This window comes from Oncorhynchus gorbuscha, linkage group LG05 (genome assembly GCF_021184085.1).
Source record: "Oncorhynchus gorbuscha isolate QuinsamMale2020 ecotype Even-year linkage group LG05, OgorEven_v1.0, whole genome shotgun sequence".
NCBI lineage: Eukaryota > Metazoa > Chordata > Actinopteri > Salmoniformes > Salmonidae > Oncorhynchus > Oncorhynchus gorbuscha.
In genome coordinates, this window is record NC_060177.1 from 40,346,526 (window position 1) to 40,411,898 (window position 65,373).

Sequence of the window (65,373 nt, forward strand, 5' to 3'; positions counted from 1 at the left end):
ACCATGACCAAACCAAATAGACATAAAAAGGCTCTAAGGTCAGGGCGTGACAGCTCCAGAGTCCAATGGGAGCGAGCTTACACCACACCAGCCGACGTTTGGCATTGCTCATGGAGATCTTAGGCTGGTGTGCGGCTGCTCGGCCATGGAAACCCATTTCATGAAGCTGAACAGTTCTTGTTCTGACGTTGCTTCCAGAGGCAGTTTGGAACTTGGTAGTGAGTGTTGCAACCGAGGGTAGAAGATTTTATGCGCTACACGCTTCAGCAGTCAGTGGTCGCTTTCTGTGAGCTTGTGTGACCTACCACTTCGTGGCTGAGCCGTTGTGGCTAGACATTTCCACTTCACACCGCGTGGCCGCGGCCACCCTAATCTGGTGGTCCCAGCGCGCACGACCCACGTGGAGTTCCAGGTCTCCGGTAGCCTCTGGAACTGCCGATCTGCGGCCAACAAGGCAGAGTTCATCTCAGCCTATGCCTCCCTCCAGTCCCTCGACTTTTTGGCTGTTCCACTGGATGTCATAAGGTGAATGCACCAATTTGTAAGTCGCTCTGGATAAGAGCGTCTGCTAAATGACTTAAATGTAAAATGTAAATGTAAACAGCACTAGCAGAGCATAAATTTGATGAACTGACTTGTAGAAAGGTGGCATCCTATGACGGTGCAACATTGAATGTCACTGAGCTATTCAATCAGGCCATTCTACTGCCAATGTTTGTCTATGGAGGTTGCATGGCTGTGTGGTCAATTTTATACACCTGTCAGCAACAGGTGTGGCTGAAATAGGATAATCCACTAATTTGATGGGATGTCCACATGCTTTTGTATTTATAGTGTATCTACCTCTAACTTATAATTTATTGTGTGCTATTGTTCTATTATGTTATTTTTAGTCCTACATTGATATTGATTGCTGCATTGTTGGGTTTGTAGGTTACAAGAAAGGCATTTCACTGTACTTGTGCACGTGACATTAAAACTTGAATCAGATAACATGGACTGAAGGTTAGGGAGATTTCAGGTTTATTTGACAATAATGCCATAATAAAAGTTAACAAAAAAGATACACCAAAAGGTTGTTTGTGATGCATACTGGCAAATGTATCCTGCTCTCTGTTATCTATATAATTCCACGTACATCAAGTATTTTTACTATTTTTGTAAAGCGTCCCTAAATGACCTTTTAGGCTATACTTGCAGCAATTACTAATCATTAATTTCCTTACGAATCCTAAACAGAACATGTCAGGTAAATATTTACTTTTTTCAAATGGAGGTTACAGGGAGGGACAGGAGGACAAAGGTGAAAATGCTAACCTTTAATTTAGATTGGTATCTAACCAGGGAGGCCTCAGTCTGCTGGACTTGGGGGCAGTCTAAACCAGTATGGTGTGGGTGAAATTTTACCCTTATCTAGACTAATATGCAGGGTGTAAACAAAGCCCCAGTCCAGATTATCTCTCAGGGTCCATACTCATGAACTTTGCTTAGACCAGAGGTTTAGACCTTTAGTCTAATATGCTAGCTTTTCTTATAGGCAAACCTGGCATAATTAGCCACCTGGCTACCGTAAGTCATTTATAAGTCTACTAACAAAATAACACATCAATTTATCAGAAACCTTAAACGGTAGAGCCATCATCCAATCTTATTTGCTAACCAGGTCAATTTAGCCACTAGCAGGCCTGGACAACTGCAGTCCTCAGGGGCTTGATTGGTGTCACACTTTTGCCCCAGCCCCAGCTAACACACCTGACTCCAATAATCAACTAACCATGATCTTCAGTTAAAAATGCAATTAGTTTAAATCATCTGTGTTTGCTGGGGATGGGGGGAGTGTGACACCAATCAGGCATCCGAGGACTGGAATTGCCCAGGCCTGCACTAGAGGGAGTTTCTAAAACCTCAAACTTTAAGGTTTATTACCCTTGGTCTGTAACAGATATATAAATGCAACAATTTCAAAGATTATACTAAGTTACAGTTCATATAAGGAAATCAGTTAGGCTCTAATCTATGGATTTCACTTGACTGGGAATACAGATATGCATCTGTTGGTCACAGATACCTTAAAAAAAAGGTATGGTCGTGGATCAGAAAACCAGTCAGTATCTGGTGTGACCCCCATTTGCCTCATGCAGCGCGATACAACTCCTTCGCATAAAATTGATCAGGCTATTGATTGTGGCCAGGTCCTCTTCAATGGCTGTGTGAAGTTGCTGGATATTGGCAGGAACTGCAACACGTTGTCGTACACAGACCATCCCAAACATGCTCACCAGGTCTGGGGAGTATGCAGGCCGTGGAAGAACTGGGACATTTTCAGCTTCCAGGAATTGTGTAGAAATCCTTGGGGCATGGGGCCATGCATTATCATACTGAAACATGAGGTGATGGCAGCAGATTAATGGAATGACAATAGGCCTCAGGATCTCGTCACGGTATCTCTTCTCTATGCATTCAAATTGACATTGATAAAATGCAATTGTATTTATTGTCCATAGTTTATGCCTGCCCATACCATAACCCCACTGCCACCATGGGGCACTCTGTTCACAACGTTGACATCAGCAAACCCCTCGCCCACACAACGCTAATATCCAGAAACTTCACACAGACATTGAAGAGTGGGACAACATTCCAGTCTGCCATCTGCCCGGTACAGTTGAAACTGGAATTCATCCCTGAAGAGCACACTTCTCCAGCATGCCAGTGGCCATCGAAGGTGAGCATTTCCCCACATTTTCCCGACGCCGAACTACAGTCAAGTCAAGGCCCTGGTGAGGATGACAAACACGCAGATGAGCTTCCCTGAGATGGTTTCCGACAGTTTGTGCAGAAATTATTTGATTGTGCAAACCCACAGTTTCATCAGCTGTCTGGTTGGCTGGTCTCAGATCATCCGGTAGGTGGAGAAGCCGGATCTTGTGGTCCTGGGCTGGTTTCTTTACACATGGTCTGCGGTTTTGAGGCCAGTTGGACGTACTGCCTAATTCTTTAAAACAATGTGGTAGAGAAATGAACATTAAATTCTCTGGCAACTGGTCTGGTGGACATTCCTGCAGTCAGCATGCCAATTCTCAACACAATAAATGTAATTCTACATTTCAAAGGGTAAAAAAACTCTGTGAGCTACTTGTCTTGACCAGTCACTCAAACACACGTGATTTAGTTACTTTGATTATCAGAACGGTCCCTTGTCTTCTGTTAAGAATGCTGATACATAATTTGTTACCAGCTATAATCATGTTGCTGACCTGGTCGTACTTAGCAAAGTGGCTAACTGTGCCAGGATTGCCTATGAGTAAAGCTAGCAGCTAGCTTTTAGACCATGGATGGGCAATTCCAGTCCCCGAGGGCCTGATCCAGTCCTCAAGGGCCCCAGCCCCAACTAACACACCTGACTCTAATAATCACCTAATGTTCTTCAGTTTAGAATACAATTAGATTAATCAGCTGTGTTGCTAGGGATGGAGAGAAAGTGTGACACCAGTCAGATGTTAGGATTATTTTGCTCTTACTGTAGTACTGTACCCCACTCCCGACCAGCCATGTTGCACAGCAGCTGAGTGGCGCGATGGTTTAAGACACTGCATGGCTTTGCAAGCTGTGTTGTTACAGATGCTGGTTCAATACCTGTGCTGGCCTCAACTGGGAGACCTGTGAAATAACTGTAGGTTTTTGGTTTTTCTCCCTCTAAAAACATAAATAAATCATTCTAAATAACAAACTGGCTTTATTTACAAATTAGTAACAATGTCTCACCCCATGTTCAAGAATGGCCTTTTTCTTGCTCATTTTACATTATTTGAAAACAAAATCATTTCCAAAATATTGTTATTTTAGATTGTTATTTCTAGTTTGAGAAATAGACACCTCATAAGTCCTCAACTGGCAGTTTCATGAAATAGTACTCTCAAAACACCTCAACATCAATAGTGAAGAGGCGACCTGGATGCTGGCCTTCTAGGCAGAGTTCCTCTGTCCAGTGTCTGTGTTGTTTTGCCCATCGTAATTTTTTATTGGCCAGTCTGAGATATGGCTTTTTCTTTGCAACTCTGCCGAGAATGACAGCGTCCCAGAGTCGCCTCTTCACTGTTGACTTTGAGACTGGTGTTTTGCAGGTACTATTTAATGAAGCTGCCAGTTGAGGACTTGTGAGGCGTCTATTTCTCAAATTAGACACCCTAATGTACTTATCCTCTTGCTCAGTTGTGCACCGGGGCCTCACACTCCTCTTTCTATTTTGGTTAGAGCAAGTTTGTGCTGTTCTGTGAAAGGAGTAGTACAGAGCATTGTATGAGATCTTCAGTTTCTTGGCAATTTCTCACAGGGTTTCAGAAGAAAGGTCTTTGTTCCTGGCCATTTTGAGCCTGTAATCAAACCCACAAATGATTTTATTGCTTCTTACATCAGAACAACAGTTTTCAGCTATGCTAACATAATTGCAAAATGGTTTTCTAATGACCAATTAGCGTTTTAAAATGATAACCTTGGATTAGCTAACATAACCTGCTATTGGAACACAGGAGGGAATGTTGCTGATAATGGGCCTCTGTACGCTTATGTAGATTTTCCATTAAAAATCTTCTGTTTCCAGCTACAGTACTCCTTTACAACAATGTCTACACTGTATTTCTGATGCATTTTATGTTATTTTAATGGACAAAAAATTAGTTTCTTTCAAAAACAAGGACATTTCTAAGTGACCCCAAACTTTTGAACGGTAGTGTATATATTTTTTAAGTCCCCATCTTAAATGGATTATCAAAACAAAACAAAATCTTGGCATGTTTTTTATGACTGTATCAGAAGCTCCTTAGCAGGCAAACAGCCACACCTTCTAGTAGCACATTAGTAATAGAAATCAATCATGAGCCGTCAGCAATAAAGTGCCTAGTCATTCTGATGCTGCCTATAACACAATGACTCACAATATGACATCCTTTTATTTTTTTATAATTGTATAATCAGCTACAAAATAAAGAAAGACTTGCAAAAGAGAATATGCCAGGAAAATAAGAACATGACAAGAAATTAACTGCCTCTCATTCTTCCTATTTGCATTGTGAGTGTTGCATCGAAACCTGGGAATATTACATTTCCAAATTCAATTACAATATTTAATTTGATATGTTTTCTGTCAATGCTGAGTGCCTTTTTGATCCTGCCAGCAATAGCCATATTATCTCTCTCTCACACACACCACACCACACACACACACACACAAACACACAAGGTGACTAACTAAGCCAAAGATTCCAGCTCAGTCAGGTTGATGAAAACTGGAAAGGAAACTTGCATCAGCCTACTCTCGCAGGTTGGACTGGCCTGTGCTTCAACAGCCTTTTACTCCCAAAGCCTTGAGGTAGTAGATACAGTCTAGTTAAGTTCAAGTATACATAGAGTATGTGATAGAATATGAACATATCTTATAAAACCACAGGAATACTTAATAGTTTTAGGCAAACAATGTTTGCTTTCTGATTGTGTGTGGGGAAGTGTTCACCTTTCTGTCAAATGAAATACCAATATTTCTGTCCAGTTAAGGGACCCCTGTTGGCTCAATAGCAGCACCAGAAGAAAAAGGACTGAAGCCTTTACCAAATAAAAGCAAGTGTTTAAGGACATTTAGAACATGAAGGAACACTCCATAATTGGGGTAAGAGGGTATGTACTTTGTGTTCCTAATGCAGCACTGTATAGTGTTGTGTGTATCTGGACACATTTATATGGTTTGGTCATAGTACAGTGCTAAACTGTACTGTGTGTGTTTGTGAGTAGGCTATGTAATGTGACGTCATAAGTGTAACAGAGTTAAGAACGTACTGTAAGCATTCTGGTGTATGTGTTTGGGTTCATACATGTCAATGCACCCGTGTGTGTTGTGTACATGCATCTGTAAGTGTACATACCAGGACTGCCCCCAAATGTGTGCTGAGCAGGCAAAGCAAAAACAGGATTTTAGAAATGTTTGCAAATGTATCTAAAAAAAAAAAAGCGGAAATATCACATTTTCATAAGTATTCAGACCCTATACTCAGTACTTTGTTAAATCACCCTTGTCAGCAAAAACAGCCTCAAGTCTTCTTGGGTTTGACGCTACAAGCTTGGCACAACTGTATTTGGAAGTTTCTTCCATTCTTCTCTGCAGATCCTCTCAAACTCTGTCAGGTTGGATGGGGAGCGTTGCTGTACACCTATTTTTAAGGTCTCTCCAGAGATGTTCGATCGGGTTCAAGTCCGGGCTCTGACTGGGCCGCTCAACGATATTCAGAGGCTTGTCGCGAAGCCGTACCTGTGATGTCTTGGCTGTGTGCTCAGGATCGCTTTCCTGTTGGAAGGTGAACCTTCACTCCAGTGTGATGTCTTGAGCAGGTTTTCATCAAGGATCTCTCTGTACTTTGCTCCGATCATCTTTCCCTTGATCCTGACTAGACTACCAGTCCCTGACCTCTGAAAAACCTCCCCACTGCATGATGCTGGCACCACCATGCTTCACCGTAGGGATGGTGCCAGGTTTCCTCCAGGCATGACGCTTGGCATTCAGGCCAAAGAGTTCAATCTTTGCTTCAACATGGTCTGAGTTTCTTTAGTTGCCTTTTGGCAAACTCCAAGTGAGCTATCATGTGCCTTTTACTGAGGAATGCCTTCCGTCTGGGCACTCTACCATAAAGGCCTGATTGGTGGAGTGCTGCAGAGATGGTTGTCCTTCTGGAAGGTTCTCCCATCTCCACAGAGGAACTCTGGAGCTCTGTCAGAGTGACCATCGAGTTCTTGGTCACCTCCCTGACCAAGGCCCTTCTCCCCCAAATGCTCAGTTTGGCCGGGTGACCAGCTCTATGAAGAATCTTGGTGCTTCTGTAGCCGGTGCTATACTGCACCGCTGTAACTCTGCGTTGTGTGTGGTTGATTGAGACTATAAACGTGGAATTTGGAGATCAGGTAGTTTTAATCGAGCAGAACTGACTCTCTGCATCCTGCATCTGCATCCAAAAGGAAATAAAACATTTGTAGAGCACATATGTTTCGAGAATCGTCGCCTCTTTCTACAACAGATGCACAATAGGAGGGACTGGGATCATTCGAGGAGCTAGCCATCGTTCACACATACAATAGCCTGCTAATACCTTAGCTAGAATGTTGATATCATCCTAAAAAGTACAATTACAAGTGCATCTTAACAATAGCATCCACTTATGAGTAACCTCGAAATATACATCATTATTCATTTACAAAACACTGTGTGTATGACTTTGTACTTAAAAGAATCAAACTTTTCTGAATACAGAAAAAGCGTGCCTACCTCTCTCAGTGCATCAAAATGATTTGAGCACGAGCACGCAGGGCAAAACGTAAGTACACACTCCCCTTCTCCCAGGATGCAGGCATGCATAACAAATCAACACAACATATTGATTATATGAACCTGGTGAAATTCACATAGTACTTTAACAACTGTTACACTTCCAACTTCTTCCATTTAAGAATTATGGAAGAAGAAAAATAAAATATGACACTTCTCTATTTTCTCAATAACATTCAAATCAGCATTGAAAAAAGGTGAAAGTTCAAGTTTGTTCCACTTGAGTGAGTCTGACCACAAGTCATTGACCACTATGATGACACACCAAATGTGTTTGATGGATCGCGGGAAAAGAGCAGGAATAGGCTTTTGTGGGCTACAGTCCAAGCTATATCTTCCAATTGTGCGACAGCTGTCAGCATCCAAAGATTATCCAATTTGTGGTGTAGTCTATGGCGATACAGATATCACTTATTATTGATATCTACATAGCGCATTGATGTGAATCTCACTGCTGCTCTTTAATTTAGCTATTTGCGCCTTACGGATTGTGGTTGTTGTGGATGGCTGTTCACAAATGTAAATGTGTATTTGAACCCCATAATGGTTGAATTCAGGAAGTTTAAGATGCCTATCAATCATTGTTTTTGAAGCCAGTGGACAGCCAGTGAAGAATGCGCTCTTGCAAAAGATGCATCGTGCGGATCCCAGCCTACGTAACAAAAGTGGGAATTTTATTGCTCAATCTAATTCATGCTGGAAAAAATACATAGGTCAATGGAGAGATGCTCAAATTTTCACACGTTGATAGACTTAAAGGGGCAATCTGAGGTTGCTACATACATTTTTGGACTTTATATATATATATATTTTTTTTATATATGATATATTTGGACCCCAGGAACATATTAGGAAGAGTAGCTGCTGCCTTGGCAGCAGCTAATGGGGATCCCTATTAAATACAAATACAAATATTAATGTAAAGATGTAATTTAATCATATTATATGTAGTAGAAAGTTATGGGTTAGAAGAAGACTACATAACCAACCCATAAAGTACTATTTAACATCCATATATGGCCAGCTATGTAAACTTTAACATTGATTTATTCTGCAATAGATGTCATTAAATTGTAACATACATTTGTGTCTTCTAATGCCTCTTGTTAGGGAGAAAGTCATCTAAAAGTAACTGAATGTAATCAGATACGTTACTGAGTTTGAGTAATCCAAAAGGTACATTACAGAAACAAATTTTGGACAGGTAACTATTAACGGTAACGGATTACATTTAGAAAGTAACCTACCCAAACCTTTACCCTGGCCCGGATAGTACCGGATCTGCCTGAACCAGAGGGTGGAGGGTCTGTGGTGAAGTCTACTGGCCAATCAGCATAGGAGGTGTCTACTTTCCTACAGACAGTTGGGTGTGTAGAGAACCAGCCCCATAAACAATTTAATGTTGTGCTGTAATTTTTTGCAGACTAATAAAAAAAACATCAAATAGACAAATGGTGTAATTGAAAACGTTTGATAGTGGTTAGGCCTACATAGTTTGTGTATTGTGGACTTTGTAGCATCAGTTCTTGATTACAATTGTATTGATAATTGCTTATAACTATAATAGGCTACAAATAAATGTTTAACTCAAATGTTTCACTTAAATTCACTTAAATTCAGCCTTAACCACACATTTCATTCAGCGCCATCAACATCTGTTTTACTTTCATACAACTGATGAAATACTAGATTTAGGGCGGAGAATTTTGATCCATGTTTCATCACCTCATACGATTGAGGGAGTTTTATTAACCTGTGCCGCAGTGCACCGGGATATGGCCCGCGATATGAACAGTGGTGAGTGAGGAGCGCATCTTCAAATCGAACAGTAATCTGAGCCACTTAAGCAAAATTATGTTTCCTTCATAAAAATACATCTCTTTTCCATAAAATATATCTTCGCATTATCAAACTTGTTTTCATTAAGGCAGATAAACCCTTTTTTATCAAAATAATTACTTTTTGCATTTGAAAATAGAATGCAATCAATGCTAACCCGCTTTACCAGCAGATGCCCGGACATTAATTGAACTCCTCAATGTTGACGTGAGGACTACGCCGTGTCCAATCAGAAAGAAGGCGTGAGTATACAGGCGTCTCATTGGGCTAAAGTTTCGCTTCCAGTTTATCTCTAGCTAGTATAAATAATAATAACACCGTTAAGATTTAGGTGGAGAAAGGCTAGACCAAAAAAAAAATACGGATATCAATATATAATACGTGCCTCACTATTTTCATAAATATTCCATTAGTCTAGAATTTGATAGTTCTGCACAAAGTAGCAGTGTGATTCCTGAAGATACAGAATGTCAGTCGACAGTGTGTTTCGGACGCGTTCTCTCGGCGTTGCTTCCGTGGGGCTTCCTGATCAATATGCCGACGGAAAAGCAGCAAAGGTGTGGCAGCTGTACATCGGAGACACGCGGAGTAGAACGGAAGAATACAAAAGCTGGGTGGTGTCCCTGCTAAAACAGCACGGTGTGCAAAGGATACTGGATGTTGCCTGCGGCACAGGGTAGGCATGTCGCCGATACAGCTAGTATTTCTTAACTGTACGTTTATCCGTACACAACAGCTTGTGGGCCATCGCAGGCCACTGCAAACATCCCTATAATAAGCACATAACACATCGAGCTCTAAACCAACCTGTCAGATTTACTTGTGGTTCGTATTGCTTGTAACATCGTCTCTTTAGTGTCTAGCGTTTGGCTAGGCCTTGGTTGCAGTTGCTGAAATATTCCATTAGTTACCACCTGCTTTTTACGCTTCCACAAAATAAACGTCGTGTGTATTGGCTAGATAGGACCGCCTTCAACGAATGAAAAGCACATTTATTCTGCGGAAATGTAGGCATATTTAAGGAAATCTGCTCAGCGTTGAACTGCAATTTACGAATTTCACCCAAATGAACCTTTCCCACATTTACTCAACACTGGATTTGTTTTGGATATGGATTAGCTCAAAAGACTGAATGGAACCCAATGTGTCAAATTTATTTCCCTAGATAATACCAACACATGCTCAGTTGCAAACTGCTGCTATTGGGTCACTTCAGAAAGCAGGGTATACATGTTTACATACCTTGATACATTCTAGTGCTCACTATCATAACCCTATCAGCAGTTTTGGGATTACACCTTTAAGGCATAAAGCGTACATTTAGATTTATTATAGTAAATTGGTGTCTTTTTTTTCTTACACAATATGGACCAACTTGTTACCTGTGAAGAGATGTTTGTTTTCATTATGGGTCCCTATTCAGGGCATAGAATACAGAATTATAGGCACTACCTGCACGTTTAAGTTATGAAACCCAACTCTTAAAAAGACTAACGGATGTTCTCCAAAATAACCAAAAAGCAACAGCAGGTTGCCGTCCACTGCAGTTACTTTACTTTTAGCAGCTCCTTTTAGCTGTACCGCTTCAATGCTTGTGACACGTTTTGCCACATACCAAATGTTCACTCATGCAAGGGTAAAATGTGGAGCTGTTTTCAGATTGGCTGGGCAGATGGCGTGACTCACACCCATAAAAAAGTACATGTTGCAGGTTGGAATAGGCTGTCCAGCACATCAAGTTGGAAGAGTCCAAGGAATAGCCCATCTAAACCTTCTGTAAGGGTGTGTACTAGGAAAAAGTGACTCTGTGCTTTGCACCAATATTGGTCTGATAGTGGTGTGTTTTGACTGGTTTTCCTCCACACGGATAGTGTGTATCTGTTTTTGGAGGTCAAATAATCTAGGAAGCTGCTAGTCATCAACATGTTTTTCCAAACATTGTAAACTTCTTTCATCCAGCATTCTGTTATGTCGCCATTGTTGGAGAGACCATAGATTCTTGGGAACAAAGGCATATTTCATTGGCAAAGACGTGATCGTCAATGCAAAAGCCTACATAAGTGTCAGGGTTGTATATAGTATCCATGATTTAGTAAGTAGATGAATTGGAAAAGATTTTCACTGGCTAAGTTCAGACAATGTGTTAACCTAATCATTGTATCATTGCTACACTTGATATCCGGTTGGTTTGTACAGTAGTCACTATCTGGTGTACTCCTCTACTGAGCTAATTTGAGTTATGGCCCTAACATGTGTCCTAATTCACATAGCAAACCGTGTGGTAGTTGTAGAATTATCCTAATTTCCAAGGAGAAATCCATGGTTATATGAACATACTGGCAGAGTAGTGCAGTAGACCTTTTGAGTTTGGCAAGTGTGCCCTGGTATCTCCCAAAGTAAACATGGCTGGTGGAACTGGATTATTTCGGAGTGTCCGTGCTATATCCTATTTGGGGCTTTTGGAATGTTCTGCCATAGCAAACCATCTAGTTGTTTTGTCATTTGATCTACTTATATACTCTTGCTCTCTGAGTACTAAATCCCTCTTCTCAACCAATGATACAGTGAGTGTGACTAATTTAACTGCCAATGCTTTTTCGATTTGTGTCGCAATGGTCTACTATGGAAATAATTGGCACACAGACTGCCAGCTCAGCAAAAGCTTGAGCACAGGTCCACCCCATTCACTAATGTTTCTATAGTGTGTTCGCTGTCCACTAAAATGTATGAGCATTGGCTTTAACAAACCTGTTGCATGGGTCACTGTACATATTGGTAATAATTTGTAAGGTGTTTTATCCATTTTTCATCAACCAGACTGTTTGCCTTTAACCTTAGCAACACACTGAATTGAGTGACACACCCAACAAAAGCAGTGATAGTTTAGCTTAGGACCATTTAGGGACTGGGTGGCTGACGCTAGCTTAGTTTAGCACAAAGCTAGGCAACTTTGTATAGGCCTGTGGTTTTGTTACTGCCATGTTACTGAATGTTTATCGTTATGTGTTTCTACAACAATTTCCACACCTGAACTTCTCCTTGAAGGTTAGATAAGCAAATAATTAGTTCAAAACCCAACACCAATGGTTTTGATTTATTGCAGCGTGGACTCCATCATGTTGGTTGAGGAGGGATTTAAGATGACGAGCGTGGACGCCAGCGACAAAATGCTCAAGTACGCGCTGAAGGAAAGGTGGGAGAGAAGAAAAGAGAGTGCCTTTGACCAGTGGGGTGAGTAGTGATGGTGTGTCTGACTGATTCAAATCTGCTTCTCCTGTGCGCAACAATGCTTTGTTAGGCATGCACATATCGGTCAATTTTGCTGCCGCCTGACTGACTAACTAACCTTCATTTAACCGGTCAACATCAGTAACATGTTTTCCAAACAGTAAAATGATGTGACCAACAGAAAATACTATTAGAGATCTGTATATAATGATGAGATGCTTAAGTTTCCGCCCTAACAATGGGAGTCGGCCAAAGGTAGGAGGGTAGGCGACAAGCTTATGCCCAAAATAATATGGGTTTGTTTTGGACAGATTTTGGCGAAAGTGAAACTTCTCGCTTTGCCTCTTCCTTTCTGATACTAAGTATGCATACAAGGACTGGACATTTTTCATTAAGAGCTTAATGGAAACATGCAACAATAGCAAGCCTATCGTCTCACTGTTCAAAAGGCTATAGCCTATTATTGAACATGCAAGTCCTGTAATGAAGCAGCTAATAAAATGTAATTTTCAAACATTTGCCAAAAGGCAATTTGTGTAGAACGCCGTCGTTCTTAACCTAATACGAGCAGTTGTGACCAAGATTAACATCTCAGTTAACTCAGAAAGGGGGAATCTAAAAGCAAGAACTATAATGCGTTGTGGTTATGACTAGGATTGTGCCTTTTTGGCTTCTGGACAACGAAAGAAAATTGATATGTAGAACAGGTGAGAAATGCTGTTAAAGGCACGAGGAAGTCTTATAAAATAATTGCATCCACATTTCTACGGGTGGATTTTCGCAAGGTAAGACATGCCTCATTTGAAGTGAAGTAAAACATTCAGGTTTCAAACAACTCTACTACTTCAAGATCACATTGCAAGGTGGTGGGTGACACTTTGAAAGTCAACGGTAGGCAGGTTTATAGCCTATACACCTGAATGGTGAATGGGAGGTGCGCTTTAATTCAGAGTTCAGAAATTAAAATGTCTCCTTTTTAATCGTGGTCTCAAGTTAACACGTGATTGCGTTTAGAATCGTATATGGCCTCTTATTTTATTGTGTTAATTTATCATTTTAAAGCAGTGCAGTTCAAGAAAGAGTTGAGTTCTTTCACGGTAAGGTGAAAGACACCTGTTGTATTCAGTGCATGTGACATAAAGTTTAATTTGAGAATTGTTATTTGTTGTGCAATAACTAGGCTTACAAAACCAGGTTTTACTCCAGTAGCCTACAGACTTTTTGAGGAGCTATTCTTGTGCTGTCTGACAGGTGGTAGGCTCTGTATGCTGTGGGTGTGTGATGATAAGCTGCATGATGACTAACAAATACACACGCTGCAGTTTAACTCCACACAATTATGCAAATGACCCTATAGACCAATAAGTATGACCGGTAAAAATGTGTTTTTGGCCGTTAACTGATTAACGGTTAGCCGTTAAAATCTCTATTTGTTAGCCTGCTGAGCTAAAGCTTAGCTCACAATTCCTCAGCTTTCCTAATTCGTATTAAACTAGGAGGGAAGATGTCAAAGAAAATACTCTAGACCTAAATATAATTTCTTAATTTTGTTCCTCTTTTTCCTTACCCTCCTCCAGTGATCGAAGAGGCCAACTGGCTGACGCTTACAGAAGATGTGCAGAAGCCAGGGAATGGGTTTGATGCAGTCATCTGCCTGGGAAACTCCTTCGCTCACTTGCCAGACTTCAAAGGTGAGTGAGGGGCAGGCAGCCAGTATTGTCATTACCTAACTGATTTTGGACTCACAAGTAACTTATTTGTGCACTCTTTGAAGTTCTTGGTACTTTATTATTGTGCCTTCTCTGTGTTGGGCTGGAACGAAAGCCTGCACGTTGTGTAGCTTTGCAGGACTGGGATGATATCTGACCTTGTAAGTAATAATTGATAGTTCCGTTATAACAGTATAAGTGCTAGTAACAGTATACAAGTAATGCACACATACGACATGCAGAGATAAGTCATCTCTTTTTTTTTTTTTAAACACCTCTTCAAGAAAGCCTATAGCCTATGGTCCATGTTTGACTCTCTCTACCCTTCCTTCAGTGCCTTAACAGTTTCTTATGTTCCCCCCAAACCCTTACCCTAAACGAGGTCCGTTTCCTATTCCCAAACCTACCGCCTAAACCTAATACCTTACCATAAACCGGGTTTGTATCCTATACCGAACCCCTCCCTATTTTTATCTGTCCTGTATTGTCTTGCCCTTTGATTTTAAATTGTACTTTTGATAATGGCACTGGAGGTGATGTCTGTTTTACGGGCTCCTAACCAACTGCTATTTTTATTTTATTTTTTTCACACTGTTTGTATCTAATTTTGTACATTATGTTGCTGCTACCGTCCTATGACCGAAAAGAGCTTCTGGACATCAGAACAGTCATTACTCACCTCAAACTGGATAAATACTTTTTCTTTAATGAGTCTGACGCAAAGGATAACCTGCTTTGGCAAGATCAGGCCCAGATACCTGTCATCCACGTGAAGAAAAGGGGAGGATGGTCAGATGCTTTCACCGGTGAGGTAAACCACTGATGTCTAATATTAAAGAAGTCTCGAGGCATTGCTCGCCTGAGGTAGAATACCTCATGATAAGCTGTAGACCACACCATCTACCAAGAGTTCTCATCTATATTATTCGTAGCCATTTACTTACCGCCACAAACAGATGCTGGCACTCATGAGCTGTATAAGGCCATAAGCAAACAAGCATCTATTTTACCACATTTCTACCAGCATGTCACATATGTAACTAGAAGAAAAAAAACTCTAGACCGCCTTTACTCCACACAGAGATGCATACAAAGGGCTCCCTCGCCCTCCATTTGGCAAATCTGACCAGAATTCTATCCTCCTGATTCCTGCTTTAGTTTTTGCTTGTAAGCAGGAAGTACCAGTGGTCAGATGACGTGGATTCTACGCTACAGGACTGTTTGCTAGCGCAGGCTGGCTTCATCAACAAGTGCATCGATGACGTCGTCCCCACAGGGACTGTACGTACATATCCCAACCAGAAGCCATGGATTACAGGCAACATCCGCACCAAGCTAAAGGATAGAGCTGCCGCTTTCAAGGAGCGGGACACTATTCTGGATGCTTATAAGAAATCCCGCTCTGCTCTCAGACCAACCATCAAACAGGCAAAGCATCAGTACAGGACTAAGATTGAATACTACTACACCGGCTCTAATGCTCGACTGATGTGGCAGGGCTTGCAAACTATTATGGACTACAAAGACAAACCCAGTGACGCAAGCCTACCAGACAAGCTAAATGCCTTCTAATGCTGGCTTCGAGGCAAGAAACACTGAAGTATGAATGAGCTCACCAGCTGTTCCCGGACGACTGTGATCACGCTCTCCGTAGCCAATGTGAGCAAGAACTTTAAACAGGTCAACATTCACAAGGCCGCGGTGCCAGATGCATTACCAGGACTTATTCTCAAAGCATGCGTGGACCAACTGACATTTTCAACTGAGTCTGTAATACATGCATGTTTCGAACAGACCACCATAGTCCCTGTGCCCAAGAAAGCGAAGATAACCTGCCAAAATTATTCCCCCCCCCCCCGTGGCACTCGCGTTGGTAGCCATGAAGTGCTTTGAAGGGCCAGTCATGGCTCACCTTAACACCATCATGCTGGATTTTTTTTTGTTGATTTGATGCACTTGTTTTTTTATTTTATGGAGACCTACTTTTAATGTAAGATGTCCTTGAGTGTCTTGAAAGATAATATACATACACACACACACACACACAGGTCAAAAAAATAAAGGGAACAGTAAAATGACACATCCTAGATCTGAATGAAATATTCATATTCAATACTTTTTATTCTTTACATAGTTTAATGTGCTGACAACAAAATCACACAAACTATCAATGGAAATCAAATTTATCAACCCATGGAGGTCTGGATTTGGAGTCACACACAAAATTAAAGTGGAAAACCACACTACAGGCTGATCCAACTTTGATGTAATGTCCTTAAAACAAGTCAAAATGAGGGTCAGTCGTGTGTGTGTGGCCTCCATGTGCCTGTATGACCTCCCTACAACGCCTGGGCATGCTCCTGATGAGGTGGTGGATGGTCTCCTGAGGGATCTCCTCCCAGACCTGGACTAAAGCATCTGCCAACTCCTGGACAGTCTGTGGTGCAACGTGGCGTTGGTGGATGGAGCGATACATGATGTCCCAGATGTGCTCAATTGGATTCAGGTCTGGGGAAGGGCGGGCCAGTCCATAGCATCAATGCCTTCCTCTTGCAGGAACTGCTGACACACTCCAGCCACATGAGGTCTAGCATTGTCTTGCATTAGGAGGAACCCAGGCCCAACCGCACCAGCATATGGTCTCACAAGGGGTCTGAGGATCTCATCTCGGTACCTATTGGAGGTCAGGCTACCTCTAGCGAGCACATGGAGGGCTGTGCGGCCCCCCCAAAGAAATGCCACCCCACACCATGACTGACCCATCGCCAAACCGGTCATGCTGGAGGATGTTGCAGGCAGCAGAACGTTCTCCATGGCGTCTCCAGACTCTGTCACGTGCTCAGTGTGAACCTGCTTTCATCTGTGAAGAGCACAGTGGCGAATTTGCCAATCTTTGTGTTCTCTGACAAATGCCAAACGTCCTGCACGGTGTTGGGCTGTAAGCATAACCCCCACCTGTGGACGTCGGGCCCTCGTACCACCCTCATGGAGTCTGTTTCTGACCTTTTGAGCAGACACATGCACATTTCTGGCCTGCTGGAGGTCATTTTGCAGGGCTCTGGCAGTCCTCCTCCTTGCACAAAGTCGGAGGTAGTGGTCCTGCTGCTGGGTTGTTGCCCTCCTACGGCCTCCTCCACGTCTCATGATATACTGGCCTGTCTCCTGGTAGCGCCTCCATGCTCTGGACACTATGCTGACAGACACAGGAAACCTTCTTGCCACAGCTCGCATTGATGATCCATCCTGGATGAGCTGCACTACCTGAGCCACTTGTGGGTTGTAGACTCCGTCTCATGTTACCACTAGAGTGAAAGCACCGCCAGCATTCAAAAGTGACCAAAACATCAGCCAGGAAGCATAGGAACTGGGAAGTGGTCTGTGGTTACCACCTGCAGAACCACTCCTTTATTGGGGGTGTCTTGCTAATTGCCTATAATTTCCACCTGCTGTCTATTCCATTTGTACAACAGCATGTGCTTAGGAAGCATGTGTTGCTTCCTAAGTGGACCGTTTGATTTCACAGAAGTGTGATTGACTTGGAGTTACATTGTGTTGTTTAAGTGTTCCCTTTATTTTTTTGAGCAGTGTGTATATATATTTTTTGGCAGTAATAGTATATTGATTGTTTTGTGTTTAAGATGTATTGATGTTTGTCTATCCCAGGGGACCAGAGTGATCAGAAGTTAGCCCTGCAGAATATCGCCAGCATGGTGAGACCAGGGGGCATCCTAATCATTGACCACCGTAACTACGACTATATTCTGGAGACAGGCAGAGCGCCCCAGGGCAAGAACATCTACTACAAGGTACTAAATAAAAACAAACGTTTGAGAAACGTTGCATTCACATACGTATTGTAGTATCAGCAGTGATTGTCAATCCATCTGATTATCATATTAGTTTGTCGCTCTGTCCTGACCAACCATTCCGTTCTTACATCTAATCTATCTATCAAGTTACCTACCCTTTTATTTAGTTAATTTGTCATTTTGGGAGGGGATGACATGTATCACTGTCAAGGTGAAAAATCTGTTTGTGCCCTTGAGCAAAGCACTTAACCCTAATTTGCTCCAGGAGTGCTGTACTACTATGGCTGACCCTGTAAAACCGCACATTTCACTGAACCTATCCGGTGTATAAAATATATATTCAGTACCAGTCAAGTTTGGACACACCTACTCATTCCAGGGTTTTTCTTTATTTTTACTATTTTCTACATAGTTTTGATGTCTTCACAATTACAATGAAATGACACATGGAATCATGGAGTAATCAAAAAGTGTAGATTTTTCAAAGTAGCCACCCTTTGCATTGATGACAGCTTTGCAAACTCTTTACATTATCTCAACCAGCTTTATGAGGTAGTCACCTGGAAATGCATTTCAATTAACAGGTGTGCCTTAAGTTAATTTGGGGGATTTTTTCCTTAACCAGGGTAGGCCAGTTGAGAACAAGTTCTCATTTACATCTGCGACCTGGCCAAGATAAAGCAAAGCAGTGTGACACAAACAACAGAGTTACACATGGAATAAGGAAATGTACAGTCAATAACACAATAGAAAAGTCTATATACAGTATGCAAATGTAATAAGACTAGGGAGGTAAGGCAATAAACAGGCCATAGTGGCAAAATAATTACAATTTAGCACTTAAACACTGGAGTGATAGATGTGCAGAAGGTGAATGTGCAGGTAAAAAATACTGGGGTGTCAAGGAGCAAAAAACAATGTGGGGATGAGGTAGTTGGGTGGGTTATTTACAGATGGGCTGTGTACAGGTGCAATGATTGGTAAGCTGCTCTGACAGCTGATGCTTAAAGTTAGTGAAGGAGATATGAGTCTCCAGCCTCAGTGACTAAAAAAAGAAAGACATTTGCAATTTGTTCAAGTCTTTGGCAGCAGAGAAATGGAAGGAAAGGCGGCCAAATGAGAAGTTGGCTTTGGGGATGACCAGTGAAAAATACCTGCTGGAGCACGTGCTATGGGTGAATGCTGCTATAGTGAGCTGAGATATGGCGGGTCTTTACCTAGCAAAGACTTATAGATGACCTGGAGCCAGTGGGTTTGGTGACGAATATGAAGCGAGGGCCAGCCAATAAGAGCAAACAGGTCACAGTGGTGGGTATTATTATTATCCAGTTTACTGAGTAGTGTTGGAGGCTATTTTGTAAATTACATCGCCAAATTCAAGGATCGGTAGGATAGTCAGTTTTACGAGGGTATGTTTGGCAGCATGAGTGAGGTATGCTTTATTGTGAAATAGGACGGCAATTCTAGATTTAATTTGATTGGATATGCTTAATCAGAGTCTGGAGAGTTTTTAGTCTAACCCGATACCTAGGTCATTTACATCATTTGTATAGGTATTTGTAGTTGTCCACATATTCTAAGTCAGAACCGTCCAGAGAAGTGATGCTAGACAGGTGGGCGCGTGCGGGCAGCGATCGGTTGAAGAGTTTTACTAGCATTTAAAAGCAGTTGAAGGCCACGGAAGGAGTGTTGTATGGCATTGAAGCTCATATGAAGGTTTGTTAATTGTCCAAAGATGGGCCAGAAGTATACAGATGGGTGTTGTCTGTGTAGAGGTGGATCAGAGAATCACCAGCAGCAGGAGCGACCTCATTGATGTATACAGAGAAGAGTCGGCCCGAGAATTTAACCCTGTGGCACCCCATGGACTGCCAGAAGTCCAAACAGGCCCTCCGATTTGACACACTGAACTCTATCTGAGAAGATGGATGAACCAGGTGAGGCAGTCATTTGAGAAACCAAGGCTGTGGAGTCTGCTGATAAGAATGTGATGATTGACAGAGTCGAGCCTTTGCAGGGTCGATGAAGACTTATCTTTTTGAGCGTTTGAGACAATCAGCATTTGAGACCATCAGCGTTTGAGACAATCCTTGTGACAATATATGGGGTGGTATATAGAAGATAGCCCGATTTGTTAGTCCATATTATGGCGTGAACAGCTTAAATAAGCAAAGGGAAATTATCATTACATTAAGACATGAAGGTCAGTCAATTCATTTCAAAGACTTTGAAAGTTTCTTCAAGTGCAGTTGCAACTGGCTCTCATGAGGACCGCCACAGGATAGGAAGACCAAGTTACCGCTGGTGCAGAGGATAAGTTGCATCTCGGCTTTCAGCCCAAATAAATTCTTCAAAGTTCAATTAACAGACACATCTCAATATCAACTGTTCAGAAGAGACTGTGAATCAGGCCTTCATGGTCGAACTACTGCAAAGAAACCACCAGTAAAGCACACCAATAAGAAGTGACTTGCTTGGGCCAAGAAACATGAGCAGTGGCCACTTAGACCAGTGGAAATCTGTCCTTTGGTCTGATGAGTCCAAATGTTAGATTTTTGGTTCCAACAACCGTGTGTGAGATGCAGAGTAGGTGAACGGATGATCTCCCCATGTGTGGTTCCCACCGCGAATCATGGAGGAGGTGTGATGTTGTCAGAGTGCTTTTCTTGTGACACTAATTTGGAATTCAAGGCACACTTAACCAGCATGCTTACCACAGCATTCTGCAGTGATACGCTGTCCCATCTGGCTTGCGCATTGTGGGGACTATCTTTTGTTTTTCAACAGGACAATGACCCAACACACCTCCAGGCTGTGTAAGGGCTATTTGAGCAATGAGAGTGATGGAGTGCCTCAACCCAATTGAGATGGTTTGGGATGAGTTGGACTGCAGATTGAAGGAAAAGCAGCCAACGAGTGCTCCGCATATGTGGGAAGTCGTTCAAGATGGTTGGAAAAGCATTCCAGCTGAAGCTGGTGGAGAGGATGACAGCTTGGCATGAAGGCAAAGGGTGCTTACTTTGAAGAATCTCAAATATGTTTTGATTTGTTTAACACTTTTCTGGTTACCACATGATTCCATGTGTTATTTAATTTTTATATCACTATTCTATAATTTAGAAAATAGTAAAAATAAAGAAAAACCCTTGAATGAGTAGGTATGTCCAAATCTTTGACTGGTACTGTGTGTATGTATAATGACCGCATGGCAAGGGGAAACAACAATAATAATCACAACAGTGATACTAAAGCTGCAATATTCCAAGGGAATCATATCTGTAAACTTTCACTCCCTTCAAAATAAACATATCTCTTGGAATAGTTCCCAAGGTAACGTGCTATTGCACCACTTACGCAATCACTAGCCCAAATTGCCATTCTGATTTTAACACAGTTTATGCCGAGCCTTGTTGCGCAGGAAAATATAAAATATGAGGAAATGTTACTTAGTTTTTCGTGAGAATTATGAAGTGCAAGAAACTGAAGCTGTCTGGTTTTAAAAGGTAAAGTGTTTGGTCGGTGAAAGCCTATGTCGGTGGTTCTCAACCTTGGATACTAGTACCCCTGGGGGTTACCTGGCCTATCCACAGGATGTACTTCAAGAATCATAAATGCCTCTGCATCAGTTGCACATATTTTATTTAACTAGGCAAGTCAGTTAAGAACTAATTCTTATTTAACAATGACGGCCTAGCTCGGCGAAGCCCTAACCGGGACGATGCTGAGCCAATTGTGCGCCGCCCTATGGGACTCCCAATCACGGCCGGGTTGTGATACAGCCTGGGATGCAGTGCCTTAGACCGCTTCGCCACTCTGGATCACATGAGGGGGTACTGGGGGTTGAGTAACCTAAAGTATGCTGAGAACCACTGGCCTATGTGGGAGTGCTATCAGTGCATTTACTGCTTGAAGAATTCATTCGGACACAGTAATTTATGGGGATGCTATTCCTGCCAAAACTGGCCAGCAGATGAGCTTTCGGCATAAATCTCCCAAAAGCCTGTCGGATATTGTGTTCTTTGCAAAGAAAACAATTTCAGAGAGTCCAGGAAAGTAGATGCAGATTTTATTGAACTTGATGCCCTGATAGAAGTAGACTGGGATCTACAATTTTTTTTATTTCTTAGGCCTGCTTAAAAATGTAAGCACTTGCTTTCAAAGTTACTCACTCATTCTTAAAGTCTGGTAAAGTGCAGCCTATGAATACGTCCAGGTAAACAGTCCTTAAGCAAATTCCCCCCACTTACGGAAAAAGCTTCCTTATTTTTACGTGATTAGTTAGCAGTACCACCTTGCTATCAACACTGTTTATGCCCCTATATTGGCCACTGAAGGGTTACAGTTGTCTTCTGTACTATTTTACACCAATATACTGTAGTCATAATAAAATGTAATGAGTTCTCTGACATGCTAGTGTTTGCATCCATGCCTCTGTATTATGCTGTATGCATGTCCTTATCCATACTGTTTTGTGGCTAACCTGTGTGTGTGTGTGTGTGTGTGTGTCATTTTTCAGAGTGATCTTACTCAGGACATCACCACCTCTGTGCTGTGGGTCGACAACAAGCCTCACATGATCACCCTGGACTACACCGTACAGGTGCCAGAGGGCCCACAGAGTTCCCCCGAACTTAGGTACAACTACTTATATCATTAAGATGTATTCATAATGCATTGTAAAACTTGTCATGAGCACATTAAGGTGCGGTCAAATATATTGACAACCTTACACCTTTGCAATGGAACTCAATGTTCTGTTTTCTCTTTTGAAAACATGTTGAATGGCTATTTTTTACTTGTAAAAGTTTACTTGTAACATACCACGTGAGATAAATCACCCAGGAAACGAGATTACTTGCCTCCAACCAAATTCATAATTTAGTCCAGTATTATTTTACATTGAAGTTTAAAATCTTAATTTAATTTTATATTTGTTAATTTAGTTCGTTGGCTAGGAGAGTAAGTGTGATCCCCCATTTTTATGCCTCGTGTCTGTGTTCCCGCAGCAAATTCCGCCTGTCCTATTACCCTCACCGTATTGACAACTTCAAAGAGATCCTGACGGGAGCCTTCCACGGGAAGTGTGAGCACAGTGTCTACGGCGACTTCAAGACCTACACCCCCGGCCAGAGCCAGGCCCCCTGCTACTTCATCCACGTGGTCAAGAAGACCGCTTAGGGACCCCACAGAACTTTCCCACGACTTTGTATCTCAACCCTCATTATTTCTCCCTACACTTTCTGTCATGTCTCTTCTGCTGACCCTTTTGTTCAAACTGCCTCTTCTCCCTTTCTGAACCAAAACAAACCTGAGCCCAAATGCCCATATTCATGCTGTTCGATCCCTTGGTCTTTCAGGGGCTTTTAACTCTCAGGCAACGCAAGAGACGAGACACTCAACAGCTATCTTGAGTGATGTGGAAGCATCTACCAACCATGCTTGGTAGTATTTTGTCAGCCGGTGATTGTCGAGCAAATAACTGCCGGTCTCACCGTAATTTACAATTAATTAACATAAACACTTTTAGCATCTCCTGGCTTCCACACACAGCCTACAAGACACTGATGCAGACCTTTTGGAACATCTACATTTAATCACAACTAATAAATACATTTAATATAGCCTACACCATCACAATAAATCCATTATTTATTTTAGACCAGTCTAAAGAAACATATGAAGAAAATGTAGTCTTTTTCAGATGAACAGAATAGCATACTCTGAGTTGTCCTTGTTAGACTCTGATCTGGCTACGCCAAATGGCTGTGGGCTACACTAGTTCATTTAGCAGATAAGTTTCTTAGAATTCTGTGGCATTATTTTATAGTATGAAAACATTTGAACGTGGCTGAATAAAATATAGAAAGTATATTTTTTTGAAACACTATTCATAACAAAGAAACAGTTCTCTCTTAATTTAGTTATTTATGCATCTTTAGTTGTGATATGTTTAGATTTTAGGCTGCATGAAGAGACTAATGATTTTTTAAAGTCTCATTAAATCCAAGTGTTCTGCTTTGTTTCTTATGCAGGCTGCACACACTTCATCAGTCTCTTATTCACAATTTGACAAGCACTTGATTATTCTCACCAGGCCTTGAATTTCCTAACGGCATCCCCCTTGTGTGGCCGTAATGCCATTTTAAAACAAATCATGCCATTTGCGGCCAATGTGGCCGTTGTGCCTGACTATAATTATAATTCTCCTGGCAGTCGTGCTCTGACGCACCTCTTACTCACATGGCTCTCTGATATCTCAATTATTATTAGCCAATGCCCGTTATATGATCGGGTCCTTCTCACATGCGTCTCAGCCCCGAAGTAGGCTACAAGTGAAGACGGACAAATCAGAGGCGCGTATTGAAGATGTAAAATAGACAGTTTTAACTTTTTGTCAGCCAACAAGATGAGTAGGCATAACGAACAGCAAACGCACTAGCCTAAGTAGATCTCCCATAGGACAAAAGTTGATCTATTCTATTGGTCAACTTGTCCTTCTGTGCAAGATAAATATTCCAAACATACTCTGGGACAGTTGTGGGATGTGATAGATCACGAATTAATACAACCACTCGCATCAAAAAAACTTTAAAAGCAATGAGGCTGACGCAACAGATCTGAACATTAATCTTAATCTTGTTAGGCTACTTCACATTTGTAAATGCAGCAATTCTCACACTGCATTAGGCTATAGGTGTGAATGTTCCAAAATGCAATCCATAAGCAGGAAAACACTTCTCAAATGTGACCGCAAATGTGATTTATGCATGTAATGCATTATATAAAGGTGTATTTTTATGGTGAAAATTATCTTCACCAAACTCACATACGTGCTGCCTATGTATGCCAGTTAGGCTCCACACCGGTTGTAAAGCAGATTTAATGTGCTTAATTTTAAGATGTTATTTGGCCACTTTAGTTATGATACAAACCTTTTTGATTAGGTTTGTATCATGAAGTAATAAAAAAAAAAGGATGTGCTCTTTCTTGCCTTACTGCACACATTCACAAGTGATAGGTTAATATTTTCACCCATCAGACTGTTCTTAATTTAATCCTCTCTTTACATATACTAAATTATGTGTGTGAAATGAGTTTTGATTTAGAATGTACCATTCTCATGCTCCTGTCTCGGGACAGGGGCAGGGGGAAAAAATACATGTCATCTATGAACTTAAATGGCGAGTGGAGGACTCTTTTTCGCATGGTTCATTTTCATGCCAGCCAGGTAGGATATACTCCTGTTGTAAAGTGAAGCAATGTGCTTAATATTGGGAATGTTGAGAAATAAATATTAGGCAGAGCCTCTAGAAAGCTGATGAGATCCTCTTTTTAGGCAATTGCGTAGCCTAAAGAAATGTTGTGCAGTGTTTGATTAGATTTTTGAACATATTTGCATTGATGTCAGAGTGATTAGAGGGACAATAGAGTGCTTATTACCAGGCAGTTAGCAAGTTTAGTAGGCTACTAACAATCAGCAGCACTCGTGAGTTTGGAGAAGCCTAATTACCATGACTAAAGGGTCACATGGAATTTGACTGCGGTCAGAGGCAGGTGTGGCGGTAATACGGTCACCCGTAACAGCCCTACTTGGGAGCTATCGCTCAAAGGCATGAGCCTTCGGTTTATAGCGAATGCATCTGGGTCCCATGGTGGACATTGTGTTAGGTTTTGCAATGCTGTGCTCACCTGAAATCGACTTACTTCATTTTCTGTGGGACTGGGGAATGACTTGCACGATAAACCTAGTGAAGTAACAAGTCTACTGGAATGAATTAACAATAGCTTTTTTTTCACCGATTTTGTTTTCATCTGAGTTATTTGCATATGTATGTTTGGAAAAACTTTGTCCACAAATTCCTCGTTGAAATTAGACTGCTTTTCCCACCTCTGATTTTTTGCCCCAGGAATTTGGTGTACTGTGAAAAGGTTCAACCCAGGTTCAATCAAAAAGGCCTCTCTTTGTGTCTCAGATATTAATTTTAAAACTTTAATCGGCTTGTTGGTCAGCCAAAAACAGTTTGTACTTTTAGGGTATTTTGAGGAATGCGCTTAGACTCCTACACAAGGAAAGTGTTGTAGACACAGCACTGTGAGCTGATAAACCAAAATAAGGATCTATGTCCCCCTCTGCTGGTTGAGTATAATACAAATAATTTAAAGAGTAACTTCATTCAATGTTACAATGGACATTGAAGATGTACAGTACTAAAAACAGTATAACTATCGGCCAATTACTTTAACTTTTGTATAGACTTATTTGATCCAAGTTTTATTCCACGTTTAGTCGCCTTTGCAAAATCCAGGGATTATTCAAATGGTATGATTGATTGATTTGGCCATAAGTGACCCCTTGCAAGGTACTGAAATGTTTTTTTCCACTGACAAATTTGAGCTTGCTCTACTCGCAAAGAAATGCTTTACTTCATGAATATATTTTCATGATCCAAAGATTTGATTGTTCTAATGACACTTGCTTAATTTTTATTAATATTTCACTCTCAACTCTGAATATGGTTCATCTTAACTTTCCTCAAAGAAGATTAGACATTCATAAAAATTGGTCATAACAAACCAAAATGGGACATTTCAAATGTCATGCATCACAACTGCCGTTTTTATTTGATTTGTTTAGCTTGTGAATAAAATAAGTGTAATTGTAAATATGTAACATCATTATGTTGAATATTAAACATAACATTTTATTGAATTGTCCAACCCTTTTGGCCAAATTTGAATTGTTCTGAATTTGGAAGCATTTTGTCATTTTAAGACGGTGATTTAACAATTCAGTTTGTAAAATTTGTACGTTTTGGTAGTGATTAATTATTATTATTAAATAATGAGCTGCAGGACAACAAAATTCTGAAATGTTTTGTCGCCTAATCACAACCTAATGGTTATCCTGCAGATTTTAAACGATCTAATAGGCAATGGCTAAAGCATTAGTAAAATGCAGAAGGCAAGGTGAAGCAAAGAGCACATGGGGTTGATTTTGAGTTTAGTCGTTGAGTTTAAATGCTGAGAAGTTAGTAAGGTTTAAGTGGTTAGAATGAATATATTTTTAGGCTTTGATTGTATTTGTGACTGTATAAATAAGATTTTCTTTAAACAGTCTTACTCTGTCAAGCCTTAGTACAACAAAATGTTTAAAATGTTTTTTTCCTTATGTGATTATTGGAATTGTTTTATTGGACTGGAATACAGAAGCTTTTAAGGAATAAAGTGTCCTTATATATTTATTGTGTGTGTAAAAGTGCTTGAATAATTGATGTCAGTTTATCATTGATACAAAAATTGCAAAGTGGACCGATTTATGGTTAGTCCTGGGCCTGATTTCCCACATGATGGTTTTTACTATGGATCATATCCATGCAACGCTAACATAATTGATATAACATGATTTGACATTCAGAATATAAATGCCCTCTTTAAGCCTAGCACTATTGTTTAGTTGTACCCTTGCCAATCATAACTAAAAAATTGCAGTTAATACTCCTTTGTTTATGTTCATGGACTGTCAGTCCTGGCCTCCATAGCAGTCTATGAATAACCTTCTGTAGCTCAGTTGGTAGAGCATGGCGCTTGTAACGCCAGGGTAGTGGGTTCAATCCCCGGGACCACCCATACGTAGAATGTATGCACACATGACTGTAAGTCGCTTTGGATAAAAGCGTCAGCTAAATGGCTTATATTATTATATTATTATTATTATATAATATTGACAGAGGCTATGACGATGTAGCTTATTCTGTTACGAACTAGCATGGCCGCTATTGGGCTGAATTGTGGCTTCTACACAGATAGTGACTATATGTTTATCTGTTTTAGTGCAACAATTGTTATTTTAATTGTCTGATGTCAACAATCACTTAAAGTTTTTTTTTTTTAAATCAACATTTTAATAGGTTCTGGGGAAACGGAGCTTTGGTCCTCCAGTCTCTCAAGCATATCCCACTGGGAACCGTATGTAATTTCAACATGGACAATTGAGTAATATTTATTTGAGACCTTGATCAATGAGATTACAACATATTCACCCACTCTGGCACACCCACTCAAATGTGCCATCACTATGTTTTCAACATGTAATAGCACAACCAAATTCCAATGGAAAAACAATGTCTGAATTTTTAAGTGGACACCTAAAGTTATACACTGGCAGATATTTGGTTTATTTATACAATTTGAATATATTTTCACTGCATTCTCATATCACAACCTTATGACCTGGATTGTAGTTGAGATTACAATGTCATTTGAGATTCTGGGCAGATTTATATCAATTGTGAAGATCTTCATCATAAGCATGCCCACTTTCTATGATTACATTTTATAATTCCACATCCATGGCCAACTTGAGGTTACTGTAACTCATTTTAAGAATTGTCATCCTCTTCGCCCGAGATGGCATAGCAGTTCAGACGTCTTTTGTCCTCGTCTTGTCGTGTCCTGTATATATATATATTTACAACTTTTTTTCACATACATTTTTTTTATTTTCCATCAACTCATCTTCAAAACACTCTCCTGCAACCCGCCTCACCAATTTATATTTATAAATAAGTATTATTTACCTCAAATCTGCAATCCTCCAAGAAGCTAGCCAGAAACTCAAAGAAGCTAGCCAGAAGCTAGCCAGGAGCTAGCTAGAAGCTAATCAGAAGCTAGTTCAGAAGCTAGTTAGCTTCTTTACTGGCAAATCGTTAGTATTCAGCTAACCACGGTTTGTGGTCATCAGCTATCCTTTAGCTCGAAAATCTATCGCCAGTTTTGTACGGCGCAGCGCGGCTCGGAACGGAACATACCGGACCAATTTTTCTCTCCATGTCCTTGGATTTCAACTGCTCTCTGGACATTCATTCCCGGATCTCACAGCTAGCCAGCTGTTATCCGTGTGTCTATCTGCTCTCGTCGATTCCGGAGCAAACATCAATTACTCCGGAGCTAGCCAGCTCCGTAAATCACTCCTGAGCTCCGTCAATCACTCCTGGGCTGCAGTCACCTATCCGGACCCGTTTTACTGCCTACGCGGAGCCCCACCGGGCCTTCACAACTGGACTGCCGACGTTGTCTACCCGAAGGAGATCCGGCTGGCTCCTCCGTCTCGACGTTACCTGAACGCCCATCTGCGGCCTGCTAACCGTTAGCTGTCTTACCGGCAGCTCTCAGAATAGACAATCGGACAATTTATTTATTTTTATTATTATGTTTATTCTTGGGACTCTATAACTATATCTATTGTTTTTATTTTATTTTTGTTGTTGTGTGATTTGGACTAATTCCCTCTACCACACGGAACCCCACTAATCTACTGACGGAACGCAAGAGGTGGCTAACAACAGACCCCCTTCCTATGCTAGCTTGCTACCGATGTCCTGGCTAGCTGTCTAAATCGCCTTGACCCCGAAACCAACCACTCCACTCTCTGGACTCTTTTGATCACTCGACTAAGGATGCCTCTCCTTAATGTCAATATGTCTTGTCCATTGCTGTTCTGGTTAGTGTTTATTGGCTTATTTCACTGTAGAGCCTCTAGTCTTGCTCACTATACATTATCCAATTTGTTAGTTCCACCACCCACACATGCAATGACATCTCCTAGTTTCAATGATGTTTCTAGAGACAATATCTCTCTCTTCATCACTCAATACCTAGGTCTACCTCCACTGTATTCACATCCTACCATACATTTGTCTGTACATTATACCTTGATGCTATTTTATCGCCCCCAGAAACCTCCTTTTACTCTCTGTTCCAGACGTTATAGACGACCAATTCTTATTGCTTTTAGCCGTACCCTTATTCTTCTCCTCCTATGTTCCTCTGGCGATGTAGAGGTGAATCCAGGCCCTGCAATGCCTAGCTCCACTCCTATTCCCCAGGCGCTCTCTTTTGATGACTTCTGTAACCGTAATAGCCTTGGTTTCATGCATGTTAACATTAGAAGCCTCCTCCCTAAGTTTGTTCTATTCACTGCTTTAGCACACTCTGCCAACCCGGATGTTCTAGCTGTGTCTGAATCCTGGCTTAGGAAGACCACCAAAAATTCTGAAATTTTAATTCCAAATTACAACATTTTCAGACAAGATAGAACTGCCAAAGGGGCGGTGTTGCAATCTACTGCAAAGATAGCCTGCAGAGTTCTGTCCTACTATCCAGGTCTGTACCCAAACAATTTGAACTTCTACTTCTAAAAATCCACCTCTCTAAAAACAAGTCTCTCACCGTTGCCGCCTGCTATAGACCACCCTCTGCCCCCAGCTGTGCTCTGGACACCATATGTGAACTGATTGCCCCCATCTATCTTCAGAGCTCGTGCTGCTAGGCGACCTAAACTGGAACATGCTTAACACCCCAGCCATCCTACAATCTAAACTTGATGCCCTCAATCTCACTCAAATTATCAATGAACCTACCAGGTACCCCCCCCAAAGCCTTAAACACGGGCACCCTCATAGATATCATCCTAACCAACTTCCCCTCTAAATACACCTCTGCTGTCTTCAACCAAGATCTCAGCGATCACTGCCTCATTGCCTGCATCCGTAATGGGTCAGCGGTCAAACGACCTCCACTCATCACTGTAAAACGCTCCCTGAAACACTTCAGCGAGCAGGCCTTTCTAATCGACCTGGCCGGGGTATCCTGGAAGGATATTGATCTCATCCCGTCAGTAGAGGATGCCTAGATATTTTTTAAAAATGCCTTCCTAACCATCTTAAGTAAACATGCCCCATTCAAGAAATTTAGAACCAGGAACAGATATAGCCCTTGGTTCTCCCCAGACCTGACTGCCCTTAACCAACACAAAAACATCCTATGACGTTCTGCATTAGCATCGAACAGCCCCGTGATATGCAGCTATTCAGGGAAGCTAGAAACCACTATACACAGGCAGTTAGAAAAGCCAAGGCTAGCTTTTTCAAGCAGAAATTTGCTTCCTGCAACACTAACTCCAAAAAGTTCTGGGACACTGTAAAGTCCATGGAGAATAAGAACACCTCCTCCCAGCTGCCCACTGCACTGAAGATAGGAAACACTGTCACCACTGATAAATCCACCATAATTGAGAATTTCAATAAGCATTTTTCTACGGCTGGCCATGCTTTCCACCTGGCTACTCCTAACCCGGTCAACAGCACTGCACCCCCAACAGCAACTCGCCCAAGCCTTCCCCATTTCTCCTTCTCCCAAATCCATTCAGCTGATGTTCTGAAAGAGCTGAAAAATCTGGACCCCTACGAATCAGCCGGGCTAGACAATCTGGACCCTTTCTTTCTAAAATTATCTGCCGAAATTGTTGCCACCCCTATTACTAGCCTGTTCAACCTCTCTTTCGTGTCGTCTGAGATTCCCAAAGATTGGAAAGCAGCTGCGGTCATCCCCCTCTTCAAAGGGGGGGACACTCTTGACCCAAACTGCTACAGACCTATATCTATCCTACCATGCCTTTCTAAGGTCTTCGAAAGCCAAGTCAACAAACAGATTACCGACCATTTCGAATCTAACCATACCTTCTCTGCTATGCAATCTGGTTTCAGAGCTGGTCATGGGTGCACCTCAGCCACGCTCAAGGTCCTAAACGATATCTTAACCGCCATCGATAAGAAACATTACTGTGCAGCCGTATTCATTGATCTGGCCAAGGCTTTCGATTCTGTCAACCACCACATCCTCATCGGCAGACTCGACAGCCTTGGTTTCTCAAATGATTGCCTCGCCTGGTTCACCAACTACTTCTCTGATAGAGTTCAGTGTGTCAAATCGGAGGGTCTGCTGTCCGGACCTCTGGCAGTCTCTATGGGGGTGCCACAGGGTTCAATTCTTGGACCGACTCTCTTCTCTGTATACATCAATGAGGTCGCTCTTGCTGCTGGTGAGTCCCTGATCCACCTCTATGCAGACGACACCATTCTGTATACTTCCGGCCCTTCTTTGGACACTGTGTTAACAACCCTCCAGGCAAGCTTCAATGCCATACAACTCTCCTTCCGTGGCCTCCAATTGCTCTTAAATACAAGTAAAACTAAATCCATGCTCTTCAACCGATCGCTACCTGCACCTACCCGCCTGTCCAACATCACTACTCTGGACGGCTCTGACTGACTTAGAATACGTGGACAACTACAAATACTTAGGTGTCTGGTTAGACTGTAAAATTTCCTTCCAGACCCATATCAAACATCTCCAATCCAAAGTTAAATCTAGAATTGGCTTCCTATTTCGCAACAAAGCATCCTTCACTCATGCTGCCAAACATACCCTTGTAAAACTGACCACTCTACCAATCCTCGACTTTGGCGATGTCATTTACAAAATAGCCTCCAATACCCTACTCAACAAATTGGATGCAGTCTATCACAGTGCAATCCGTTTTGTCACCAAAGCCCCATATACTACCCACCATTGCGACCTGTACGCTCTCGTTGGCTGGCCCTCGCTTCATACTCGTCGCCAAACCCACTGGCTCCATGTCATCTACAAGACCCTGCTAGGTAAAGTCCCCCTTATCTCAGCTCGCTGGTCACCATAGTATCTCCCACCTGTAGCACACGCTCCAGCAGGTATATCTCTCTGGTCACCCCCAAAACCAATTCTTTCTTTGGCCGCCTCTCCTTCCAGTTCTCTGCTGCCAGTGACTGGAACGAACTGCAAAAATCTCTGAAACTGGAAACACTTATCTCCCTCACTAGCTTTAAGCACCAACTGTCAGAGCATCTTACAGATTACTGCACCTGTACATAGCCCACCTATAATTTAGCCCAAACAACTACCTCTTTCCCAACTGTATTTAATTAATTTATTTATTTTGCTCCTTTGCACCCCATTATTTTTATGTCTACTTTGCACATTCTTCCATTGCAAAACTACCATTCCAGTGTTTTACTTGCTATATTGTATTGTATTTGCTCACATTGTATATAGACTTGTTTATACTGTATTATTGACTGTATGTTTGTTTTACTCCATGTGTAACTCTGTGTCGTTGTATCTGTCGAACTGCTTTGCTTTATCTTGGCCAGGTCACAATTGTAAATGAGAACTTGTTCTCAACTTGCCTACCTGGTTAATTAAAGGTGAAATAAAATAAAATGAATAATTCTGCCCCCTGAACAAGGCAGTTAACCCACTGTTCCCCGGTAGGCTGTCATTGTAAATAAGAATTTGTTCTGAACTGACTTCCCTAATTAAAGGTTAAAACTTTTTATATATAATAATAATATATAATATATGCCATTTAGCAGACGCTTTTATCCAAAGCAACTTACAGTCATGTGTGCATACATTCTACGTATGGGTGGTCCCGGGGATCGAACCCACTACCCTGGCGTTACAAGCGCCATGCTCTACCAACTGAGCTACAGAAGGACCATTTTAAGGTAGAAGAAAAAACTTTACCTTGGTTTGTAAGAGGCTATTTACTCGAGTTACAAAAGTAATATTGAACTGTGTTTAGTTGATAACGCAACCAAATATCAACATTTTTAAAGATATCTACTGCTTGGAGCCACTGGCTTAATCTTTTTTTTTTGCTTTCATTTTTGGTTAATTTGGAGATGTAAATCCAACATACAGCACCATTTGTTAACCTAAGTGGAGCTCTCAATTATTCTTACTATAGTGCATTGGTAATAGTCAGTGACAAATAAAGCGAAGCAGGGCTGGGCTTGGTTAAAACCCTGGATGGAACACCAAAGGGATAACTGTAGCTAGACCAATTCTCCTGTAGGAGGGGCTGCCCAGCCTATTGTTATTTCTGATAGTGGATATAATGTTGAAGAACTGATGTTTCAAAGGTAGAAATTCAATATTTTATACAAGGGTTGTCTTTATTGGAAATGGATTACCTTTGATCATGTGGTAGAAATATCATCCTCAAAACAACAGTTCATGTTGATTACATTTGTCACATGCTTCATAAGCAACATGTGTAGACTAGCCTATTCCTGCCTGGTGGAATGTAAAAATATTGTTATGGACCATGACCTAAAATGTAAATAATTTGCTGTCAAACCATTTATGAAAACATACATTTTAAAAGCTGAGAAACAGACATACAAATTATGTATGTCAAATTATGACATACAATAGCACCACATCAGATTGTGATCAGTCAAACATATATACATATTGAGTGTTGCTTATTTTGTAAGGATTGATAATCTCAAGTCAGAATAGAAATCCCTTTAACTGTGAATGAGTTACACGTTTTAGTGACCAGTGGTATTTTTCAAAAATTCTCTTGAATTTTCTGCACCGAAACACATTACATTTAGTCTTTCCTTATGTGTAAGACATACAAGTAATATTAATAATACGACTTTATTGAAATAATTATCTTAGGGGAATACATCGTCTAATTCAAACCTGAAAACGAGGACCAATTTAAATCACTCAACATAACAGTATAAAACATTCATTTCAGGGCCTCTTGTATCAAAATTGAACTGGAATTCAAATCTATATAACAATTATTGGCTTTTACTAATTCAATTTCTACATTCAACTAGCATATAGTCTATTGCGCAAAGAATCAGAACTGGAACGAAGAGTCAGCGCAACACCAGGCTCCAGAGCATCAAAGCTATAAATATGGAAAATAGACAAGAGTTGAGAAAACATTACAACTTTACATCAATTGACCTCCCAAGTTTAGATAAGAATAAGTTCATAACATGCAATTAAAATCATTTCCACCTGAAGTGCTGGTACTGCTTGATCTGTGACAGCGGCCTGAGGTACGGAGTCAGGTGTTGTTGCCAGCCATAGCTTTTCACCAGCACCATACCATCCTCCAGTCCAACCAGCTGTGGGATGTTGACCCCAATCACAGTGCTATTCTTCACCACACCAGCAATCTCTTACAAAGTGTTCACTCTGGTCTTTCTGAAGCTCTGCTTGATGAGGCCGAAGCACCAGTCAGTGGCAAACTTGATGTGGCCTGTGATCAGGAAGTGAAGGTCCTAACTGTGGTGGAGCTTGTGCATGGTCCGCCAGGCACAATACCAGAGCACAATCTTGTAGTTGTTTTGGCTGCTGCAGTTGTCACAATTCAGGTCCACACGTATTTCCCCAACTCCGTAGTTTGGTAAGAAATAGTGCATGTAGTTGATGACTGCGCTGCTGCCTTTGCTGGATGACATGCCTTCATAAATCAAGTAGTTGACTTGTGGTATTCCTTCACAACAGACACCAAACAAGCCACACTTGCGAGGAGTTAAAAAGTAGATTGGACCTAGGGTCAGAATGTCGGGGCTCCTGAGTGGTGCAGCAGTCTAAGGCACTGAATTACAGTGCTAGAGGCGTCACTACCAACACCCTGGTTCGTATCCAGGCTGTAACACAACCGGCCGTGATTGGGAGTGACAAAGGGTGGCACACAATTGGCTCAGCGCCGTCTGAGTTTGACCGGTGTAGGCCGTCATTGTAAATAAGAATTTGTTCTTAACTGGCTTGTCTAGTTACATAAAGGTTCAATAAAAAAGGATACTGCACCTGCAAACAACATTAGTGAAAGACACATGCCTGCTTCCCATGTATTTATATGTACTGTATACATACACACACAATAATAGAATAATAGTGAAGACAACTATGAAATAACACATGTAGTAACCAAAAAAAGTGTTAACCAAACCAAAATATATTTTAGATTCTTCAAAGTAGCCACCTTTGCCTTGATGACAGCTTTGCACACTCTTAGCATTCTCTCAACCAGCTTCACCTGGAATGCTTTTCCAACCGTCTTGAAGGAGTTCCCACATATGCTGAGCACTTGTTGGCTGCTTTTCCTTCACTCTGCGGTCCAACCCATCCCAAACCATCTCAATTGGGTTGAGGTCGGGTGATTGTGGAAGCTCCTTATTGGTCAAATAGCCCTTACACAGCCTGGACGTGTGTTGGGTCATTGTCCCGTTTAAAAATAAATGATAGTCCGTTCACCTACTCTGCGTCTCACAAAGACACGGCGGTTGGAACCAAAAATCTCAAATTTAGACTCATCAGACGAAAGGACAGACTTCCACCAGTATAATGTCCATTCCTTGTGTTTCTTGGCCCAAGCAAGTCTATTATTATTATTATTATTACTATTATTATTATTAGTGTCCTTTAGTCGTGGTTTCTTTGCAGCAATTTGACCATGAAGGCCTGATTCACACATTCTCCTTTGAACAGTTGATGTTGAGATGTCTGTTACCGGACAACTTTCTCACGGTTTCTGGAAGGAAATACTGTAGGAATGCTCAACCGGTGTCGCTCATTCATCCGACAGAAACGTTCAACTGGTTTTCCCCATTAAGCAACCAGTCGGAGTCAGAGTCAGAGGCCGAGCCTTCTCTTGTCTCTACTCCTCCCGTTTAAGGGTCTGACGTTTAAGGGTCTGATGTGGATGTCATAAGGTGAATGCACCAATTTGTAAGTCGCTCTGGTTAAGAGCGTCTGCTAAATGACTTAAATGTAATGTCTGAGACACCGAAGCTTCCCACCATTAGCTCTGACAAATTGAAAACTCTAGTTATTGGCGACTCCATTACCCACAGTATTAGACTTAAAACGAATCATCCAGTAATCATACACTGTTTACCAGGGGGCAGGGCTACCGACGTTAAGGCTAATCTGAAGATGGTGCTGGCTAAAGCTAAAACTGGCGAGTGTAGAGAGTATAGAGATATTGTTATCGGCACCAACGATGTTAGGATGAAACAGTCAGAGATCACCAAGCGCAACATAGCTTCAGCGTGTAAATCAGCTAGAAAGATGTGTCGGCATCGAGTAATTGTCTCTGGCCCCCTCCCAGTTAGGGGGAGTGATGAGCTATACAGCAGCGTCTCACAACTCAATCGCTGGTTGAAAACTGTTTTCTGCCCCTCCCAAAAGATAGAATTTGAAGATAATTGGCCCTCTTTCTGGGACTCACCCACAAACGGGACCAAGCCTGGCCTGCTGAGGAGTGACGGACTCCATCCTAGCTGGAGTGGTGCTCTCATCTTATCTACGAACATAGACAGGGCTCTAACTAGAAAAATTAAAATAAAATAAAATGTATTTGTCACATACACATGGTTAGCAGATGCTAATGCGAGTGTAGCGAAATGCTTGTGCTTCTATTTCCGACAATGCAGTAATAACCAACGAGCAATCTAACCTAACAATTTCACAACAACTACCTCATACACACAAGTGTAAAGGAATGAATACGAACATGTACATAAAAATATATGTGAATGAGTGATGGTAAAGAACGGCATAGGCAAAATGCAGTAGATGGTATAGAGTACAGTATATACATATGGGATGAGTAATGTAGGGTATGTAAACATAAAAGTGGCATTGTTTATTAAAGTGGCTAGTGATACATGTATTACATCAAGATGGCAAGATGCAGTGGATGGTATAGAGTACAGTATATACATATCAGATAAGTAATGTAGGGTATGTAAACAATATATGAAGTGACATTGTTTAAAGTAGCTAGTGATACATTTTTCATAAATTTTTACATTATTAAAGTGGCTCGAGTTGAGTCAGTATATAGGCAGCATCACTCAATGTTAGTGGTGGCTGTTTAACAGTCTGATGGCCTTAAGATAGAAACTGATTTTCGGTCTCTTGGTTCTTGCTTTGATGCACCTGTACTGACCTCGCCTTCTGGATGATAGTGGGGTGAAAAGGCAGTGGCTCGGGTGGTTGTTGTCCTTGATGATCTTTATGGCCTTCCTGTGACATCGGGTGGTGTAGGTGTCCTGGGGGGCAGGTAGTTTGCCCCCGGTGATGTGTTGTGCAGACCGCACCACACTCTGGAGAGCCTTACGGTTGTGGGCGGAGCAGTTGCCGTACCAGGCGGTGATACAGCCCGACAGGAAGCTCTCGATTGTGCATCTGTAAACGTTTGTGAGTGCTTTTGGTGACAAGCCAAATTTCTTCAGCCTCCTGAGGTTAAAGAGGCGCAGCTTCACCACGCTGTCTGTGTGGGTGGACCAATTCAGTTTGTCCGTGATGTGTACGCCGAGGAACTTAAAACTTGCTATCAAGACTGTTTCAAGGACAGATTTTTTTCCATCTACGTAACATTGCGAAAATCAGAAACTTTCTGTCCAAAAATAATGCAGAAAAATGAATCCATGCTTTTGTCACTTCTAGGTTAGACTACTGCAATGCTCTACTTTCCAGCTAAGCAGTAAATAAACCTATGTTAGTGCTAAACACAGCTGCTAGAATCTTGACCAGAACCAAAACATTTGATCATATTACTCCAGTGCTAGCCTCTCTACCCTGGCTTCCTGTTAAGGCAAGGGCTGATTTCAAGGCTTTACTGCTAACCTACAAAGCATTACATGGGCTTGCTCTTACGTATCTTTCCGATTTGGTCCTGCCATACATACCTACACGTACGCTGCGGTCACAAGACGCAGGCCTCCTTACTGCTCCTAGAATTTCTAAGCAAACAGCTGTGCTTTCTCCTATAGAGCTCCATTTCTATGGAATCGTCTGCCTATCCATATGAGAGACACGGACTCGGTCTCAACCTTTAAGTCTTTATTGAAGACTCATCTCTTCAGTAGGTCCTATGATTGAGTGTAGTCTGGCCCAGGAGTGTGAAGGTGAACGGAAAGGCACTGGAGCAACGAACCGCCCTTGCTGTCTCTGCCTGGCCGGTTCCCCTCTCTCCACTGGGATTCTCTGCCTCAAACCCTATGACAGGGGTTGAGTCACTGGCTTACTGGTGCTCTTCCATGCCGTCCCTAGGAGGGGTGCGTCACTTGAGTGGTTTGAGTCACTGATGTGATCTTCCTGCCCAAGTTGGTGCCCCCCCCCCCCGGAGATCGTCATGGGCTATACTCAGCCTTGTCTCAGGATAGTAAGTTGGTGATTGAAGATATCCCTCTAGTGGTGTGGGGGCTGTGCTTTGGCAAAATGGGTTGGGTTATATCCTGCCTGTTTGGCCATGTCTGGGTGTATCGTTGCACGGGACCACAGTGCCTCCCGACCTCTCCTGTCTCAACCTCCAGTATTTATGCTGCAATAGTTTGTGTCGAGGGGCTAGGGTCAGTCTGTTATATCTGGAGTATTTCTCCTGTCTATCCGGTGTCCTGTGTGAATTTAAGTATGCTCTCTCTAATTCTCTCTCGCTTTTTCTCTCTCTCTCTTTTTCTCCTTTTCTCTCTTTCTTTCTTTCTTTCTCTCTCTCTCTCTCTCTCTTTCTCTCTCTCTCTCTCTCTCTCTCTCTCTCTCTCTCTCTCTCTCTCTCTCTCTTTCTTTCTTTCTTTCTCTCTGTCTTTCTTTCTTTCTCTTCAGAGGACCTGAGCCACAGAACCATGCCTCAGGACTACCTGGCCTGATGACTCCTTGCTGTCCCCAGTCCACCTGGTCGTGCTGCTGCTCCAGTTTCAACTGTTCTGCCTGCGGCTATGGAACCCTGACCTGTTCACAGAACGTGCTACCTGTCCCCGATCTGCTGATTTCAACCCTTTAGAGACAGCAGGAGTGGTAGAGATACTCTGAACAATTAGCTATGAAAAGCCAACTGACATTTACTCATGAGGTGCTGACCTGTTGCACCCTCTACAACCACTGTGATTATAATTATTTGACCCTGCTGGTCATCTATGAACATTTGAACATCTTGGCCATGTTCTGTTATAATCTCCACCCGGTGCAGCCAGAAGAGGACTGGCCACCCCTCATAGCCTGGTTCCTCTAGGTTTCGTCTTAGGTTCTGGCCTTTCATGGGAGTTTTTCCTAGCCACTGTGCTACGACACCTACATTGCTTGCTGTTTGGGGTTTTAGGCTGGGTTCCGGTACAGCACTTTGTGACATCGGCTGATGTAAGAAGGGCTTTAAAAATAAATTTGATTGATTGATGGCAGTGGCAAGATGCATCCAGACGTGTAACAATCACCCAGCATAGAAAAAGATGCATCAACAGAAGTCCCAGAGGCACCACAGCTATCATAGAGGCCATCAGACTCAATCATTTTAGCCATACGCGAAGACACAGAGTCCCTCAGATGAAAATTTGTCAGAGAGAACCGGCATGCAACCCTCCTCTGTTGGGACAAAAGCGCATAATTCCGAACCGAATCCAGAACTAGACCAAGAAACTGAATCCGTTGAGCCGGAGTCAAACAAATGTTCTTGTGATTCCCTATGAATCCCAGAGACTGAATATGGGAAACCAGAATGCAGTGTTGATTGTCACCTGTTCCCTTAACTCCGCTACAGATAGGTCGATACTCTGATCCCCTGGCACCGCACCAGTGCCAAATCCACCTCCACCACCATACAAAAGGAGCGGGAGAAAGGGGAGGCCCAAAAGGCAGGACCAGAAATTCGTAGGCCACACCCTCAAACTTAAACTTGAGAAACTTTCTTTGAGGAGGATGTATGGCCACATGAAAATACGCATCCTTCAGATCTATGGGCGTGAACCAATCGCTGGGACGCACCTACTGCAATAGTCAGCGAAGTGTGGGCATTTTGACCTTGCAAACGTTGAGTTGCTTGTTTACAACATGCAAGTCCAGGATGGGACGTAAACGCTCCATCGCTCTTGGGAACTAAGAAGTAGCGGCTGTACCAACTGCTCTGTACTTCTGACACGGAAACCACCCAAATAGCCTGCTTTTTGGGTGGTTTCAAGACAGGCGCTAGGACCTCGTGGACCATTGATGTAATGATGCCACAAAAGGAGTAAGCACAGTGAACTGCAAACCCTGCCTTCTTGTCACCGTCTTTATAACCCATGGTGAAACTGCTCATGCCCGCCATTGAACAGAGCACACTCCCAATGTCCCATATGTGATCCGTTTCAGGAAACAAGTTGTATGACGCAGGTCATGAATTCACAGGAGAGCTATTTGAATGTTTTCTTTATTCAAATTGCATTTATTGGCAGAAATGCCTTCTAGAACATGTGAAATTTCATGAGCCTTAATAACAAAAGTGTATGCCATCTGTAAATACAAATACAATACAATTGATCATGGACGACGGACCTGGTGCCTTGTAAGGATCCGTCGCCGAGAGGATAAGCCACAGAAAAAGGCAGAAACCTTCCCACTAGCCAGGAAAATATTAAATAGAAGTAACAAATCATTAAAGAGTAGCAGTAAAATAACAATAGCGAGGCTATACACAGGTGGTACCGGTACAGAGTCAATGTGCGGGGGCACCGGCTAGTCGAGGTAATTAAGGTAATATGTCCATGTAGGATGAGTTATTAAAGTGACTATGCATAGATAATAACAGAGAGTAGCAGCAGCATAAAAGAGGGAGAGGGGGCTAAACAAATAGTCTGGGTAGCCATTTGATTAGATGTTCAGGAGTGTTACGGCTTGGGGGTAGAAGCTGTTTAGAAGCCTCTTGGAACTAGATTTGGAGCTCCGCTACCGCTTGCTGTGTAATAGCAGAGAGAACAATCTATGACTAGGGTGGCTGGAGTCTTTGACTTGTGGTTGGAGGCCGAGCAGTTGCCATACCAGGCAGTGATGCTCTCGATTATTCAGCTGTAGAACCTTTTGAGGATATGATAACACATGCCAAATCTTTTCAGTTTCCTGAGGGGGAATAGGTTTTGTCGTGCTCTCTTCACAACTGTCTTGGTGTGCTTGGGCCATGTTAGTTTGTTGATGATGTGGACTCCAAGGAACTTGAAGCTCTCAACCTGCTCCACTACAGCCCAGTTGATGAGATTGGGGGCATGCTGGTTCCTCCTTTTCCTGTAGTCCACAATCATCTCCTTTGTCTTGATCATGTTGAGAGAGAGTTGTTGTCCTTGCACCACACAGTCAAGTCTGACCACCTCCCTATAGGCTATCTCGACGTTGTAGGTGATCAGGCCTAACACTGTTGTATCATCGGCACACTTAACGATGGTGTTGGTGTCTTGCATGGCCATGCAGTCATGAATGAACAGGGAGTGCAGGAGGGGACTGAGCACCCCTGAGGGGCCCTGTGTTAAGGATCAGCTTGGCCGATGTGTTGTTACCTACCCTTACCATCTGGGGGCGGCCCGTCAGGAAGTCCAGGATCCAGTTGCAGAGGGAGGTGTTTAGTCTAGTGTGTGGAGTAAAGGTGGTCTAGAATTTTTCCCTCTGGTTGCACATTTAACATGCTGATATGTATGAGGTAAACGGATTTAAGCTTCTCTGCATTAATGTCCCCGGCCACTAGGAGTGCCGCCTCTGGATGAGCGGTTTCCTGTTTGGCTGTGTACAGCCCATTGAGTGCGGTCTTATTGCCAGCATCGGTTTGTGGTGGTAATTAGACAGCTACGAAGAATATATATGAAAACTCTCTAGGTAGATAGTGTACCTTAGGCGAGCAAAACCTTGAGACTTCCTTAGATTTCGTGCACCAGCTGTTGTTTACAAATATACATAGACTGCCACCTCTGGTCTTTCCAGAGGCTGCTGTTCTATACTGCTGATACAGTTTTTAACCCGTCAGATGTATGTTATTCATGTATTTGACTGTGATAGCTAAAGAGATGGAGAAAACACCGGTTTCCAGATTACATCTTCAAACTAAGGGCAACCATGGCATGGCATCCATTACAGGGAGAAGCGTCCATCATGCATGATGATGATAATGTAAGATAGCTAGCTACATTTTCAGATATTGCACATTTCTAATTTTGACAAAGTGGTTTCATTTCAAGCTAAAGTGTACTGTTAGCTAGCTAGCTAGCTAATTAACTTACGTGTATGACGTTATTATTCATATCTGATAATTGTTTGCTCTGCTAGTTAGAGCCTAATGTTAGCTAGCTAACATTGAACCTGGTTGATTAGCTCCCAGCAGATTCATGCAGGGTAGTAATGTCATGATTTGGCACTATGTTAATTTTTGTTGAACTAGATAAAGTTAGCTGGCTGGCTCGTTCGCTTACGTGACATGCGTGATCTTACACTTTGTTTACCTAGCTAGCTTGTTACGTGTCTTAAGCTAAAGTGTACTGTCTAGATAGCTAGCTAGCTAACGTTAGCTGACTGGCTCTCTAGCTAACATTACTTGTATGACATTATTATTCATATCCCAAAGCCGTTTGCTTTGCTAGTTAGAGCCTAATGTTAGCTAGCTTACATTGAACATGGCTGGTTAGCTCCCAGCAGATTCATGCAGGGTAGTAACGACATGATTTGGTAGTATGTTCATTGTTGTTTAACTAGCTAAAGTTAGCTGGCTGGATCATTGGCTAACGTTACGTGACATGTGTGATCTTACACGTTTTTTACCTAGCTAGGTTCGTTGTTTACCTAGCTAGCTAGCTACATGTCTTAAGCTATTGGTAGTATTCTATGGCTTGGGATTATAGTTCACTATTTAGCTAGCTACACGTCTAAACTAAAGACCTCAAGTTAATGTTTGCTGTTAGCTAGCTATCTTTTTCTCACGTTAGGTGGCTGGCTAGCTAGCTAGCTAATATTTAGTGTATGAACTGTGTGTAGTGATATCTCAGAATGCCATTTCATATCTATTGTATAATAAGGTTAAATATTTGTATCTGGATTTTGTCAGTCATACAAGGAGAATTTTCTAATGCCTCCCATCAAAAAGACAGCTCCGTCTCTTTTTCTTGCGAATAATGGGGATGAGGGCCTGTTCGGGTGTCTGAAGTAAATTCCTCTCGTCCGACTCATTAAAGAAAAATTATTTGTCCAATTCAAGGTGAGTAATGGAAACAACACCTGACTCCATACTTCAGGCAGCTGCCACAGATCAAGCAGTACCAGCACACTGAGGGTGTTCTTTAATGGAATCCTGTCAAAAATAATCCAGTTAGAATCAGGAACCCCAGGGTAGCTGTTTAGGCCATTTGCTTTTACTAACGACATGCCACTGACTTTGAGTAAAGACAGAGTTTCTATGTATGTGGATGACTCAGCACTATACACTTCAGCTACTACAGCGACTGAAATGACTGCAACACTCAATAAAGAGCTGCAGTTAGTTTCAGAGTGGGTGGCAAGTAATAAGTTAGCCTTAAATATTTATAAAACTAAAAGCATTGTATTTGGAACAAAACACTCACTAAACCCTAAACCACAACTAAATCTTGCAGTAAATAATGTGGAAATTGAGCAAGTTGAAAGGACTAAACTGCTTGTAGTAACACTATATTGTAAACTGTCATGGTCAAAACATATTGATGCAGAAGCAGCTAAGTCTATAATAATGCGATGCTCTGCCTTCTTAAAAACACTATCAACAAGGCAGGTCCTAGAGGCCCTAGTTTTGTCGCACAAAAACGGACTCAGGAAAATTGCAGTTGGCTCAGAACAGGGCAGCACGGCTGGCCCTTGAATGTACACAGACAGCTAATATTAATAATATGCATGTCAATCTCTCCTGGCTGAAAGTGGAGGAGAGATTGACTTCATCACTACATTTATTAATGAGAGGTATTGACATGTTGAATGCACCGAGCTGTCTGTCTAAACTACTGGCACACAGCTCGGACACCCATGCATACCCCACAAGACATGCCACAAGAGGTCTCTTCACAGTCCCCAAGTCCACAACAGACTATAGGAGGCACACAGTATTACATAGAGCCATGACTACATGGAACTCTATTCCACATGAAGTAACTGACGGACGCAGTAAAATTAGATTTAAAAAACGATAAAATAACACCTTATGGAACAGCGGGGACTGTGAAGCGACACAAACATTGGCACAAACATGGGCACACACACACACACACACACACACACACACACACACACACACACACACACACACACACACACACACACACACACACACACACACACACACACACACACACACACACACACACACACACACACACACACACACACACAATAACATACGCACTATACATACACATGGATTTAGTGGTGGAGTAGGGGCCTGAGGGCACAAAGTGTGAAATCTGTGAATGTATTGTAATGTTTTAAAATTGTACAAACTGCCTTAATTTTGCTGGACCCCGGGAAGAGTAGCTGCTGCTTTGACAGCAGCTAATCTGGATCCATAATTAATAGAAATACAAAATACTGAATCTGATCTGGCAGACTTACGAAACACAAATACTTCATTTGTAAATTATGTGTTGGAGTATGCCCTGGCTATCCGTCAATAAAAATAAAAAATACAAAATTGTGCCGTCTGGTTTAATGTGAGGAATTTGAAATTGTTTATACTTTTACTCAAGTATGACAATTTAGCACTTTTTCCACCACTGGATGTGGCTGGGGGTTATAGCATTTTTTTCACATGAGCCATCAATTTAGACAAGTATGTCTGGGTAAGATTCATCTAATATTTATAAAAATAATTTTATCTGGACACTTTTTGTTTACCTGGGACTTTTTTCCTTATTGTAGTCTGCTACCACTTTTAGTCTTAATCTTTACTACACTACTCACTGTTTAGCATATGACCTCACATGTGCATCCTTAAAGAGATGGGTGGGGCTGGTTTAATTAAGAGGTTGTGAATAATGCTGAATGGGTGTAGACAAAGGAGAGCTCTCCAGTAGGTACTAAACATATTCAAAGGCCCTTTTCTCAAAAGTGAGTTTACAAGTTTATCAACTTTCAAAGCAGAACTACTTTCCCATTGTTCCTCAAAAATGCAGTGTATAATATACCATGTTGTAGCTCTGAGTCTCTACTTTTATTTAATGTAAAAAAAAACAAATTTTGCTACGTAAGACCGATTTGAGCCGCTCAGTCACATATTATCTCCTGAAGGGGCAGAGCGCCACCCTGAGGACTGGGATCATTAGTTAATTTTGTCATGCTTGTTTTCATATCCACCACTCTTGACAACAGTGTGTCTGAAATTGGGGACGGAACTGTATTTATTATGCCCACAACTGGACAATAATGCACTCTCGATACCCCTGAACACTGAGGAACCTTGGGTAGAAACTCTGTGTTTTCGCATTACTGCTGTTCTGATTCCCGGCCCACACCGTTTACTTCGGCAACCAGTAATGTGCCCCCCATTGGCCAAGCCACTTGGGAGCACTGTTGCCCCATTAACTGCTTGGGGTGGAGGGCGTCCTGTTTTTATTTCTCCACGAAACAGGCCTGTAAGGACTCCATAGCTGAGCCAAACAACTTTGTTGGGGAAACTGGCTCATCCAAATACATCCGTCTGTCACTCTCAGGAATCTGGGCCAACCAGAGGTGGTGCTGAGCCACCACCGTCGCCCACATACTTTTCCCCACAGCCAGGATAGTACAGCGGGACAGACACAGCACAAAATCTGCTGTAGCACGGATTTTGTCGAGAAGCTCTTAAACCAGCTTTCCTGCCTCTATAGTCTTATTCAGCTCCTGCAGCAAATCGGCATGATACATCTGCAACATTGTTGTAACGCCGGGAGAGTGATGGGTGTGGAGTCAGACACAGAGAGCGGAAGGTAGACGGGAGAAAACACTTTAATGTCCTCAATCACAGTAACAGGTACAAACATGGGTGAAGCCCAAAACACAGGTGCAACAAACCCAAAACCACTGTTACAAAAATAAAGGACAGCAAAAACCCAAAAGTCAACACCACTAACGTAAAATAACCACAAGCCCGCACAAACACCAGCGGGCTAAACAAACTTAAATAACACCCATCCTAAAACCCCAACAAGGAACAGGTGAAAACAATTAGACAAAAACAAACGAAAAGGAAAAAGGGATCGGTGGCAGCTAGTAGACCGGCGACGACGACCGCCGAGCACCACCCGGACATGAAAGGGAGCCACCTTCAGTGGTATTTGTGACAGCACCCACCCCCAGACGCACGGCTCCTGCAGCGCGCCGACACCGGCCTCGGGGACGTCCCAGGGGGCGAGGCGCAGGGCGATCCTGATGGAGGTGATGGAATTCCCTTAGCATAGTGGGATCCAATATATCCCCCACTGGTACCCAGCACCTCTTCTCCGGCCCTTACCCCTCCCAGTCCACGAGGTACTGCAGGCCCCTCACCCGGCGCCTCGATTCCAGAAGGGGGAGGAGGGACCACCGGAACCTCACCTTCCTGCATGGGACCAGCTACCACCGGCCTGAGGAGAGACACATGAAACGAGGGGTTAATAAGACACTACGAAGGGAGTAACAATCGATAACACACCTCGTTTATTCTCCTCAGGAATTTAAATGGCCCTACACAATGGCCCCAGCTTCCGGCAGGGTAGGCGGAGGGAAAGGTTTCGGGTCTAGAGCCAGACCCTGTCACCCGGTGCAAACACGGGGGCCTCTCTGCGGTGATGGTCAGCACTCCTCTTCTGCCGTCCACTCGCCTGACGCAATGACTCCTGGACGGCTCTCCACGTCTCCTTAGAGCGCTGCACCCACTCCTCCACCGCAGGAGCCTTGGTCTGGCTCTGATGACATGGTGCCAGAATCGGCTGGTACCCCAACACACACTCAAACGGTGACATGTTGGTAGAGGAAGTGCTTAGTGAGTTCTGGGCCATTTCAGCCCAGGGGATGTATCTCGCCCACTCCCCTGGCCGGTCCTAGCAATACAACCGCAGAAACCTACCCACTTCCTGGTTCACTCTCTCAACCTGCCCATTACTCTCCGGGTGATAACCCGAGGTCAGGCTGACCGAGACCCCCAGACGCTCTATAAACGCCTTCCATACTCTGGACGTAAACTGGGGACCCCGACCAGTGCCGGAAGACATGGGTGAACAGTGCTTCCGCAGTCTGTAGGGCCGTAGGGAGACCGGGCAACAGGATAAGACGGCAGGACTTCGAGAACCGATCCACAACGACCAGGATCGTCGTGTTCCCCTGAGACAGGGGAAGATCCATAAGAAAATCCACCGATAGATGGGACCACGGCCGTTCTGGAACGGGGAGGGGTTGTAATTTCCCTCGTGGCCAGTGCCTAGGAGCCTTACTCTGGGCACAAATACCGAACAGGAGGAGACATAGAATCGCATGTCTCTCAACAAGGTAGGCCACCAGTACTTCCCTCTAAGACCTCGCACCATCCCCAAAATACCCGGGTGACCTGACGAGGGTAGACTATGAGGCCACCGAATCAATTGATCACAAACAGCGAGCGACACGTACCTGCGACCCTCCGGGCACTCTGGAGGCACAGATTCCTCCCTTAGTGCCCGCTCAATGTCCGCGTCCACCTCCCATACTACCAGCTTGGCAGCCGGAATGATTGTAGTAGAATCGATGGACCGGTAATGAGTGTCGTATAGGCGGGAGAGCGCGTCGGCCTTAGTATTGAGGGAACCTGGTTGATACGAGATATTAAAACGAAATCGGGTGCAATACATGGCCCACCTTGCCTGACGAGGATTCAGTCTCCTAGCTGATCGGATATACTCCAGGTTACGGTGGTCAGTCCAGAGGAAAGGGTGCTTAGGCCCCTCAAGCCAGTGTCTCCACACCTTCAGGGCCTTAACCATGGCCATCAACTCCCTATCCCCCACATCATAATTCTGCTCCGCACAGGGGCGGAGCTTCGGTGGCGTACACAAGCTCTGTGAGAGCACTGCTCCAACCCTAGCCTCGGATGCGTCCACCTCTACAATGAATGCCAAAGAAGGGTCCGGATGCACCAACACTGGCGCGTCGGTGAACAGCGCCTTCAAACGACAGAAAGCTCCGTCTTCCTCTGCCGACCACTGCAAACACACTGCCCCCCCCCCTTCAGCAGTGATGTAATAGGAGCAGCTACTTGACCAAAGTCCCGGATAAACCTCCAGTAGTAATTGGCAAACCCTAAGAACCGCTGCACCTCCTTTACCGTGGTCGGAGACGGCCAATTATGCACGGCCTTGAAGCGGTCACCTTCCATTACCACCCCCTAGGTGGAAATGCGATAACCCAGGAAGGAAACGGCTCATTTGGAAAACTCACATTTCTCCGCCTTCACGTACAGGTCATGCTCCAGCAGTTGCTCAAGAACCTTGCGCAGCAGAGACACATGCTCGGCGCGTGTAGCGGAGTAGATCAAGATGACATCAATATACACCACTACACCCTGTCTGTGCAGGTCTCTGAGAATCTCATCAACAAAGGATTGAAAGATGGCTGGAGCATTCTTTAACCCGTACGGCATGATGAGGTACTCTTAATGGCCAGATGTGGTACTAAACGCGGTTTTCCACTCATCTCCCTCCTGAATGCGTACCAGATGATACGTGCTCCTGAGGTCCAGTTTCGTGAAAAATCGCGCCCGTGAAAGGATGAGGTAACTAAAACCCACAGTGATGGAATTTAGACCTCGATAACCAATACACGGACGCAAACCACCCTCCTTTTTCTTCACGAAAAAGAAACTCGAGGAGACGGGTGACATGGAGGGCCGAATGTACCCATGTCCCAGGGCTTCCGTGACATATGTCTCCATAGCCAACGTCTCCTCCTGGGACAAAGGATACACGTGACTCCTGGGTAGTGCAGCGTTTACCTGGAGGTTTATCACGCAATCCCCCTGTCGATGGGGTGGTAATAGGGTCGCCTTCTTCTTACTGAAGGCGATAGCCAAATCGGCATACTCAGCAGGAATGCGCATGGTGGAAACCTGGTCTGGACTCTCCACTGTTGTCGCACCGATGGAAACTCCTAAACACCTGCCTGAACACTCATCAGACCACCCCTGGAGAGCTCCCTGTCTCCACGAAATCCTAGGATTGTGAATAGCCAGCCAGGGAATGACCAGCACCACCGGAAACACAGGTGAATCGATAAGGAACAGACTAATCCGCTCCTTATGATTCCCCCGTGTAATCATCTCCAGAGGAATCGTGGCCTCCCTGACCAGCCCTGACCCTAACGATCGCCCCCTAAGGAGTGCACGGGGAAGGGGGGGATCTACTTTAACTAATGGAATCCTCAACCTCTGGGCGAGTCCGCGATCTATAAAATTCCCCTCTGCGCCTGAATCGACTAGCGCCTTATGCTGGAGAGAAGGGAAAAACTTCAGGAAGCAAATTAACAAAAACATGTGACCAACAGGAAGCTCTGGGAGAGTGTGGTGCTGACTCACCTGGGGTGACCGAGGAGTGTTCTGCCTGCCCTCTCGACTCCCAGATGGACTCCTCCAGCACCGACCGGAAGTGTGCCCTCTCCGGCCACAATGGGTAAAGGGGAAGCCTCCTCCTCCGGTCTCCCTAGATGCAGCCCCTCCTAGCTCCATCGGGATGGGAGCAGGGGGGCCAGGAGGTGGAACTGACAGGACTCTTTCAGAACGTCCGCGAGCAGCCAGCAGATGGTCTAGCCGGATTGGCATGTCAATCAGCTCATCCAAGCTGAGCGTAGTGTCCCGACAAGCCAGCTCCCCGTGGACGTCCTCTCTTAGGCTACACCTGTAATGGTCTATCAGGGCCATGTCGTTCCACCCCGCTCCAGCGGCCAAGGTCCGGAATTCCAGCACAAAGTCCTGCGTGCTCCTCGTCCCCTGCCGGAGATGGAACAACCTCTCACCTGCCGCTTGGCCCTCCGGAGGATGATCGAACACGGCCCGGAAACGGCGGGTGAACTCCAGGTAGTGGCCCCTCGCTGAGTCGGGCCCGTTCCAGACTGCATTGAACCACCCCAGGGCTCTACCCGTCAGGCAGGAGATGAGGACACTCACGCTCTCCTCGTCCGAGGGAGCCGGCCGAACGGTGGCCAGGTAGAGCTCTAGTTGTAACAGGAATCCCTGGCACCCCGCCACCGCTCCATCGTACTCCCTCGGAGGCGTGATACGCAGAGCACTGGCACCGGATCCCGCTGGAGGAGATGGTAGAGTTGCTGGTGGGAGGGTAGGTGGGGTAGTAGGAAGACCACTCCTCTCCCAACGGTCCATCCTCTCCATCATTTGATCCATCGCTGATCCCATGCGATGGAGGATGGATGTATGATGAATGACTCTCTCCTCCATCGTGGGGAGAGGGGGGGGGTCGCTGCGCCTGCTGACTCCATATGGTGGGTGCGGGCATCTGCAATGCCGGGAGAGTGATGGGTTACAAAAATACCGGACAGCGAAAACCCAAAAGTCAACAAACACCACTAACGTAAAATAACTACAAGCCCGCACAAACACCAGCGGGCTAAACAAATTTAAATTACACCCATCCCAAAACCCCAACAAGGAACAATTAGACAAAAACAAACAAAAAGGAAAAAGGGATCGGTGGCAGCTAGTAGCCCGGCGACGACGACCGCCAAGCGGCACTCAAACAGGAAGGGGAGCCACATTTGGTGGCCGCCTGAACCTCAGCCTGGTATACTTTGTCCAGCTTACCCACCAAGAACCGGCACTGTTTATTTGGAACCACCGAGCTAGGAGTAGCCCCCTTGTTAGCCTTTGGAGCTAAGTAACTCGCCAGCTTTACATCCATCGGCGGCGTGCAAATGAGCCCAGTCTCCCCCATACCATCTACATTCATGAACTTGCCATAAACTGGCCTGGCTGAATGAGGGGTATCCTTTACCTTATTGGCTAAATCTTTAAACGGGGTAAGCAATGCTTCATTGCTGCAGGGACAGGAGGTAAATACCTTCCTCCAAACCTGGAGGAACTAGCCAATTCAACCCTTAGTTGAGCTGCTGCCTTACGACACATCATCAAAAGCACATTAACCACCAATAGTTCACGTTCCCCCGCCAAATCCAAAGCTTTAGGCTGTTCCGGATTGATGTCATCCGATTCACACTCTAAAAACCCTCCGGAGCCAACCACAGATAGTATATCATCACTGGAATCCGGACACTGCCTGAGAAAACAGAATGAGCTTCACTCGGCCGGGATGATACCCATATCTACTCCAACCACCGCTACTGCTTTCTCCTGACCTTAGATGACCCCATTCCCAAGGTCATTATCACCGGAAGACCCTTCGCCAGCAGCCCTAATCTTTCTCACAAAGTAAGCCCACCGTCAAATGGAAGTTGAACCCAGCCGGAGACAATGGTCAAACAAACTGGTGCGAGCCAAAGCCTCCTGAGCATGTTCACACCCCAGGCAAACAGGACAGCACTCGTGAGTATCTTTCATTTTCAGTGTAAAACCACGGTCGGAGGTTCAAACTTGGCTGGTTAGGCTTTTTTGAACTTACTTTTACCACTGGCCATCTTACACAAGCAAGGAAACACTGGCTACACAAGCAGTGCAAAAAGTAGTGGGTTTTAGCAAACACAAATCCTACCCTAGCAAGGAAGAGTTAGCTACACAAGCAGAGCAGAAAGTAGTTTGCTTTTATCAAACTCAAAAACCGATACCAAGACCCAAAACTCATAGCATCTAGGGGAACGAGTACTCTCTCCCCACTAATAGACACCTAAGTCAGTGCTGAATCTCATGGTCTTCATGTGCTTGAAAAGTTTCTAAATTGCATGACACGTTCTTCCTTCAGGCGAGTTGAAGAGCAAAGAATTGAGGAAATGATTACGAGCCCTGGTGTTATAGCCAGGAATGTGGAGTTTCCAAGGGCAGGCTCGGCATCCATTGGCCTGTTGGGTGGGATTTCAGTTTTCTTCAGGTTCAATATGATTGGTCATTGACTCTCCACAGTATGCTATTTAGAGTGACCGACTGAAAGGGAACCTTGTATTTATGTGGTGTTTTGACCTCAGACGCCAGACAATTAACAGCTTACTAAAGGTGGTGTTTAGTTTTTAAATACAAGCACACATAAAACTTAAAATCCATACATGCACATTAATAAAATCATTGAGGATAACACACAATACATCCAGGGACTTATTTCCATTGTGGTCCTCTTGACACAAGATGGCTAGACAAGATCAAACACAGTATGGCAGTGAAATAATAAAACAAAAGCATAGAAGAAGAACATCTATCTCATCATTCCAGTTACATCATAGGGGTTATTCATATGGGCACAGAAGATATATTTTTACTTTATTTTTAAAACTGTCCAGAGAGGACGTTGTTTTTATAGGCAGAGGCAACTCATTCCATTATGAGGCTCCAGTATACAAGAAAGTACCTTACCCAGCATTACTCCTGAACCTGTATAAGCACACATCAGCAACGCCTGATCTGGTGCTGTGATTGTGTGCATCCCTAACACGAGGAAAGTAATCACTTAGATATCTGGGACCATAAATACTCCTGTAAACCAAACCTAGTCTAATCTGAGACACCCTAGCCTCAACAACAGTTCCTGAAAGCAGCTCCTGCCTATGCGAGTACGTGGACTTCACCTTCAATACTACCCTGATCAGAATATTCTGGGCTATCTGGAGCTTCCCCTTCATAAGATTAGATATTGAAGGTTTTCTCGGAGGGTATTGTTTTATTTCTGAATGTTTTTTATTTTATTGTGTATTCATTTATATTTTTTTTCTCAGGTCACCATTGTAAGTGAGACACTGGTCTCAATTTGGCTGAATAAATAAAAGTAAATAATTTTATATACAGTGCATTCGGAAAGTATTCAGACCCCTTGGCTTTTTCCACATTTTGTTATGTTACAACACCGAAGGGATGGTGCCAAGTTTCCTACAGACGTGACGCTTAGCAAAAAGCCCAAAGAGTTCAATCTTGGTTTCAACAGACCAGAGAATCTTGTTTCTCATGGTCTGAGAGTCCTTTAGGTGCCTTTTGACAAATTCCAAGTGGGCTGTCATGTGCCTTTTACTGAGGAGTGGCTTCCATCTGGCCACTCTACCAAAAAGGCCTGATTGGTGGAGTGCTGCAGAGATAGTTGTCCTTCTGGAAGGTTCTCCCATCTCCACAGAGGAACTCTAGAGCTCTGTCAGAGTTGACCATAGGGACCTCAGACTGGGGCAAAGGTTCACCTTCCAACAGGACAACGACTCTAAGCACACAGCCAAGACAGCGCAGGAGTAGTTTCAAGGACAGTCTCTGAATGTCCTTGAGTGGCCCTGCCAGAGCCCGGACTGATCGAACATCTCTGAAGAGGCCTGAAAATAGCTGTGCAGCAATGCTCCGCTTCCAACCTGAAAGAGCTTGAGAGAATCTGCAGAGAAGAATGTGAGAAACTCCCCAAATACAAGTGTGCCAAGCTTGTAGCGTCATACCCAAGAAGACTCGAGGCTGTAATCACTGCCAAACGTTCTTCAACAAAGTATGTCCGATGTCAACAACTACAGACCAGTATCCCTTCTTTCTTTTCTCTCCAAAACTCTTGAACGTGCCGTCCTTGGTCAGCTCTCCCGCTATCTCTCTCAGAATGACCTTCTTGATCCAAATCAGTCAGGTTTCAAGACTAGTCATTCAACTGAGACTGCTCTTCTCTGTATCACGGAGGCGCTCCGCACCGCTAAAGCTAACTCTCTCTCCTCTGCTCTCATCCTTCTAGACCTATCGGCTGCCTTCGATACTGTGAACCATCAGATCCTCCTCTCCACCCTCTCCGAGTTGGGCATCTCCGGCGTGGCCCACGCTTGGATTGCGTCCTACCTGACAGGTCGCTCCTACCAGGTGGCGTGGCGAGAATCTGTCTCCTCACCATGCGCTCTCACCACTGGTGTCCCCCAGGGCTCTGTTCTAGGCCCTCTCCTATTCTCGCTATACACCAAGTCACTTGGCTCTGTCATAACCTCACATGGTCTCTCCTATCATTGCTATGCAGACGACACACAATTAATCTTCTCCTTTCCCCTTCTGAGACCAGGTGGCATCGCATCTCTGCATGTCTGGCAGACATATCAGTGTGGATGACGGATCACCATCTCAAGCTGAACTTCGGCAAGACGGAGCTGCTCTTCCTCCCGGGGAAGGACTGCCCGTTCCATGATCTCGCCATCACGGTTGACAACTCCATTGTGTCCTCCTCCCAGAGCGCTAAGAACCTTGGCGTGATCCTGGACAACACCCTGTCGTTCTCAACTAACATCAAGGCGGTGGCCCGTTCCTGTAGGTTCATGCTCTGCAGAGTACGACCCTGCCTCACACAGGAAGCGGCGCAGGTCCTAATCCAGGCACTTGTCATCTCCCGTCTGGATTACTGCAACTCGCTGTTGGCTGGGCTCCCTGCCTGTGCCATTAAACCCCTTCAACTCATCCAGAAAGCCCGTCTAGTGTTCAACCTTCCCAAGTTCTCTCACGTCACCCCGCTCCTCCGCTCTCTCCACTGGCTTCCAGAACAAGACCATACGGAGTGAGGGGAACGGCAAGTACCTCCAGGCTCTGATCAGGCCCTACACCCAAATAAGGGCACTGCGTTCATCCACCTCTGGCCTGCTCGCCTCCCTACCACTGAGGAAGTACAGTTCCCGCTCAGCCCAGTCAAAACTGTTCGCTGCTCTGGCTCCCCAATGGTGGAACAAACTCCCTCACGACGCCAGGACAGCGGAGTCAATCACCACCTTCCGGAGACACCTGAAACCCCACCTCTTTAAGGAATACCTAGGATAGGATAAAGTAATCCTTCTCACCCCCCCCCCTTAAAATATGTAGATGCACTATTGTAAAGTGGCTGTTCCACTGGATGTCATAAGGTGAATGCACCAATTTGTAAGTCGCTCTGGATAAGAGCGTCTGCTAAATGACTTAAATGTAAATGTAAATGTAAGTACTGAGTAAAGGGTCTGAATACTTATGCAAATGAAATATTTCAGTTTAACATTTTAATAAATTAGCCAAAATTTCTAGAAACTTGTTTTTGCCTTGTCATTATGGAGTATAATGATTCACTAAAATGTATTAAAAGATCAGAGGCAGTGAGGATAACCAGGGATGTTCTCTTGATAAGTGCGTGAATTTGACCATTTTCCTGTCCTGCTTAGTATTAAAAATATAACGATGACTTTTGGGTTTCAGAGAAAATGTGTGGTACATTAAAAAGTGCATTATCTTATTTAGGAATGTAGTGAAGTAAAAATAAATATTTTTCAAAAATATAAATATTAAAGTAAAGTACAGATACCCCCCAAAAAATGACTTGTTCTAAAATATTTTAACTAAAGTACTTTACACCACTGCAAACCCACACTCCCTGGGTGGCGACAACAGCCAGGCATTGTCAAAACTTGTAAAGAAAGTTGTTTATTTTGATGGACGGGGGAGAGATCCATTTATCGTTTGGAGAAACAATTTGTAAGATACGGTATACATATCGGTAACCATCTGGATGTCACCGTGACATGACATTCTGTTGTGAATGACCAGTGCCACTGGTGTTGAATCAAGGTGAATACCGAAGTCATTTGCTTCCTGCAGCTGTTTCACCTACCGCTGGTGGTAACTAGCGTGGCCAATTGTTTCCAGCCCACTATTTGGAGAAGGATAGCAGCTTACATGAAAAATAACTTGTAATATTGGTAGTAACAACCTCAACGTCACAGTGATAGTCTATTGCTCAATGGGGGGAGTATGCGTTGCAAGCCGAGGCACAATTTGTCCCACAGTATGGAGGGAAGTAGCTGTCTAGCAAGTATAGCCAATATCAGGGTGACAGATAAAGCACAGTTATTGCAGTGATTTTCACAAAACATTTTTTTTATTATTCCATTCAAAACAGAATTATTCTGAACCTGTTGATAATGCTGCCAAATATTTTACGTTGAACAGGAAATTACGGTCTTGTCACGACTTCCGCCGAAGTTGGTGCCTCTCCTTGTTCGGGCGGCGTTCGGCGGTCGACGTCACCGGTTTTCTAGCCGCCACCGATCTATGTTTCATTGTCCATTTGTTTTGTCTTTATTGTACACACCTGGTTTCTATTACATTATTAGTTATTCCCTATTTAACCCTCTGGTTCCCACATGGTTTTTGTGCATGTTTGTTCTGTGTTTAGCAGTCACAACTATATTTTGCACGCCCAATTTTTCAGTTTTTGATTTGTTAAAAAAGTTTGAAATATCCAATAAATGTCATTCCACTTCATGATTGTGTCCCACTTGTTGTTGATTCTCAAAAAAAATACAGTTTTATATCTTTATGTTTGAAGCCTGAAATGTGGCAAAAGGTCACAAAGTTCAAGGGGGCCGAATACTTTCGCAAGGCACTGTATATGATGCTACTTTTCATGATGTGGACAGTATGTGTTATACATTGGGCAGAATTACACATCCTTTTTTACCTCAGATATGTAATGTTAGCATAAAAGTTTATAGTCAACACAATGACACAAGATAAATAGCTTAATATGGATCAATATCTTTGTTTTGTTTTTACTTAAATAGCAGCCTACCATTGTCAACAGCGATATCCTATGGCAGGTGGTAATTCGTTGAAGTTAACAGAAAAAAAGTGTTTTTTTCTGTTTTCCTTGAGAAAAGCCTCCCGAAATCAACATCTGCCAATCCAACATATAGAGATAAGCATTCTACAAGTTCTATTCTAACCAACCATATATAGTTTATTCCAAGTTGCCTTGTGGCCTTTGAATTGTGGTAGTTTAAACAGTGCTACACCCCAAACGTTTGCCCCTGTTCTATTGATTTCAGCGGGATATCGATGGAAGTCATTAACAAATAAAGTGTTGCATTACACTTACTGCATTGGTGGCCTACTTTACTCAAAATACAACACTTCAAAATGTATCTCGCTGTCCTCTACAACTGGTCCTCTAACCAGTGATGTATTCCCAGATTCCGTGTGGTTTTTTAGCTCTGTGTTTTTTTTTTTAGCTTAGTTCGTTTTAACAGGACATGCAACCTCATCTCTCCCATCTTGCACAATTGTCAATTTTTGACATTTGGCTATTTATCAATATGTCTTATCAACAGGAAGCAGCGACAGCATCATTTTCAACTTACCTTTTAGAAATATAAATGGAACTTTCAACATTAATTTCCAATGGTATTGTACTTATTCAGGTAAAAATTGCTGAAATAGTCCAAAAACATGCTGCAATTGATTTATTTTGATGATATACCAGAAATCACCAAAATGGGTTTGCCCTGCCTACTAATGTCTTGGTTAATGTTCTAAGAATGGACGGAAAGTATATACAAAATTAAACACTAAGACAAAGTAGTTGTGTTTGATGCCATAGAAATCGTTTTTTAATCAGTAATAATCATAAAATACATTCTTACAAATCAAATCTGATCTCTAGTACACAGGTAAGTACAGAAGTACATTTACACACAGTGACACAAAGTCGTAGTAATTCCCAAGAGATAAATGTATAGAACCGATCGAATCGGTGGTATAGGCAGTTTTTAAAAAGCAAGAAAATGAATCAAAACCTGAATAAAACTATTATGTAAATCAACTAATTGACAAAATAATAATAATGCAAAGCATATAACATACTTGTAAACATGTTACGTTTCAAGCCATGGTAGTGTGAAAGATTTACAAAAAAGGGTGCCAAACCTAAATGTTTTCCATATCATACAGAGTCACTGTGCTGTGTCCTTTGTGCTATCAACTGCCAGCCTTGGCACTTTCTATGCACCATCAGTGCATAATGCCAGTGGTGGAAAAAATACTCCATTTTCATACTTGCGTAAAAGTAAAGATACCTTACTGGAAAAGTAGTCAAGTAAAAGTGAAAGTCACCCTGTAAAACACTACTTGAGTAAAAGTCTAAAAGTATTTGGTTTTAAATATACTTAAGTATCAAAAGTAAATATAGTTACTAAAATATACTGAAGTATCAAAAGTAAAAGTACGAATAATATAATTCCTTATATTAAGCAAACCAGACGGCACAATTGTCTTGTTTTTATTTATTTACGGATAGCCAGGGTCACACTCCAACACTCAAACATAATTTAAAAACAAAGCATTTGTGTTTAATGAGTCAGACAGATCAGAGGCAGTAGGGATGACCAGGGATGTTCTCTTGATAAGTGTGCGAATTTGACAATTTTCTATCCTGCTAAGAATTCAAAATGTATGGGTATGGGTACTTTTGGGTGTCAGGGAAAATGTATGGAGTAAAAAGTACATAATTGTCTTTTGGAATGTAGTGAAGTAAAAGTAATAGTTGTCAAAAACATATCAAGTAAAGTACAGATACCCCCAAAAACTACTTAAAGTAGTAGTTTAAAGTATTTTTACTTTAGTATTTTACACCACTGCATAATGCATTATTAATAGTTTATAGTGAATTACAGTATATCACTCCATGCTGCATTATGAGCCCAAATTCCAAAGTGAATTATAAGACTATAAGCATTCATAACACCTTTTATAAAAACATATAGGCCATCAATATATTCAGAAATAATTACATTCTGCATTCTAAAAACGTTATATACGCTTTTATCACAGTTTATGGCTCCCTATGGCAGCATGTATACTATAAATACCTATAAATGCATTCGCATTGCGTTACACACAGGCGGGTTGTTGAATGCAAGACCCCGCAGGCTAATTCAGATTTATCTGTTGTAATGCTGGTGAAAATCTGTGAATTCTGTCATAACATGATATAAGCAGATGTCTTCTTAGTTGCTGTTTCTTTGGTAACAAAACATTTAGGTCAATGGTGTTATCATTCGGAATGTCTATCAGCGTCTGACAAAATTTGCTGACACTAGAACTTGTCTAACAATTACAAAATGTATAGGAAAGGTTTGAAATGTGTATCATCGATGTTTCTCATGCAAGGGTACATTGTAATAACAAAATGTGCCATGGGATTTCAGTGCTTGTATTTGTGGAGTCTAAAATTTGAGTAGATTTATTTTTACAACATTACTGAAATTTCATCAAATCTTACATACTGTATATCAGGACACTGTTTACACACAGTAAATAGGAAAATACCAGTAGTAACTGTGTACATATAATGTGTTAAAAATGGCAATAGGATTGGGGTGTTACCTCATAAAGAATATTGAGAGACTGCCACTGGATGATTGAAACATTTGGTGGAGGACTGACACTTTCACTCTCGTATTGTTCTGGGAAAAAAAGAGAGTGAGTGAGTGAGTGTGAGTGAGAGTGAGAGAGAGAGAGAGAGAGAGAGAGACTTCTTGTGGAAGTTGACTCTACATATTTTCCTTTGCTTCTCTAAGTAATGCTGACAACAGCACTTAGAGACAACATCTCCCCCATTCATTTAGTTTTTATTTGTATTATTCAATTCCCTACAGCATCTTATTTTGACAACAACAAACAAACAGGAAAAGTGTGTTGCTTTGCTCTATTGTTCAAATGATTTATCCATATATAAAGAAATAAATCAACTAAAGTGTTTGGACAACGTATGTGACTAAAAACAACTTCTCACAGAGCTATTTCCCACTATCAATACAAAAATAGATCAACATTTTCTTTAATTTATTGTATTCAGGATGTAACAATCAAGAAGTGAGAAGTATCTTTGCTGTAGTCAAATAGAACAGTTAAGTAGTGGAACATATACAGGAATTGTGATACTCCACAGAAAAAGCAACAACCACGTACCAGCCATACTAGTTGTGCACTTTGAAATGTAATGCAAAATGATTTAATTCTGTCCGGAGTGACCGGTAGTTTCTTTTGTCTCCTTTATTAAGTTGGACTTTTCCTTTATATTATATGCTTCTTGCAAATTTTGGCACTGTAACGTTGCGTGAGAGTTGTGAATGTGCTCCATTTGTCCTTTACCCCTACAAGAAAGCTCACTGGACTCCATTGGCCTTTGAATGGATCCTACACCAACAGGAGGATCAATAACGGGTAGAACAAGAGCTATGGCCCAATTATCTCTCCTCCCAATGTGTGCACTTGTTCACTTCCCTATCAATGATTTGAAACAAAATGACTCGTATAAGAAATATGGCGGAAACTCCCACTAGCCCATGTCTCCACCAATCCAATGCTTTTATATTTGTCGGAAGTAGTAAACAACTGCACGCTTTAGGAGAAAGGAGAAACCTAGAGTGTACGGCAAGTGAATGGGATTCTTGTTGTGGCACCACAGCACACAGCACCAGGGGTCAGGGAAAAGAGAAATAATAAAGAACAGATGAGTGACAATGCTATATTAGACAGACAACGGTGTGCAATGTTGAATTCAACTGAAACGGTACTGAACAACCAGTTGAAATGCGTTGAGATTATGGTGGCCCAGAGGGTGATTACTGCACAAGGTTTGCGATGTCAAATGGTCACATCCATATTTTTTAAAATTGTAATTTTACCCCCTTTTTCATGATATCCAACTGGTAGTTATGATCTTGTCTCATTGCTGCAACTCCTCAACGAGCTCGGGAGAGGTGAAGGTCGAGTCATGCATACTCCGAAACATGACCCGCCAAGCGCTGCTTCTTAAAAAACTTATGTCTTAACCAGTAAGCCAGCCTCACCTATGTGTTGGAGGAAACATTGCTCAGCTGACAACCGAAGTCAGCTTGCAGGTGAAAGGCCCGCAACAAGGAGTTGCAAGAGTGCAATAAGCTAAAGAAATCCCCCTGGCCTTAGCCTCCCCTAACCCAGATGACACTGAGCCAATTGTGCGGGCACTATGGGGCTCCCGGTCACGGCCGGCTGTGATACAGCCTGGGATCAACCCACAGGGTGTAGTGGCGCCTCAATGGCGACGCAGCGTCCTAGACAGCTGTGCCTGGCACAGGTCACACCCATATTGATCAGGCCACACCTCACCACACCCACCAAACGGGTGCAAACGTACCTCAAAAGCTGTTGAAGAACAGTGCACACCATTCAAGGAAAACATGTCGTTCAGTACAATCCGTCACACAACGTAGCAAACGTAGAAGCAAACTGAACGCAGGTACAAATAACCAAGTGACACATCATTAGATAAGGCTGCTAAAGATCCCTATCCATCATCGTTAAACGAAGGCTCAGAATTCCCTTGGTTTTGTGGAAAACTTGCTTAGTTGAAGGGCATGTGTGGCACTTGCACCTGCTTGATTGACCACCAACAATTATTCACATCTCCAATTTGCTATTGTTATTAAAGTAGAAGCTCAAATATCTCCTACTAATATTGTGCACTCAAAGCGTCACTTTTTGGTAATATGACAACACACATCAGGAGTGCTATTCCCCAAGCACTTCCAATTAGGAAATGTGTGGAGAGTACATGTGCAATTGAATCTGGATCAAAACATGCCACCTTTCTAACTCCAACTCCCCACGTACATTAGGCCAGTAACGTCATTGTGAGAAATAAGTAATGATTAAAAGGTTAGACCAACCAGTCAGATTGGTATGTGAGAGTGCAGTCACTTAGCTTAGAGCAGGGTTCTCCAACCCTGTTCCTGGAGAGCTACGGTTCTGCAGGTTTCCGCTCCAACCCTGATTCTAATAACTAACTGGTTGATAATCTGAATCAGGTTAGTTACAACTGTGGTTGGATTGAAAACCTACAGGAGGGTAGTTCTCCAGGAACAGGGTTGGAGAGCCCTGGCTTAGACCATTCACTCATCAAGACAGTTTCCTCTTTTTCCATTGTTAATCCCGGTACAGGTACAACAGCTGAGACGAGACGGTTTTATGCTGTTTTAAAACAATGTTTTCTTGATCTGAGCAGTCTAGTTTTAGAACATCTCAAGTCGGCTTCTGGAGTTTCCAAGACTCAACATGTCAAACCTTGGCTAAAGACTTGAGATGAGATGGGTCTTTTTAGCCAATCAGAGAACAGTGTGCTGAAGTTATGTGTTTAGCCAAGCAGCTGTTTTGCTGCAATCAGTTAGCCTAGTCTCAAAGTGGGCCCTGTTTCTGGTGCATGTATTTCATGATACTCGTTTGTTACAGCACCTTGCTACAACAAATGGCAATTTTGTTTCAAACTTTTATTACGTCATTGTAAAGAGGGAACGTTACTGTGGAAACGGTCTTAACCGCATCTCTTGTATTTTTTACCTGAATGCCCCATCTTTAGTCTGCTGTTCTACAACACAACACATAAAATGGGCTAGTTTTTCTAATCTTGCCTCTCATTATGTCGGCTGTTGTATCTGTACCGGGCTTTAGTCTGCTATCCTATTAATAAGCATGTTTATATAGGCATATTTGGATCAGATATTTCACTCTGGGAAAGGGACTAGGCAAGCGCTAGTCAACAATCATCAGACAGCATGCAGTTTTTCTAAAGAAGTTCCACACTTGCTGAAAATTAGCCAGCTGTATGTTGGTCTTGACTCAAAGTGAACCTGTGTATAGTTGGTCCCATGTTTCATGAGCTCAAATCAAAGATCCCAGAAACTTTCCATACACACAAAAAGCTTATTTCTCTCAAATTGTGTGCACACATTTGTTTATATCCCTGTTAGTAAGCATTTATCCTTTGCCAAGATAATCCTGACAGGTGTGGCATATCAAGAAGCTGAATTAACAGCACGATCATTTCATAGGGAAATAAAAGGCTACTTTAAAATGTGCAGTTTTGTCACACAACACAATGCCATACGTGTCTCAATTTTGGGGGAGTGTGCAATTGGCATGCTGAGTGCAGGAATGTCCACCAGAGCAGTTGCCAGAGAATTTAATGTCAATTTGTCTACCATATGCCACCTGAAACGTTGTTTTAGAGAATTTGGTAGTATGTCAAACCGGCTTCACAACCGCAGACCATGTGTATGGTGCCTTGTCTGCTAGCAGCTTGCTGATATCAATGTTGTGAACAGAGTGTTCCACGGTGGCGATGGGGTTATGGTTTGACCAGGCATAAGCTACGGACAATGAACACAATTGAATTTTATCGATGGAAATTTGAATGTACAGAGATACCGTGCCGAGATCCAGAGGCCCTTTGTTGTGCCACCATCACACCATCATGTTTCAGCATGATAATGTAACACCCCATGTCACAAGGATCTGTACACAATTCCTGGGAACTGAAAATGTCCCAGTTCTTCCATGGCCTGCATACTGACCAGACATGACACACTGCATACTCACCCGACATTGAGCATGTTTGGGATGCTCTAAATCGACATGTACAACATCATGTTCCAGTTCCCGACAATATCCTGCATTGTGCTTACTTACTTTATCGTGTTCTTCTTATTTGTTATTTTTTGTATTACATTGTTATTGATTACTGCATTGTTGGTGTTATAGCTTGCAAAAAAGCATTTCACTGTAGTTCTGCATGACATTAAAACTTGAATGTAGACAAACTAGTTCTCTGTATCTGGGCCATTCTTGAATTCTGGTGGCATTTGGGCATGGCATTGTGAAAGAATACTTAATTTTTTATGCATTCTGGTACATCTTTGCATTCTAAATAAACTAATATGGCAGCTTAATTACTTTAAATAATATTGACTAATTATGAATACATTGGAACAATTTACTAATTTACTAATTTAGCTTACAATGTAATTTACCTTCATTTAAATTGAGTAACACCAATGGCATTTTGTATTTAGACATACTAGAAGGTTGTGATTAGCAGAGATTGCTCAAAGTCCTTGTCTATCTTTGCATTGATCGATTTTCAAGGAATAACACCAATGGCATAAACTTAGGGACACACTGTATTTGTTATTCATAAAAATAAAGGTATTTTAATAGCCTCATTTTTATTTATCTATACAATATGTTAAATAATTTTGTTTACTTTCTAGAGTAATAATTGATCGTTATCTCTAAATCCCCAAAACATGTCACAACTCTACCAGGTCACTGTTTGGAGAAGCCAATTTGCTTGCCCTATGTACTATAAACAATGCATAAACATAAAGTTCTGCAATATAAAGGACTTGCATTATATTTTATGATTGATAGAGTTCAAAAACATGTATGATGTGCAACTATTTGCAATTTTAAAGGGTTTTATTGGTAGCAAATGCGAGAGCGCAAATGCCACCACAATTCAAGATCTGTTCTTGATGTCAGAATGCAAGCTCACAACTCAAAACACACTGCAAGTTTTCAGACCACTAGACTTTTTCCACATTTTGTTACGTTACAGCTTTACTCTAAAATGGATTAAATTGATGTTTTGACTGTCTACAAACAATACCCCATAATGACAAAGAAAAAATAGGTCTTAGAAATGTTTGCAAATGTATAAAAAATACAAAACTGAAATATCAAACTACATAAGTATTTAGACTCAGTACTTTGTTGATGCACCGTTGGCAGCGAAAGTAGCTTAGAGTCTTCTTGGGTATGACACTAAAAGATTGGCACACCTGTATTTGGGGAGTTTCTACAATTATTCTGTGCAGATCCTCTCAAGCACTGTCATGGTGGATGGGGAGTGACGCTGCACAGTTCTTTTCAGATCTCTCCAGAGATGTTTGATCTGGTTCAAGTCCAGACTCTGGCTGGGCCACTCAAGGACATTCAGAGACTTGAAGCCACTCCTGCTTTTTCTTGGCTGTGTGCTTAGGGTTGTTGTCCTGTTGGAAGGTGAAAATTCACCCCAGTCTGAGGTCCTGAGTGCTAAGGGGTAGGTTTTCATCAAGGATCTCTCTGTACTCTCCGTTCATCTTCCCCTCGATCCTGACTCGTCTCCCACTCACTGCCGCTGAAAAACATCCCCACAGCATGAAGCTGTCACCACACTTCGCCTTATGGATGGTGCCAGGTTTCCTCCAGACGTGCAGCTTGACATTCAAGGCAAAGAGT

At 42.7% G+C, this 65,373-nt stretch overlaps 1 protein-coding gene and 1 long non-coding RNA gene across 2 annotated transcripts; one reads left to right on the top strand and one right to left on the bottom strand.

Annotated features, from left to right (window-relative positions):
• Positions 1 to 2,634: 2,634 nt before the first annotated feature.
• Positions 2,635 to 3,770, bottom strand: LOC124035336. Its single transcript, XR_006838723.1, has 3 exons — positions 3,522 to 3,770; positions 2,865 to 2,995; positions 2,635 to 2,777 (listed from the first exon to the last, which is right to left on the bottom strand). It is a non-coding gene; the product is annotated as an uncharacterized LOC124035336 (long non-coding RNA).
• A 5,729-nt stretch (positions 3,771 to 9,499) lies between these two features.
• Positions 9,500 to 23,524, top strand: gnmt (glycine N-methyltransferase). Its single transcript, XM_046349908.1, has 6 exons — positions 9,500 to 9,881; positions 12,309 to 12,436; positions 14,011 to 14,124; positions 17,806 to 17,948; positions 22,468 to 22,586; positions 22,958 to 23,524. Exons 1-6 carry the CDS (start codon positions 9,673 to 9,675, stop codon positions 23,127 to 23,129), a joined length of 885 nt encoding a protein of 294 aa, XP_046205864.1. The 5' UTR covers positions 9,500 to 9,672; the 3' UTR covers positions 23,130 to 23,524.
• Positions 23,525 to 65,373: the final 41,849 nt, after the last annotated feature.

What these genes read in the sequence shown, in the direction of transcription:
- gnmt (XM_046349908.1), top strand. Translation starts at nt 9,673, where the DNA reads ATGTCAGTCGACAGTGTGTTTCGGACGCGTTCTCTCGGCGTTGCTTCC. An exon ending in GAGTGCCTTTGACCAGTGGG is followed by an intron (nt 12,437 to 14,010) that starts GTGAGTAGTGAT and finishes ACCCTCCTCCAG; the next exon opens with TGATCGAAGAGGCCAACTGG. An exon ending in TCACTTGCCAGACTTCAAAG is followed by an intron (nt 14,125 to 17,805) that starts GTGAGTGAGGGG and finishes TGTCTATCCCAG; the next exon opens with GGGACCAGAGTGATCAGAAG.